Below are 72,089 nucleotides of genomic sequence, written 5' to 3'. Positions count from 1 at the left end.
AAGAACTCTTCACAAGAAAAGAAGGAAGAATGCCCCAGTCAATAGAGTGGCACCAGGGCCTGAGTTACATCCTTAGAGCCCATATCAATAGTCCAGGCGAGGTGGCACACACTTGTATTTCCAGCATTGTGGAGACAGATAAAGGCAGACCCCTGGAACTCCCCTGCCAGCCAGTCTTACCTACTTGGCTAGGGATCCTTTTGTTTCTGCCTCCACAGTGCTGGGATTACAAGCTCATGTCACCACGGGTAGCTTAAATTTACTCAGGTCTTTATGCTTTCAAGGCAAGCACTTTATTGGCTGAGATATTTTTCTCATGTGGGAAAAACTTTTAACTAGCAAGTCACAGAAGAACTGCAAATGACAGAAGAATTGACCATGTAAAGAATTGTTTCATCCTTACTTAGAATCATATAAATGAAATAAAATGAAGCAAAAATTAGCTGTTCTTTTTCTTGTCACATTGGCAGAGGGGAATCCAGTCACGTACTAGAATATAGGCATGGGTGTTTATAAAATATCTCTCAAAGGTGCTTGAAAATGTAAGACATTAATAAAATGAATGTTCCTTTGGAAAACACCATATGGAGTGAGATAACCCAGAAGCAGAAAAGACAAATGTTGCATGCATTGCCTGTCAATTAAAAAACCTATGGCCTACAGCTGAGGCAGGAAATAACAGGTGTGACATCTGGCAGGCAGAAAGGATTCTGGGATAGAGGAGTGGGAGTTTCAGCTGGCAAGATGTGAGAACACATGGTACCTGAGCAGAGATAACCAGCTGTGTGGCAAAATGTAGATTAGTAAAATGGGTTATTTTAAGTTATGAGCTAGTGAGAGAAGAGCCTAGCTATATAGCCTAGGAATTTTTAAATATAAATTATGAGTCTCATGAGTCATTATTTCATGAGAGTAAGGGTAGGAAGAAAACTCGTTACAACACTGAGGTCCCCACTCCATATCTTGAGATATGAGTACATAACCTGTAGTTCTACAGAAACAAGAAAAATTAAATGAGACCATTTCAGGGGTGGGCGTGGTAGTGATAGAGAGTAGAATAATAATCAGGGCACCACGGATTTAAAGGAGAAAACAACAACAACAACAACAACAACAACAACAACAACACAACAGGGCTCTAATTAGTGAGAGGGGGAGATAAATGCAGAAAAAAGATGGGTAAAATAACAGGATGCCTGAAAGAGTCATAAGAAATAATGCTATTAACTATCTAAAATATCTATAATATATTAGTCAATATATAAATGTACATATATCTTTTAAGTAAAAACATCTCATCTTGACTGAAAATGCCCCCCAAAAGCCAAAACCCACCTAACAAAAATCCCAATATCAGGCATGAGAGCAGTTGAGCGGGGCTGTCCAAGAGACTTCCAAAACACTGTAAGCTATTTGCCCTTGGTTGCCAACCCACTTCCTGGAGATAGAAGGTAAAATCCCTACTGCAAAAGACACCATGGGCCAAGAAGCCCAGAGCTGGATCTAATCTTAAAGCCTCTCCCACTGACAAGGACTAGCTTTCATGGTACTAGAGGCATAATGCAAGTTTCCGAAGGACAGAAAGAACCAACAGTCCTACCTAGCTATGGTGTCAATGAGCCGCAACCATAACTGGCATTGGCACAGTAACCCAAAGGCTGCAGTAGTGGCACATACCTTAGCTGTGATCATGAGTTCTCTAATTGGACTTAAAGACCTGCTCAATGGAGGGAAATTATGCCTGGTACCAGAAACCTAGCCAGTTACCTAGGACTAGTAAAGTCATGATTTGGAGAACATACTACAACTACTACCACCACTTTACCAATCTAGTGTAATCCCTAACTATATCCCGAATATTTGTGCTTATGCCCAAAGATAACCATTCACCAAGAAAAAGCATCTTTGCAACAGGTGGAGACTATTATAGAAAACCACAACTGTTTGAATGCCGAGTTGTGGAGCCCAGTCTCCGTGAATACATCTACAAAACAACTCCTGTGCCTAAGGCTCAGGGACCACTGCAGAATAGGGAGAAAAAGACTGTAAGAACGAGAGGAAGAGGGAGTTTGCTGTGAGATTGTGTCACCTAGAAATGTCAGAAGCTCCACCCATGAAGTCTCACCAACATGGCTGTCTAAACATGACCCGAACAAGGCAGGTCACCAATAGACATGTGTAGGCTCTATTTTCTAACAAATATATTTTATTACGCACTTACTAACAGAGAGTACCTCAGTTATAGCCCGACTAACCTAAACAATAGGAAAAGAAGATTAAAGAATACAATAACACAAGGGTATAAGTTCCGAGGAACAATTCTCCTGGTATTGTCAGCAGGATTTCTTCTGCTGGAACCTGGAGCAACCAGAACCCGGAACCTCAGCTGGAAGTCCCAAAGCCTTCCTTTGAGTGGTTGTCTCTAGGAGTGTCTCGAAGTGGAGCAATGAACAACCAAAACTATCCCAACTCTCCAAAGGCCCTGTCTCCTGGTTTTGGCTCACATTAATACCTCCTCTCAGCATTTGTTCTAGGATATTTTTCAGCTGCTTAATAACTAATATCCCCCACATGGTGGTTCATCTTCTAAGGGGATAAACATCACCTGCTCTCTCACAAGTCTTTTTCTCATCCCCCACTTGTGATTTTAAAAAAAAACATGTTTATGTCTCTTCAGATTGCTAACATGAAAGGGGGAAAATTCAAGAGACCTCAGCTCTAAACAAAGAACCATAAGCAGGTAGGGAATGCTGAGAGTGGGAGAAATTGTACAAACACTGGTTATCCAACTCCAAATGATCAGCCCTGAAGACTTTATATGGATTGATAATGTTACATATGTATGAAATAATTGAAGAAAATATACTATGAATTTGGAAGATATCAAGAGGGTTATACATGTAGAGAGTTGCATGGAGAAAAGGGAAGGGGAAATGATATAATTATAATCTCAAAAAATTAAAATTAAAATGAATGTTCTTTTTCCCCATGAAAATATCAACTTGTGGCACTTTGTATGTTATAAGTAAACTATGGACGTGCATGACACTTTGTTTCAAATATTCATGTTATAGAATTACATCTAAAATAAAATAACATATAGTTTAAATGAGGTTAAACAAGTTATAGTTTTCCTATAAAATATAATCAATGCAGTATAATAGAGAATTAGTAAGACTACAGACATCTGAATCACACATACATGGTTTCTTACTTTTATAGCCTTGGGAAACCCTTTTGTTGCCAATCTATAAATCAATACTATAGCAAATCTATGCTACACATATAGAGATTAAGTACAAACTTAATAGGAATTTTGCATTATTTCTGGAAGTTAAAAGAAATGGCCACAGTGATAAAGAAAATGAAGATATGATGATCTTAGTTAAATAGATTGCTAAGTACATTTATGTTTTCCATAGAAAAGATGTCTGTTTAGCTAAGTAGTGTGTTGCACACACACACACACACACACACACACACACACACACACACACACACACACCAAACAAAAACCAAAGAAATATTTTAGTGAAAAATAAAAAGCAGGTTGAGAGATTTTATATATATGTATATATACATATATATTACATATATATTGTATATCTATGGCATATATGCAGAAATGGTACCCCTTTCACAGTGATGACATCAACACCTAGCAGAGAGCAGACATTTAGAATTCTGGTAGAGTCTGTAGTCAATACAGGGTCCCCTTTATCTACTAGGACTATATTCTAAGACCCAAGACCCCCAGTGCATGCTTCAGGCCTAGGTAAGTATCAGATCATATAAATTTTATTTCATACAAATACATTCATATGAAAAAGATTAATTTATAAATTAATTACAGCAGAGCATTGGCAACAATAACTAATAAAATAGAACAGTAATGAAAACACACTATAGTGACTGTTAGGTGAATATAAGGTCTTAAAAAACCTCAGAGACCTACAGAATATGGCATTTATAGATGTTTTTATTATTCTAAAGATTCTTTGACAACAAAACAAGTTAAATGCTGGCAACACCCAGCCTGCTTCAAAGAAAAAGATGAGCATCAAAAAAATCTCCTCATGGAGTTGGCTTCAAATGTGGCAAGCCAGCCACTGGACAAAATGTCCTTGTTTCTGCCACAGACAGAATTCTGCCTAAAAATGGGCAAGTTTATATGCAGGCAGAGTTGATTTATGGCCAAACTCTGCCAAGACAGGGTAAGCAAGTCCTCAATAGTTCCTGCCTTGCAAATATGTCTATCAGAGATATTGGGTGGGCCAGAAGGCTGAAGATGATGCTCTAATATTACAGAGAGTGTTGGGTGACTGTTCAGAAATGAAACTGTCTCAGTCATTTTTTTCATTTTGGAAGCTGTTAAGCTGAATTCTACGTACACTCAAGTACTTAAGTTTTATCCCTTCTCTGATGGGTTTGAAAGACCAGATAGTTTAGTCTGTCAATTAAGCTTAGTAGATTAGGGCTTAAGATGCTTGTAGATCAAGATAGATATTTTAAGTTAATAGAGATGAGATATAATAGATATTAATCTCCATTCAGAAATTTAGACCCAACAAGATAAGATGTTTACTTCAAGTTTGCCAAATACAAATTGCCAAATAACTATGAATGCAACATTTATATAATTCCTTATTGTCTTGTGGTTCTTCTTGCCGTATATAGTTAATTTTACCCATGTGTAATAATATAAAGGTATATGTTAAAAAAGAAACATAATAATAATAAAATGAATACCAACAGAGCCAACTAAGCAGGAAGCAGAGGGGCTTACTGACACTGAAACACCAATCAAAATTCATGCAAAGACTGGACCCAGGCTCCCAAGATAGGTGTAGCCAATGGGCAGCTCAGATTTCATGTCTGTTCTCTACTAAGTGGAGCAGGGGCTGTCTCTGACATGGACTCCATTGCCAGCTTTTTGATCACTTCCCCCTGGTGAGACTGTCTTGCCAGGCCACAGGGGAAGAGGACATGCTCAGTTCTGATATGACTTAATGAGCTGGGGTGCATGGAAAAAGGATGGGTGAGAAGGGGGGCTCCCCTTCTCTGAGGAATAGGGTAGGGGGAAAGGAGGTGAGGGAAGGATGGTGGGACTGGGAGGAATGGGGGGATGGGGCTACGACCAGGATGTAAAGTGAATAAACAAATAAAAAAAACTTACTAAGAAATTTCACACACACACACACACACACACACACACACACACACACACACACAGAAAAATGAAGACCAGCTTTAATATTTATGAACTGTGGTCAACAATGGATGACTAAAGTCAGGGATAAGATGGAATAGTTGCATTAAGAATATGGGGTACTGAGTGAAGAATGTAGAATTTGTATATACATACATGTATGGGGAAATGTACTTAGTCTAATATCAGAACAGGAAAGTGGGCAGTATAGTAGTAAATGAGTGAGAAGGAGCTAAGCCATGACATGGGGTGTCCTTTATATTTCACAGGAGGCCAGGGATGCTTTTCCTTTCATACTCTAAAGACTTTATATGACTATTATCTTTCCCGAGTGAATCAACTCTCAGCTGTGGAAAGAACATGAAGAACAACCAATAAGAGTAAGGAAAATAGAACAAGGAGGACAGAAGTTATAAGAAACGGAGAGGAACCTAAGATCACAAGATCCTGATATGTAAACGAGAGGCAGGAGGAAGAGAAGCCAGGGAGAGGTCTGTAAGTCTGGAACCTTCCTCGGAAGGGAGATGAAATAAATCTCTATATCTCTTGTGCCCTAATAACACTGAAATAATGAACTCTTTCCAGGTGTCCTTTCATTTTTCTTATGGAAGTCACTAGATACGCTTGGTCTCAAACTCATGACTCTCTTTCCTTCCCTGGTGAATAGACTACAGGCATACATCACATTACCTGGTCCTAGATGTCTTTGATTTTACTGGTTGATTTGTTCTTTGACAATGCCATACATATACATTGTAATGACTGTTACCTAGACCCACAGCTGCACACAGGAGACTTCTCCATGCACACTCTCTATGAACTGCATCTGTTTACTCTCTGCTTTACACAGAGATCTCACGCAACACATCATCAGTCAAGGTATACTCACTCAGAAGCACGTAGTCTTTTATATAGCGTCTGGATGCCCACCAACTCTTTCACCAGGCAGAGGAAGTACTGACCTAGGCTGGGCCATGCAGCAACTCATGCAACACAACTCATGCCCGTTGTATGTGAGAAGATTATTTAAACATCGAGTTAACATGTGATGATATCAGTAGCAGGGTTGTTACCTCTCCTGCACCCGGAGAATCATCTTGGTTGTAATCAGACTCTCTCCTCCATAGCGTCATCAGGGGACTGGAGCCAGCAGCGTTGACTCAATCACATCTCCTACACAGAACAATGCTTAAGAGAAACACATTCTTGATGAGTTCCTCGGACAGATATTCTTAGTGTCCTTGTAACTCCCACTCTATTTAGGGTGCCATCCACAAAGGGTTTGGTGGAATGTGTACAAAGCTAAGGAAGCAAGAAGAAGAAGCTGAAGGCTGATAGCTGAAAAGGGGAGAGAGCCAGGCAGAGCAGCCTTCCACACCAAAGGCAGAGCAACACTGGTAAGGCATGGCCTCTGTGCCTTTGTGATTCCTGTGAATCAGCTTCATCCCTGAAGGGGAAAGTTTGGATCCCAGTTTTCAGACTGGGATTCTGGAGAAGAATGGGGATAGAGTTTTTGCCTGGGAGCCTAGCAAGGAAAAGCATGAGGGAGTAGAAGGGCTAACAGCACAGCCTATTTTTTTCACTCCAATCTTCAGTTAACCCTAAAGAATCCTCCAGACTAGATCTGTTAGCAGCCTCCCTCTCTTACCTCAGGGTAGACACAGAGCTCAGACAGGGTTGGACGCATCATCCCTGAAGGAACCTCCAGGACCTAGCATGCAGGAGAGACTGGAAGAACAGTACTGGCTTCTGAAAGATTTTTCTCAAAGCCGATACTGATCTTATGAGTTTTAGCTTTATTCTAATTTTGACTTTCTGTTTTACTTCACTGAATACAAGTTCCAAGTCTCTTAGGTCTTGCTTCTAAATATTTTCCTTTGAGGAACTATTTAAAGATAAGGTCCTAAGGGTTGTGTAAACATGGTATTCCCTGGAGTATTGAGCACCCTCGGTTTTATTACCTATCTGTCCTTTACAGCAACACCCTGGGATACTTTGTGTTGTAATTGAAATCACAGGCAAAATTTGCCAAGTCACACATATCTGTCTGTACTTCAAATTTTATATAAATTTTGCTCAAAATAACCTCAGAAGATATGTGCTTAGAGTTTTATAAAGTCACTTAACTTCTGGTTTTGTCCATACGGTAATTGAATAGAAATCAAGATGGGCATGCATCTGTTCACCTGAGTGTTGGATTTACAGTTGAGAACTGTAACTTGATTTCTGGCTTGCACTTTTCATTCAGTTTGAGGAGGTTTGGCACCTAAAGTACACAGAATACCACCTAAAATAACAGGATTTAATTTTTTAACACTTCCCTAATATTAACATGGTCATGAACATTTCCAGTGTGTTTCTTATTAAAGTTATATACTTCTGTTGGACATAAAAATGAAGTTTTTTTTGTTTATAGGGATAATTTATAATCAGACAAGTTTAAAATTACATTTATTTGTGTTGTGCACGTGTGTGTGTGTGCTCGCATGCCCGTGCATGCATTTGTGGGCATGTGAATGATTTAGTTTTTATTCTTTTACTATATTGGCCTCAGGAACTGAAGTCAGGTAGTTAGGCTTGGTAGACAATGCTTTTAGCTACTGAGCCATCTCACTAGCCCAAAGCCAGATAATTTTTAGATTGAGACTTTAGATTCTTAAAAAAAAGTGTTCTCCTCTTTCTCATGTTCATGAGGACTTTTTATTTGCAAATTTCGTACAATGTATTTTTGCTATATTTATCCTTCACCCTTCAAATTCTCCCAGACACTCCTCTTTCCTACCCACCCATCATTGTGTCCCTTAAAAAAATAACCCATCAACACTCATTTGTACTTCCCATATACTCTTGGGGCATATGGCCATCCTCTGGAGTCTGTTAGACTTTCCAGGGATCATACTCATAAACAACATCATCATCATCATCATCAACAACAACAACAATAGCAACAATACTACAGAGTATCCTCACAGCAACCATCAATTGCCAATAGCCTCTCAGCTTAACATGTGTTAGAGGGCTTCAACTGAACTAGTTTTAATAGTCTAATTGTGTATCCCTATTTTCCCAGAGAAATATGAGAGTATGTCCACGTAGTTATTAAATGGACAAACTGAATTGAAATTTATACTGTGTTTTTATATACCAGTTTTGTTTTCTTCATACTAGGAGGATGTTTTATGGTTTTTTTATTTTGCTTCTTTTTATGATCAAGAGTTAATCCATTGCATTTTACGCCACACTGTGAAGCTGATGAACATCTGTGTTATATGGGCATCATAGAGCCTAGGAAAGTGCACTAAGAGAGTAGAAACTGGAATCACAAAAATAATTTATTTTCTGGCGATTACTGAGGACTGAGTGTGGTGCCAATACTAGTCTAGGAGAAGAAACTGAAGTCTCAACACTACTGTAACCTACCTCCTCTTGAACATTGCAAACCCCTTCCCTAGAAGAACAAGGGTGATTAGAAACTCTAACCATTCTGATGGGTATAAGAGGGACTCTCATAACCATTTTGATTGGCATTTCTCTGATGACCAAAGACGTTGAGCATTTCTTTAAGTGTTTCTCAGCCATTTTATATTCCTCTGTTGAGAATTCTCAGTTTAGTTCTGAGCCCCATTTTTTAATTGGGTTATTTGGTTTGGAAGTGTTTAGTTTCTTGAGCTCTTGATATATTTTTGATATTAGTCCTTTGTCAGATGTGAGTCTATAAAGTGAGGGATACATAGAAACATGCATGCTGAGAACAAAGCTGAGAGATCACAGCTTCAGTCACATACGGAAGGTGGACTGCAAGTGAGACAAGGGTATACACTCTCAAAACTCTCCCTATTTCCTTCAGCAAGGCAGGCTCCACTTGCTAAAGGTTCGATAACTTGCTCAAAAAACACCGCCAGCTGGGGACCAAGTGTTCAAGTGTGTGTGTAATTGTGGACATTTCTTAACCAAATCACTACATGAATGTTCAAAGAGATAAAAGAGGACACAAAACTTCCTGTATGAATTTTAGGGAAATGAAAGTAAAAGGTATGAAAATGGGATTTGATAATCAGGTAGAAATGTGTGTGTGTATGCGTGTGTGTGTGTGTGTGTGTGTGTGTGTGTGTGTGTGTGTGTGTGTGTGTGAGAGAGAGAGAGAGAGAGAGAGAGAGAGAGAGAGAGAGAGAGAGAGAGAGAGAGAGAGAGAGAACTATTGACAATAGGGAAGCTTCTAATGAACTTGAGAGTCAATAGAACCAGGAACTCTAAGGAACGTGACTCAAGAGCCCATTACTGAGCGTCTCTGAAGCTGTTATTCTAAGACATCTCAGGGCTCAATTCAGGAACAGAGGAGCAATGATAAATGTACACAGTAGTTCTCACCACTTTCACCACAAGAGCTCGAGGACAGAAGGTCTCAGCCAAATTAGGGCTGTTTGCAAATGCCTTTGAATATTGTAAACTAGGGAAAAGATACATCTTTCTTGTGGGATTTGTTGAGTAGATTTCACACTGCAGGAGGAAAGTGTATTTTATATGGAGGCTACAAAAGTCAAACAAAGAGCTCTGAGGAAATCCTCATCAACAGAATAGATCATGGAGAAGACAGAATGTGAGAGTTTGAAGACAAGGCAGAAAAATTGGAAAATTAAGAACATGAAAAAACTAAATGAATATGTATGAACAGCACATTTGAGATCGATGATGTGGTATGAAAATAAATCTATAAATCATGGATATAGAAGAGGAAGAGGAATAAGAGGAAGAAGAAGAAGACAAAGAAGAAAGAGGAAGAAGATGAGAATAAGAAGAATTATTATTTCAAGCTAAAGACATAGAAAACATTTTCAATAAAATCATGGAAGAGAAATTCCCAAATGTAGGGAAAGAGATGACCATCCTGATACAGGAGGCATTTACAATTGACCAGAGCAGATCAGAGAAAGATATCTCTAATTATATTATAGTTAAGTGACCAAATACCAAGAATAAACTATATTGAAAGATGCAATTAATGAAGGAGAGTAAAAATTTTTTCTATGATAAAAACAGGATGCAGGAATTCAATACCCCTAAGACAGCTCAATAGAATATACTTAAAAAATCCTACACACTAAAGAGAAAGATAAATACACCCATGAGTCTATACTAGGTAAACAAATGAGGAATAGAAAAATGTCAAATACTACAAATTAACAAAATAATAGAAATCATTAAAACACTTCAGTAATCATTTGAAACAACAATGATCTCAATTGCTTGAGCAAATGACATAACCTAGACAGTGTGGTGGTGCATGTCTTTAATCCCAGCACTCCACAGGGGGAGGAAAGGTGATCTCTGTGAGCTCTGTGACCACTGAAATAATTTTGTCTAAAAATAGGCAAGCTTGGATGCAGGCAGAGTTGAAGGCCAAACTCTGCCAAAACAGGTAGGCAAGACCTCAATAGTTCCTGCCTCACAAATATGTCTGTCAGATATACGGAGCCAAAGGCTGAAGAGGACGCTCCAATATTATAGAGTTTTGGGTGACCATTCAGGCAGGAAACTTTCCTTGTCATTTTTTTCACTTTGGAAGCTGCTAATCCACACTTTCTGTTTACTCAGACAATTACTTTTATTCCTTCTCAAGTCTCTGGTGGGGTTGAAGAACAGATAGTTTAGTTTTACAATTCAGCTTAGTTGTTTAGGGGTTAAGATGTTTTTCAGTCTAGATAGATGTTTTAAGTTGATAGAGATGAGATATGATATAATTTTAGACTCACCAAGATAGGAAAGATGTTTTCTTTAAGGTTGCCAAATACAAGTAGCCAAAAACACTATGAATGTAACATTTATATAATTCCTGATTGTTTCATGATTACTTTTGCTATAGGTAGTTTATTATATATATGTGTGTGTAATAATATAAATGTATATGTAAAAAAATGAGCAAGTCATTCTGAGTAAAAAAGAAAAACACAAGAAAACAGCAGAGTTAAATGACATCATAGAGCAAAAGCATCCAACAGCTAGGTACAAAGCTCACCACCCAAACACTGTAAGATAAGCATTCTTCCCTGCGTCTCATGGAACCTTCTTCTAAATAGATTTTGCCAAATGGCACACAGCAAGTATTAATTAATGTAAGTATTTTAAATAATTTATTGTTCTTTCCTGACCACAATGAAGTAAAGCCAGAAATTAACAGCAAGAGAAAGTATAGAGCACACAGATGCTCATAGAGATTAAATGACAAAAAGACTTCAAAGAATTCTCAGGATTTTATGAAAATGAACACAACATATCTCTGAGATAAAGTGACATCAGTCTTTATTTTTTTATTTTTTATTTTTTTGTTTTTCTTTTTTTCTTTTTTCTTTTTTAAAATTAATTTATTCTTGTTACATCTCAATGGTTATCCCATCCCTTGTATCCTCCCATTCTTCCCTCCCTCCCGACATCAGTCTTAAAAGGGAAATACATCAAAAAAGCAACTTCACTAAAATAATCAGAGATACCTCAAAAATGACTTACTTATATACTATAAGGACTTGGAAGTACAACACTAGCTCCACAAAATCAGTAGATAGAAATAATTAAAATCTGGGCTGAAATTTTAAAAAGAAAAATTATAAAAACAATACAAATAAACAATAAACAAAGAATTTATCATCAGAAAAGATAAAGAAGATTGACAAACTTTAGCTAAACTAATCACCAGACAATGAGGGAAGACCTAAGTTAAGAGGTGTGAAACTTGAGACATCAAAGCAAATAGGAATGGAATGCAGACAGTCACAAGGACATGCCCTGAATGTATATCCCATTAAGTTGTAATATTCCAAAGAAACGGGTGAAGTTCTAGATGCATGTGACTTATGAAATTAAGCCAAGATACAATAATTTAAATAACTATAGTGAATAGTGAGATGAAAGCAGTGATAAAAAACAAAAAGAGAAAGACAATTCTAGATAAATTGTCCAGACTCAGATGGATTTATTATTGAATTTGAACCTTAAAGATTTAACACTAATATTTTTCAGACTAATAAAGTAGAAAAGGAGAGGCTGCTACTAAGCTTTCTTTACAAAGTCAGGACTCTCTTGATACCACAACTGGAAAATGACACAGACAAAAAAGAAAAGCATGGTCCAATTTCCTTGGTGAACATAGATGCAAAACTTCCCAATAAAACACTTACAAAGAAAATTCAAGAACACACTAAAGATGATTCTTTGTGATCAACTGGGCTTCATCCTAGACATGCAGGGATAGATAAACATACACAAATCAGTACATATGTGTCATCAAATAAATGGATTCAAGAACAGAGATCAAATGAGCATCACCATAGCTGCCAGAAAAGGCTGTTGAAAAGAATCTAATATACCTTCATGACGCAATCCCTGAGGTGACTAGACACAGATGAAGCGCATCTTAGACCATAGTTTACTCCTTTACATTCACACCAACCATAGCATCCAATGTTATGCTTAACTCTTCTTGGTAATTGATTTGTGTTGGATTTTCAGTCCCTCATTTGGACAACTTAAGGTTCTGCAAATGCTTAACAACTTGCCAGAATAATGTCAAACACATGATGTCTGCCAGAATTCAGACACTTAATCTCTTAGCCCTGGTGAAAATGGAGGTGATTATTGTGCTTTCACCAACACAGAGCTTATGCTAATCGTGCTCAGCTGATGTTGTCTAGGACATAGTATCTTCCTATTCTGCAGACAAACTTCATCAGCCTAATACATGGAGGACATGGTAGAGCTAACCTTCAGACTAGTATTCGTTCTTCTAGAAACCAAATGCTTAGAACTATGCACCGTTTCTCCAAAGGATCCACATAAGACCCAGTGCTGGAGCCTGTTAGCAAGATGGGCGTCATGACTGTGTGTTGTTTTCCATCCTCCTTACAGCCATTTGGGAGGCTTTTAAGAGGAAGCACAGCCCAGGATCCATTCACACTAATGATCCAGAATCCTCCTGAGTCCTCTGGAACTGCTCTAGAGACAGCTTCTAACACCTCCACCCACTGCTTCCTTCACCTCATTTAAAAAGAGCTACTATCATACAGTATATTCTGAGGACAACAATAAACCTTTACGTTCAGCAGGAGGGTGTGAGAGAAAGAGAGGAGCCTCCTTCCTGCACTGTCTTGGTCTTAATTTCAAGCTTTGCCTGAAGTCTCTGCCTTTATGGCAAGATGCCTGGTCTCTGCTTGGCTAGTGCTTTAGCCAATGCCACTCTAGGGCTGGCTGGTAAAGAAGAGAAGGCCTGAGGTGAGCTGAGGAAACGAGGCCAAGGGAGAGTGAATTGTGTTTACTTAGATTGGATTCTTGGGTTTACTTATCTCCTGGCATAGATCTAGGCCAAGTGTCTTTTCCTGTGATATCTCTGTACCATATCAAATAATAATTACAATGTTCTGTTCCCAGTTCCTAGTGGGGAAAGAAATCATGGTCCTCACCTTATGGAGCCATAAACAGACCTCCCATGTAGTCAGAGGGGTGTGTGTGTGTGTGTGTGTGTGTGTGTGTGTGTGTGTGTGTGTGTGTGTAGTTAAAGAAATAGACATTTCCTAAAATCTCTGTAGATTAAGCTAAATGAAATGTTAGAAAATTTGGCAGTGAAAATGATGCTTTCGCAGAAACTTCCTGAATCCGGGGACAAATTTGCAGTCACCTGGGGGAATATTTTCCCTTCACGTTTTTGTCTGTTTTTTCAAAAGACAATAATGAAGTTTAGGAGTATCACCTTGTAATGCCATTCCAGAGTTAGTGAGAGCCCTACTGTGTGCCAAATCAAAGGCACATTAGTCTTGGGCTCACAGTCAGTCCTGTCTTGAAGACTTTGGCTCAGGTCAAGTTCAAGAACATTGCATCTCCTAATAATGTACCAGAGTTGATCATAGCTGCTGTGACTCAAGGTGATTCTGATGTGGTCCCTCTCTTTGATCAGATATAGGTACACAGAAAGACAAAAAATTTTAAATATAATTTGTTAATATCTCCTGTGTCAGTAATTAGATAATGCTGCAGGCATATTTGTGTATCTGAGAGTAGGTGTTTGTGAATGGGCATATTTGTGTGCCCATGTCTATTGTGTTTGGGGTTTTAGAATGGAGAATGGGGAAAGATATTGTGGGGGAAAATTCCTTCGGAGTAAATATCTGTGGGTAAATGTGATATGCTTATAAGTTGGGCCTTTGTCACATAGGTATTTAACAATGGCTACTGTTCATTGTCAACTTGTCAGCTTTAAAATATCAACATAGAAACACATCTCCACATGTACTTGTGAGGATGTTTCTAGAATGGTTTATCTGAAGGGATAAGGCCCACCTGAATGTGTACAGTGCGATTTTATGGGCTGTGATCCAGGACAAAATAAAGAGAGAGAACAAGCCAAGCGCCATCATCTACCTCTCTCTGCTTCCTGACTGTGGATGTAATAGCCACCCCGCCCCACATCTCTGCTCCCACAACCTTTTCCCCAGGATGCACTGAATCCTCAAACCATGAGCCAAAAGACCCTTCCTTTCATAAATTGAAATTTTTAGACTTTCTTTTCACAGTGGCAAGTAACTAATAGAGTGGTGCATGGTTTGTATCAGCCGGTTTGGTTCAGAGAGTCTACACGCATGTGAGCAAGCAACCAAAGCACCAGTTAGTTAAACACAAGTGCAGTGGAACCTTTCTCTTCCTGCTATTGCAGCAACTTGGTTCTTAAAGCCTGTTATGAGTTGAAACATTGTGTCACTTAGATTCACAGCTCCATACAGATGCTAATAGGCTGCTAGTGGATTTTGTGGGATGTGTTTTTGTCTTTCTTTTCTTTTCTTTTTTTTTTTTAAGATTTATTTATTTATTTATACAGTATTTTTGCCTACATGTGCAACTGCACATCAGAAGAGGTCACCAGATCTCATTATAGATGGCTGGAGAGATGGCTCAGAGGTTAAGAGCACTATCCACTCTTCCAAAGGTCCTGAGTTTTTGTCTTTCTTATGTTTTAAAGTGAAATGGTTACTGAAGTCCTCAAACTGCACTAGTGTATTCTCCAACCTGAATGTGAAATGTCATCTTTCTGTTTTATTCCCCTCTAAGAGAATTTGAAATCTTCTAATTCAGGAACAACTCAAACAGGCATTAAAATATCTGGCTTTTCTATCAGTAAAAGTCAGAAGTATTTTTATATTACATTGCAATTGTTGGAGATATTTCTAAATATTTAAAGTTGTAATTTTTTGAAGTGAAGCTGTTTTAGACCCACCATCATATATAACAGATAATGTGCTTTTAATGATACATCATATTTATCACGCTGTTAATTAAGCCTATACGTTGCTGTTTGCATATCAGTCTTCTAAAATTATCCTGTTTATTGTATTTTAATTTAACTAATTCCATTAGTTACTAACTACATTTAGTTTGTTACATACAAAGTACATATACAAAATAAATATACATTTATTTGGGTGTATTTTTAACCACTATTTTCAGACTCCTTTGCTAGATAGATAAAGGACTGGTAAAGTAACCCTTTCATAGAACCTTAACTATATACTTAAATTTTATTTCTTTTTAAAGAGCACTATTATTATATTGAAAAACATGGTTATTATTAAAATTCTCTTCACTCTCTCTAAGGATATTTGCAAGCCTTCTGATAACTCTGTTTAAGTATATGATCAAAGTATTTTGACCTGCTTAATTCATGATCACAGACGATAATGTACTACTCCATGGCTTCTAAAGGGCACAGTAAAATGACATCATTTTCAAGGGATTTTGGATAGTCTGTGGGCGGGGTAGGTGATAGATAATGGGAGGAAGTGAAAGAGGATGACTTGTCAGTGTAGGAGTTAGTACTGTCTGATGGCGTAAATGGAAGTTCCAGTGTGGTGGTGATGTGTCCACTGTGTTGAGAGTCCATGCACAGCTGATGCTGATGATGGAGCTACAGTAGGTGCTGTGGATAGGCCCGCCAAAGGCGGTCATCCAGACTTACCCTCTGAGGAGTCGCTCTCCTGCATGAAAATTATTTTCTCTATTTAAGAAATGGGTTCGATAAGGTATTTTGAATCTTTATTGAGCCTTAAATTTTTGTGACTCTCCTTTCAGGGAAGAGATAATTAGTCCAGTAATATCTTTGAAAAACTCAACAAAACCATAAGATGGGTAGGATGTTATGTGAGAAGCAAGAGCCACCAGGAGTCCATCCATAATACACTGGAACCTCGCATTACAGCACTAGAGATGAAAGCAACCTGATTTGTCATTGTGTCATTAGAAGTCTGATATCCAGAGGAAAAGAGATGAGTCTTCCCATCTACTCCCAACTCGCCAGATGGCACCAACAACACATTTTCCATCCCATAAAGCGCTGTTGTGCTTAATGAGTATAAGCATCAAAACCATCAAAAATGCCCCAATCCTGTAGGAGAATCTTCTGAAGAACCAGAGAAGGGAAGTTTTAAAATGCTTCCCATTGATTGGGGCTATTTCTAAGCCCTCCAAACTCTGAATAAAATAATTGTATTTCACATACACACCTATATTCATTGATACTTCTTGCTGAAAAAAAAACAGATGAACTATGAGACAGACAAATGAGACACAGGTGACAGAGTTTCTTCTTCTGGGACTCTCTGATGACCCGCACACGCAGAAGCTGCTCTTTGTCTTATTTCTGGGTGTCTATCTGGTCACTGTGCTTGGAAACCTGCTTCTCATGTTCCTCGTTCAGGCTGATTCTCGGCTTCACACACCCATGTATTTTTTCCTTTGCAACCTATCTCTGGCTGACCTCTGCTTCTCGACCAACATTGTCCCTCAGGCTCTTGTCCATCTCCTTTCAAGGAGAAAGGCCATTTCATTCAGACGCTGTGCAGCTCAGGTCCTTCTATTTTTCATTTTTGGGTGCACAGAATGTGCCCTTTTGGCTGTGATGTCCTATGATCGCTATGTGGCTATCTGTAACCCTCTGCATTACCCTGGCATCATGACGTGGAGGGTGTGTATCCAGCTGGCCACAGCATCATGGACTAGCGGCTTTGTAGTGTCTGTGGTGGACACCACTTTCACACTAAACCTCCCCTACCGAGGAAGCAAGAGTGTTGCTCATTTCTTTTGTGAGGCCCCTGCCCTGTTGACCCTGGCTTCTACAGACACCCACACTTCAGAGATGGTCATCTTCCTCATGGGAGTTGTGCTTCTCCTCATACCTGTCTCCCTCATTCTGGTGTCCTATGGCCACATCATAGTGACTGTGGTCAAGATGAAGTCAGCTTCGGGGAGGCTGAAGGCGTTTTCTACCTGTGGTTCCCACCTCATTGTCGTCATCCTTTTTTATGGGTCAGCAATTATCACGTACATGACGCCGAAGTCTTCCAAAGAACAGGAGAAGTTGGTGTCTGTTTTCTATGCGGTGGTGACACCTATGCTCAATCCCCTTATCTACAGCCTGAGGAACAAAGATGTAAAGGGAGCTCTGTGGAAAGTAGCCACGAAGAACTTTCCATGCAGGGTTAGAGCCACCCACTGACTCAGATCCTCTTGGCTTCCTGCATATAACACATGCTAGAGAGTGTTCCATATGAACATAAGCTATGGAGAAATGTTCATCAATGGGCCTTGTCCATGGACACACACTTTAACCTTTATTCCATATTTCCTTTGTGGAGGGAGAAAGCTAATAATATATGGAATGAAAGGGGGGAAGATGCATTTCCTTCTGATTTATTCTCTGACGGTGAAGAGGCTATTAGCTTCCTTCTTTTCTTTTCTTTTCTTTTTTTTTTTTTTGTCATAAACAATGTGCCCTCTTGGCCGTGATGCTCTGTGACTGGTTTTGGCAAGCTTTAACCTAAACATCATGACCCAGAGGTATTTGCTAAGAGTTACAAAATCTCCTAAGACAAAAAAAACAAAAAAAAAAAAAAACAAAAAAAACCTATGGCATATATTATTGTCTATCCTGGATTATAATCTAAGTTTTCTTCTGTTATTTCTGCATTTCCTAACATGATAAAATAGAAACTTGAAAATATTACATAATAACTTACCATGATCTAGATGCTCCATGTGTGTGTGTATGTGTGTGTACCTGTGTACTTCAGAAGCAGGTAACGACGTGAACCAGAACAGTAAAATAGAATAAACAAGGCTCTCTTGACAGTTCACACTCTTTTTAGAGACGTGAAGGTCATACTTTATAGGATAAGGCCCCATACATGTGAGTGCACCTTTTTGAAACCATCAAGAAATCATTACATATCTCAGGGAACCAGGGATGATTGTATGCAAAGACCACCAGGCGGGAGCAGTGGAGTAGATTATGTTTGAAGGTAGAACCAGAGAGCAAGGGAGCCTACGTAAACAACCCATAAACCCAGCAGACACCCTGCATCAAATAGCAAGGTGAGTGCGTAGAAGATGCACCTGAAAGGGCCGAGGTAAGGTGAAGTTCACCCTTTTTGCTTTCATCAAGCATTTGATCACTGTCCTGTGACTAACTCATGCTTGTAATACAGAGAACACCAAATTTCACCAATGATTTTGTCATAGTGCAACATCAAGTACAGAACACATTTGTTAAAAGAATAGCATTGCTAAATATCTGCTAATAGATACTTGAAAGAATAGCATTGTTCAGAATTATTTACTCAAAGGAATGAGGGGGAAAAGGATTTTAAAACCAATTAATTAGGAAATAAACCTATATTCCTGATTCTAGTCATCAGATTTAAATTGGTGATTGTAATATTTCTTTGATCACTCTCTTATGGAATTGTGTCTGGAATTTGGCAGTGGTGACCTAAAATTTCTTCCCAGAACATAAGTCCACACCAATGCTTTGAAAAATCTGTTAGGTCCATTTGGTTTATAATGTCAGTTAGCTCCAGCATTTTTCTGGGTCAATATGTGATTTAAGCTGAAAAATTTTTAAACAATCTTTTGTGCCACCCTGTTATTATTTTTCCTTTACAAATTTGAGTTCTTGTGTTTGGTGCATAGATGTTAAAAATTGCAATGTCCTCTTGGTAGAATTTTTCTTGGATGAGCACATAATGTTCTTCCCTATTTTTCTAATTAGTTTTTTACTTAAAGTCTATTTTTTCAGAAATTAAAACGGCTACACTAGCTTGCTTCTTAGGTCCACTTGTTTGTAATATTTTTCCATCCTTTTAATATCTACTTTTTGATGTTAAGAAATGTTTCCTGGACACAGCAAAAGGATGGATTCTGTTTTTTTTTAATCCGTTCTGTTAATCTGCACTTTTTTTTAAAGGACAGAGAAATTCTTTTACTTATTTATATTTCCTCACTTTAAAGCCTGTTCCCAGCCCCCCTCCTGTCTACTCAGTCTATCTCTCATGCCCCTCTACTCTGATTTCCCTCTTTCTTTCTTCTCAGCTAAAGGGGGGGGGCCCTAAGGGGTACCAACTCATCCTGGCTGCTCAAGTCACAGAAAAATTAAGTGCATCCTTTCCCACTGAGTCTAGACAAGGCAGCCCAGCTAGGAGAAGGTAATCCACAAGCAGGCAACACAATCCATTTCAGAGACATCCCCCTCTCCACTTGCTAGGGGACTAGCATGAAGACCAAGCTGCCCTTTATCTACACATGTGCAGGGGGCCCAGATCCAATCCATGCATGCTCCTTGGTTGATGCTGCAGTCTCTGTGAGCCCCATGGTCCTAGGTTAGTTGACTCTATTGGCTTCTTGTGGAGTTCTTGTCCCATCCATGCCCCTCTATCCTTCCTCCCACTCTTCTATAAGACCCCCAGAGCGCCACCTAATGTTTGGCTATGGGTCTCAGCATCTGATTTTGTCTGCTGATGGGTGGAGCCTCTCCGAAGAGTTATGCCAGGCTCCTGTCTGCAAGTATAGCAGAGTATCATTAATAGTGTCAAGAGCTGGCTCTCTCTCATGGGGTGAGTCTCAAGTTAGGCCAGTCATTGGTTGTCCAGTCCCTCAATTTCTGCTCCATCTTTATTCCTGTACATCTTGTAGGCAGGATAAATTTTGGGTCAAAAATTTTGTAGATGGGTTGTTATCCCCTTCCCTCCACTAGAAGTCCTACCAGGCTAGGAGGATAGTCTACATGTTTTTATTAATTTTTTTATTTTTTACATATACATTTATATTATTACACACATATACAATAAACTACCTACAGCAAGAAGAACCATGAAACAAGTAGGTATTATATAAATGTTACATTTTTACTGTTTTGGCTATTTGTATTTGGCAGCCTTGAAGAAAACATCTTTTCTGTTTTGGTGCATCTAAAATTCTGAATGTAAATCAATATCTATCATATCTTGTCATTATCAACTTGAAACATCTACCTAGACCTAAAAATATCTTAAGCCCTAAACAACTAAGTTTAATTATAAAACAAAACTATCTGGCCTTCAACTCCAACAGAGACTTGAGAAGGAATAAAATTAATTACCTTAGTATACAGAGGGTACAGGACAGCAGCTTCCCAAGTGAGAAGATGACAGAGACAGTTTTTTTAAACCTGAGCAGCCACCCAAAACTCTATATAATATTGGAACATCATCTTCAGCCTAATGGCCCAATGTATCTGACTTACATATCTGTGAGGCAGGAACTATTGAGGACTTGCTTAAACTGTCTTAGCAGAGTTTGGCTATCAACTCTGCCTGAATCCAAGCTTGCCCTTTTTTAGGCAGAATTCTGTCTGTGGTAGAAACAAGGACATTTTCCCTATGGTTTGTTTGCCATATTTGAAGCCATCTCCATAAGAAAGTTCTTTGATGCTCATCATCCTCTTTGAGGTAGGCTGGATGTTGCTATGTGTTAACCTGTCTCATTGTCAATGAATCTTTAAAATAATAAAAACATTTTAAATTCTATATTCTGTATGTCTCTGAGGTTTTTGAAGACCTTATCTAACTATTTTATCTCATCTTTCTACAGAATCATATCAATCTGTTACACTTAGGATGTATATTCCTGTGATAAAAATAGACTAGTAATTAATTTGACCATGATTTGATCATCTAACAATTAACTTGTATAGCTTATTTATCCTAAGCAGCCTGCAATAGCACTTTCAAAGTATTCTACTTGAGTTATATGGGTATAATTCCTCATATTAGAGTAGAAATATATATGTGTGTGAAGAATAATCTTACATTTTAATTCTATACTACTGTATCTAAAATTAAACTTATTTTGCATCTATATACAAAATTCTATACCACTGAATTAAAAATAACCTTGTGAGTAACAATAAGACATTAAATTGAATAAATTGAATTCATTAATCTACTTTTTGTTCTATCTTCCCTATATACTTCTATACTCCCCCTTCTTTCTTTTCAACCCTTATCTCCAAACCTAAGAATGGAAGATAAAGGAAAAGAGAGACATCCCTGAGTTCAACCTTGTTTTCTCTCTAAATAAGACCAATGATAACTTAAAACCAACTCTCACTGAAAATAACCCTCTATAGACCAAGAAAGCAACCAAAAACTACCTGAACCCCCTTTAACAGAAATGGGGCATCATTCTCTTAAGGTTTCTTAAGAGATGCTGATTTGGGGTGAATAATATCTTTGTAGGGGCCCATATAAAATTGGGGAAATGATTAAACAAGCTAGGAATAGCATTTATGGTCCAGGTTCTAAATGCTGAGAAATTCCAGGCTTAATTAGAACCCTGTGTGGGACAGTCTGAACTTCTGGACCAATTAGGATTGGGAGTTTTCTTCAAAGGCGTGCTGGGAGCAGTCTTGATCTGATGAGGAACAGCAACTGAAGCACTTGGTGGTGAGACATGAAGGATGCAGGATGTCAGTGCCCCACATGCTGGGAGGAATGAATCCTGTCAAGTGTGATCCAATGTCAATGTCCGGTTCTTTTGTCCTCAAATTTTTTACACAATGGAATACTATTCAGTTATTTAAAAACAAGGAACTATTGAAATTTGCAGGAAAATGGATGGAAGTAGGAAAGATCATCTTGAGTGAGGTAACCCAGCCCCAGAAAGACACACATGGTATATGCTCACTCATTAGTGGATACCAGTCACATAATACCAGATAAGTACACTATAATACAGAAACTGATACACTAACCAAGGACCATGTATGATGTCGACCTAGACCCTCTGCTCAGATGTAGTAGCACAGTCTCCTTGTAGTTCCCACAATGTGGAGAGTAGGGACTACTTCGGACATGGACTCTGGCCACTGAACTTTGATCACTTCCCCCTGGCAGGACAGCCTTTCCTGGCTACAGAGGAAGAGGTTACAGATAGTACAGATGAGATTTGATAGGCTGAGGTCAGATGTTAGGGGAGGAGGGCTCCCCTTTCTGAGAACTAGGGAAAGTAGGGAGAAGAAATGAGGGAGGGAGGGGGAATTTGGATGGGATGAGGGAGGGGAGACAATTGGGATGCAAATAATTTAAGTGGCAGAACAACCAGGTAATTTATATTGCTAATCGCACTATATGGGAATAGCTCTGAGACTGGCTGAGACATGAATGTCTAGGCATAGACAATGCTTCTTGTTGGCTACAGAATCCCTATGAATTATTATTAGATGCCATTCTTCATATGGCATGGATGAAGACTTACAGGAGCTTTTTTGTCTGCTCATACCAAGAGCAGAGAACCTGTCTTAATTGTTCTGTGCATCATGCACACTTTATACGTTTATGATTTTATGACTGTGATGCTTGTGAGAAATTATGTTTTTAGTCTGAATCTTTTTATTGGTGAATTGAGACCATTGATTTAAGAGATATCAATAAGACATGTTTGTTGATTCCTGTTATTTGGGGGTATAGTTAACCACTTCTGTGATTGGCTTGAAGTTTTCCTTCTAGTGCCTTCCAAAGGGCTGGATAAATATTGCTTAAATTTGGTTTCTATCAGTGCTTTACCACACAACAGGGACATATGCTCAACCATGTTCATAGCTACATTTATAATAGCCAGAACATGGAAACAGCCTAAGAGTCCTTCAGTAGAAGAATGGATAAAGAAACTATGGTACATTTACACTATAGAATACTATTCAGCTATTAAAAACAAGAAATTCCTGAAATTTGTGGACAAATGGATTGAACTAGAAATTATCATAATGAGTGAGTTCACCCAGAAGCAAAAAGAGACAAATAGTATATACTCACTTAAATCGAGACACTAGCCCAAGGAGTATGTCCCATGAAAGACTTTACTTACCAGGAAAGTGAGTCAGAGGGGAGAACATCCTATTGAGACTTTAGGTGAGAGAAGCATGGGAGAATGGGGAAATAGAAGGATCCAGAGGGTCCTGAAAACCTACAAGAAGAACATTATGAAGAGCAGATCTGGGTCCTGGGGTCCTTCCTGCTCAAACTATGGCACCAGCCAAGGAAAATATAGGCAGTAAACTTCGAACCCCTACCCAGACCTAGCCGATGGATAGGACATTCTCCACTGTTGAGTGGTGAGTGAGGTCTTACTTTCATACAAACTCTGGGGCCCCATTTCTGACCACATCCCCTTGATGGGGAGGCCTGGTGGCACTCAGAGGAAGGATAACAGGTTACCAAGAAGAAACTTGATACCCTATGAGCATATACAGGGGGAGGAGGTCCCCCCTCAGCCACAGACATAGGGGCAGGGAGTAGGGGGGAAGCAGGAGGGAGAAAGGAATGGGAGGATACAAGATATGGGATAACAATTGAGATGTAATATGAGTAAATTAATAAAAAATTTGGGGGAATGTCTTATTTTCGATATATATTTTGATTGAAAGTTTCCTGGGTATAGTAGTCTGGGCTGGCATCTTTGGTCTCATAGATTCTGTAGAACTCATGCCTAGACCCTTCTGACTTTTAGGGTCTCCACTAGGAAGTCAGATGTTATTCTAGTAGGTCTATTTTTATATTACATGGTCTTTTTCCCTTGAAGTTTTAAAATATTCCTTCATTGTTTCTGTGTTTAGTGTTTTGATTTCAGTGTACTAAGGGGAATTCCTTTTCTGGTCCAATCTTTTTTATATTCTGTATGCTTTGTGCATCTTGATAGGCACCGCCTTCTTTAGGTTAGGGAAATTGTCTTCTATGATTTTATTAAAAATATTTTTTGTGTTTTTGACTTGGTTTTTTTTTTTGTTTTTTTGTTTTTTGTTTTTTTGTTTTTGTTTTTTTTTTACCTTTTATATTCCTATTATTCTTATATTTGGTCTTTCCATTGTGTACCAGATTTCCTGATTTTTTTTTCTTTATTTTTGTCCTTTTTTAGATTTAACATTTTCTTTGGCAGAGGTATCCATTTATTCTGTTGTGTCTTCAATGACTGAGATTCTGTCTTTCATTTCTTTTTTTTCTGTCTTTCATTTCTTGTATTCTATCAGTGAGGCTTGCTTCTGAGAATGTTGTTTGAATTTCTAAATTTTTTATTCCCTGATTTTTTGCATTTTGGGCTTTCTTTATTGAGTCTACTTCTATTTTCGGGTCTTAAAAAGTTTCGTTCATTTCTTTCTGCTGCTTGTGTTTTCATATGTTTTTAAAATGGGAATTTATTTATTTATTCTCTTAAGACCTCTGTCATATCCATAAAAGGTGTCTACTTTCTATGTAAATGTTAAATATGTTTAAGATTTAATTTTATAATGTAAGGAAATGCAGATATAACAGAAGAAAACATAGATTAGGATCCGGGAAAGACAATAACAGATGCCATAGGTTTTTGTCTTAGAGGATTTTGTAATTCTTAGCAAATACCTCTGGGTCATGATGTTTAGGTTAAAGCTTGCTAGATACCAGCCATAGGACATCACTGCCAGGAGGACACATTGTTTACGACAAAAAAAGAAAAGACATAAGCTCATAATCTCTTCACTGTCAGAGAATAAATTAGAAGGAAATGCAACATCCCTCCTTTCACTCCATTTTTATTATCTTTCTCCCTCCACAAAGGATATATGGAATAAAGGTTAAAGTGTGTGTCCATGGACAAGGCCCATTGATGAACATTTCTCCATAGCTTATGTTCATATGGAACACTCTCTAGCATGTGTTATATGCAGGAAGCCAAGAGGATCTGAGTCAGTGGGTGGCTCTAACCCTGCATGGAAAGTTCTTCGTGGCTACTTTCCACAGAGCTCCCTTTACATCTTTGTTCCTCAGGCTGTAGATAAGGGGATTGAGCATAGGTGTCACCACCGCATAGAAAACAGACACCAACTTCTCCTGTTCTTTGGAAGACTTCGGCGTCATGTACGTGATAATTGCTGACCCATAAAAAAGGATGACGACAATGAGGTGGGAACCACAGGTAGAAAACGCTTTCAGTCTCCCCGAAGCTGACTTCATCTTGACCACAGTCACTATGATGTGGCCATAGGACACCAGAATTAGGAAGACAGGTATGAGGAGAATCACAACCCCCATGAGGAAGATGACCATCTCTGAAGTGTGGGTGTCTGTAGAAGCCAGGGTCAACAGGGCAGGGGCCTCACAAAAGAAATGAGCAACACTCTTGCTTCCTCGGTAGGGGAGGCTTAGCGTGAAAGTGGTGTCCACCACAGACACTACAAAGCCGCTAGTCCATGATGCTGTGGCCAGCTGGATACACACCCTCCACGTCATGATGCTAGGGTAATGCAGAGGGTTACAGATAGCCACATAGCGATCATAGGACATCACAGCCAAAAGGGCACATTGTGTGCACCCAAAAATGAGAAAGAGCAGGAGCTGAGCAGCACAGCGTCTGAATGAAATGGCCTTTCTCCTTGAAAGGAGATGGACAAGAGCCTGAGGGACAATGTTGGTCGAGAAGCAGAGGTCAGCCAGAGATAGGTTGCACAGAAAAAAATACATGGGTGTGTGAAGCCGAGAATCAGCCTGAACGAGGAACATGAGAAGCAGGTTTCCAAGGACAGTGACCAGATAGACACCCAGAAATAAGACAAAGAGCAGCTTCTGCGTGTGCGGGTCATCAGAGAGTCCCAGAAGAAGAAACTCTGTCACCTGTGTCTCATTTGTCTGTCTCATAGTTCGTCTGCTTTTTCAGCAAGAAGTATCAATGAACATAGGTGTGTGTGTGATATACAATTATTTTATTCAGAGTTTGGAGGGCTTAGAGATAGCCCCAATCAATGGGAAGCATTTTAAAACTTCCCTTCATTGGTACTTTCAGAAGATTCTCGTGCCATAGGACTTGGGGCATTTTTGATGGTTTTGATGCTTATACTCATTAAGTACAACAGCGCTTTATGAGATGGAAAATGTGTTGTTGGTGTCATTTGGTGAGTGGGGAGTACACAGGAAGACTCATCTCTTTTCCTCTGGACATCAGACTTCTAATGGCACAATGACAAATCAGGTTGCTTTCATCTCTAGTGCTGTAATGTGAGGTTCCAGTGTATTATGCATGGACTACTGGTGGCTCTTGCTTCTCACATAAAATCCCACCCATCTTATGGTTGTGTCGAGTTTTTCAAAGATATTATTGGACTAGTTGTCTCTTCCCTGAAAGGAGAGTCACAAAAGTTTGAGGCTCAATAAAGAGCCAAAATACCTTATTGAACTCATCTCTTAAATAGAGAAAATAATTTGTCATGCAGGAGAGCGACTCCTCAGAGGGTAAGTCTGGATGACCGCCTTTGGCAGGCCTGTCCACAGCACCCGCTGTAGCTCCCTCCACCAGCATCAGCTGTGCATGGACTCCCGATACAGTGGACACATCACCACCACACTGGAACTTCCATTTACGCCATCAGACAGTACTAACCCCTACACTGAGAAGTCATCCTCTTTCACTTCCTCCCATTATCTATCACCTACCCCGCCCACAGACTATCCAACCTCCCTTGAAAATGATGTCATTTTACTGTGCCCTTTAGAAGCCATGGAGTAGTACATTATCGTCTGTGATCATGAATTAAGCAGGTCAAAATACTTTGATCATATACTTAAACAGAGTTATCAGAAGGCTTGCAAATATCCTTAGAGAGACTGAAGAGAATTTTAATAATAATCATGTTTTTAGATATAATAATAATGTTCTCTGAAAATAAGGGAAATTTAAGTATAAAGTTTACGGTTCTATGAAAGGGACCTATCAATTCTTTATCTATCTAGCAAAGGAGTCTGAAAATATGGTTAAAAGTACACCCAAATAAATGTATATTTATTTTGTATATGTACTTCGTATGAGACAAAGTAAATGTAGTTAGTGACTAATGGAATTAAATCTATTAAAGTACAGTAATCAGAATAATTAAGTACAGTAATCAGAATAATTTTAGAAAACTGATATGCAAACAGCAACGTATAGGCTTAATTAGCAGCGTGATAAATATGATGTATCATTAAAAGCACATTATCTGTTATATATGATGGTGGGTCTAAAACAGCTTCACTTCAACAAATTACAACTTTAAATATTTAGAAATATCTCCAACAATTGCAATGTAATATAAAAATACTTCTGACTTTTACAGCTAGAAAAGCCAGATATTTTAATGCCTGTTTGAGTTGTTCCTGAATTAGAAGATTTCAAATTCTCTTAGAGGGGAATAAAACGGAAAGATAACATTTCACATTCAGGTTGAAGAACACACTAGTGCAGTTTGAGGACTTCAGTAACCATTTCACTTTAAAACATAAGAAAGACAAAAACACATCCCACAAAATGCACTAGCAGCCTATTAGCATCTGTATGGAGCTGTGAATCTAAGTGACACAATGTTTCAACTCATAACAGGCTTTAAGAACCAAGTTGCTGCAATAGCAGGAAGAGAAAGGTTCCACTGCACTTGTGTTTAACTAACTGGTGCTTTGGTTGCTTGCTCACATGGGTGTAGACTCTCTGAACCAAACCGGCTGATACAAACCATGCACCACTCTATTAGTTACTTGCCACTGTGAAAAAAAGTCTAAAAATTTCAATTTATGAAAGGAAGGGTCTATTGGCTCACGGTTTGAGGATTCAGTGCATCCTGGGGAAAAGGTTGTGGGAGCAGAGATGTGGGGGGGGGGGGGCGGGGTGGCTATTACATCCACAGTCAGGAAGCAGAGAGAGGTAGATGATGGCGCTTGGCTTGTTCTCCCTCTTTATTTTGTCCTGGATCCCAGCCCACAAAATAGCACTGCACGCATTCAGGGTGGGCTTTATCCCCTCAGATAAACCATTCTAGAAACATCCTCACAGGTACATATGGAGATGTATTTCTATGTTGATATTTTAAAGCTGACAAGTTGACAGTGAACACTGGCCATTGTTAAATACCTATGTGGCAAAGACCCAATTTATAAGCATATCACACTTACCCACAGATATTTACTCCTAGAAATTTTCCCCCACAATATCTTTCTCTATTCTCCATTCTAAAACCCCAAACACAATAGACATGGGCACACAAATATGCCCATTCACAAACACCTACTCTCAGATACACAAATATGCCTGCAGCATTATCTAATTACTGACACAGGAGATATTAACAAATTATATTTAAAAAATTTTGTCTTTCTGTGTGCCTATATCTGATCAAAGAGAGGGACCACATCAGAATCACCTTGAGTCACAGCAGCTATGATCAACTCTGGTACATTATTAGGAGATGCAATGTTCTTGGACTTAACCTGAGCCAAAGTATTCAAGACAGGACTGACTGTGAGCCCAAGACTAATGTGCCTTTGATTTGGCACACAGTAGGGCTCTCACTAACTCTGGAATAGCATTACAAGGTGATACTCCCAAACTCCATTATTGTCTTTTGAAAAAACAGACAAAATGTGAAGGGAAAATGTTCTTCCAGGTGACTGCAAATTTTTCCCTGGACTCAGGAAGTTTCTGCGAAAGCATCATTTTCACTGCCAAGTTTTCTAACATTTCATTTAGCTTAATCTACAGGGATTTCAGAAAAACGTCTATTTCTTTAAAAATAAACACACACACCATACACACACACACACACACACACACACACACACACCTGACTACATGGAAGGTCTGTTTATGGCTCCATAAGGTGAGGACCAAAAATTTTTTCCCATTGGGAACTGGGAACAGAACATTGTAATTATTATTTGATATGGTACAGAGATATCACAGGAAAAGACACTTGGCCTAGATCTATGCCAGGAGATAAGTAAACCCAAGAATCCAATCTAAGTAAACACAATTCACTCTCCCTTGGCCTCATTTCCTCAGCTCACCTCAGGCCTTCTCTTCTTTACCAGCCAGCCCTAGAGTGGCATTGGCTAAAGCACTAGCCAAGCAGAGACCAGGCATCTTGCCATAAAGGCAGAGACTTCAGGCAAAGCTTGAAATTAAGACCAAGACAGTGCAGGAAGGAGGCTCCTCTCTTTCTCTCACACCCTCCTGCTGAACGTAAAGGTTTATTGTTGTCCTCAGAATATACTGTATGATAGTAGCTCTTTTTAAATGAGGTGAAGGAAGCCGGGGGTGGAGGTGTTAGAAGCTGTCTCTGGAGCAGTTCCAGGGGACTCAGGAGGATTCTGGATCATTAGTGTGAATGGATCCTGGGCTGTGCTTCCTCTTAAAAGCCTCCCAAATGGCTGTAAGGAGGATGGAAAACAACACACAGTCATGACGCCCATCTTGCTAACAGGCTCCAGCACTGGGTCTTACATGGATCCTTTGGAGAAACAGTGCATAGTTCTAAGCATTTGGTTTCTAGAAGAACAAATACTAGTCTGAAGGTTAGCTCCACCATGTCCTCCATGTATTAGGCTGATGAAGTTTGTCTGCAGAATAGGAAGATAGTATGTCCTAGACAACATTAGCTGAGCACGATTAGCATAAGCTCTGTGTTGGTGAAAGCACAATAAGCACCTCCATTTTAACCAGGGCTAAGAGATTAAGTGTCTGAATTCTGGCAGACATCATGTGTTTGACATTATTCTGGCAAGTTGTTAAGCATTTGCAGAACTTTAAGTTGTCCAAATGAGGGACTGAAAATCCAGCACAAATCAATTACAAAGAAGAGTTAAGCATAACATTGGATGCTATGGTTGGTGTGAATGTAAAGGAGTAAACTATGGTCTAAGATGCACTTCATCTGTGTCTAGTCACCTCAGGGTTTGCATCATGAAGGGATATTAGATTCTTTTCAACAGCCTTTTCTGGCAGCTATAGAGACGATCATGTGATCTCTGTTCTTAATTCACTTATTTGATGTGATATATATGTACTGATTTGTGTATGGTTATCCATCCCTGTGTGTCTGGGATGAAGCCCTGTTGAGCACAAAGAATCATCTCTTTAGTGTGTTCTTGAATTTGCTTTGTAATTTTTGTATTGGGAAGTCCTGCATCTGTGTCCACCAAGGAAACTGGGCCATGCTTTTCTTTTTTGTCTGTGTCATTTTCCAGTCGTAGTATCAAGAGAGTCCTGACTTTGTAGAGAAAGCTTAGTAGCAGCCTCTCCTTTTCTACTTTATTTGTTTGAAAAATATTGGTGTTAAATCTTTAAGCTTCAAATTCAATAATAAACCCATCTGAGTCTGGACAATTTTAGCTATAGTTGATTTTCTTTTTTATCTCTGCTTTCATCTCTCTTCTCATTATAGCTATTTAAATTATTATATCTTGGTTTACTTTTATAAGTCACATGCATCTAGAACTTCATCCATTTCTTTGGAATATTACAGGAATATTACAACTTAATGGGATACACAGTCAGGGTATGTCCTTGTGACTGTCTGCATTCCATTCCTATTTGCTTTGATGTCTCAAATTTCACATCTCTTAACTTGGGTCTTTCCTCATTGTCTTGTGATTAGTTTATCTAAAGTTTGTCAATCTTCTTTATCTTTTGTGATGATAAGTTCTTTGTTTATTTGTTATTTGTATTGTTTTTATAATTTTCCTTTTTAAAATTTCAGCCCATATTTTAATTATTTCTATCTACTGATTTTGTATAGCTAGTGTTGTGCTTCCAAGTCCCTATAGTAAGCCATTTTTGAGGTATCTCTGATTATTTTAGTGAAGTTGCTTTTATTTATAAATTTCCCCTTTAAGACTGATGTCACTTTATCTCATAGATAGAGATATGTTGTGTTCATTTTCATAAAATCCTGGAAATTCTTTGAAGTCCTTTTGTCATTTAATCTCTATGAGCATCTGTGTGCTCTGTACTTTGTCTTGCTGTTAGTTCTAGCTTTACTTCATTGTGGTCATGAAAGAAAAATAAATTATTTAAAATACCTACATTATTTAATACTTGCTGTGTGACATTTTGCATGATCTATGTAGGAGAAAGTTCCATGGGATGCAGGGAAGAATGCTTATCCTACACTGTTTGGGTGGTGAACTTTGTACCTAGCTGTTGGATGCTTTTGCTCTATGATGTCATTTAACTCTTCTGTTTTGTTTTTTTACTCAGAGTGACCTGTTCATTTTTTATATATACATTTATATTATTACACACACACACACACACACACACACACACACACACACACACACACACACACACCTACAGCAAGAAGAATCATGAAACAATCAGGAATTATATAAATGTTATATTCATAGTATTTTGGCTACTTGTATTTGGCAACCTTGAAGAAAACATCTTTTCTATCTTGGTGAGTCTAAAATTATATCATATCTCATCTCTATCAACTTAAAACATCTATCTAGACCTAAAACATCTTAACTCCCAAGCAACTAAGGTTAATTGTAAAACTAAACTATCTGTTCTTCAACCCAATCAGAGACTTCAGAAGGAATAAAGTAAATTACCTGAGTAAACAGGAAGTGTAGATTAGCAGCTTCCAAAATGAAAAAAAAAAAAGACAGAGAAAGTTTCTTGCCTGAATGGTCACCCAAAAACTCTCTATAGCATTGCAGCATCATCTTCAGCCTTCTGGCCCCATATATCTGACAGACATATTTGTGAGGCAGGAACTATTGAGGACTTGTTTACACTGTCTTGGCAGAGTTTGGCCATCAACTCTGCCTGTATCCAAGCTTGCCCATTTTTAGACAGAATTCTTTCAGTGGCCAAAATGAGGATCATTTGCCCAGTGGCTGGTTTGCCACATTTGAAGCCGTCTTCATGAGGATGCTCATCATCTTCTTTGAGGTAGGCTGGGCGTTGCCAGGAGTTAACCTGTCTTATTGTCAATGAATCTTTAAATTAATAAAAACATCTTTAAATGTCACATTCTGTAGGTCTCTCAGGTTTTTGAAGACCTTATCTAACTATTTTACCTTATCTTTTTATAGACTCATATCTATCTGTTAAACCCAGGGAGTATATTCTTGTATATAAATAGAATAGTAATTTACTGACCATGATTTGCTCAACCAACAACTAACATGTATGACTTATTTATCTTAAACAGCCAGCAATAGTACTTTAAAAGATTTGTAAGTAAACTTTATATTCTAATTGAGTTTTATGGGTACAATACCTCATATTAGAAAGGAAAAATATACAATGTGTGTGAAGAATAATCTTAAATTTGAAATCTACAGCAACTTACTTTGTGTCTATATACAAAATTCTATAACAATGAATTAAAAATAACCTTGTGAGTAACAATTAAGGCATTAAGTTGAGTAGTAGATTCACTAATCTGCATGTTGTTCTATCTTTCTTATATATCTCTAAATTCCCCCTTCTTTCTTTTCTTTCCCCCCTTCTTTCTTAAAACCCCTATGTCCAAACCTAAGAATGTAAAATAAAGGAAAAGAGAGACATCCCTGACATCTCAATCTCATTTTCTCTCTGAATAAGACCAATAGTAACTTATTAGCAACTGCCAATGAAAATAACCCCCTATAGCCCAAGAAAGCAACTGAAAACCTGCCCAATCGCCCTTAAGGGAAAGGGGGCATTGTTCTCTTAAGGTTTCTCCAGCTGATTTTGGATGAATAATACCTTTGTAGGGGCCCAAATAAAATCGGGGAAATGGTTAAACACACTAGGAATAGTGTTTATGGTCCAGTTTCTAAATGTTGAGAAATTCCATGCTTAATAGAAGTCTTGCATGGGATAGTCTGAAATGCTGGACCAATTGTGATCTGAAGCTTTCTTTGAAGCTGTCCTACTCTCATGAGGAACAGCAACTGAAGCACTTGGTGCTGGAACATGATGGATGTAGGAAGTCAGCATGAGTGACTTGTCTATTGATGATAATGAAGCATTGAAATTACCCACTATTCTTGCATTGTGGGTTAATCTGCTTTACAACTAGAAGTGCTTGTTGAATGACATTATGTGCTACCCATGCTATGTACATATATATTTAATATTCTAATGTCCATTGATGGTTTGTTCCAGTAATTGCTATGAAATGACCTTCATTGTATCTTCCAATTTTAGTTGGAGTTTTATTTTGTTAGGTCTGATGACAATAACGATTGTTTGTCTCTAGTTACTTTGTTTGGATGACCTTTTACATTCTTTCACCTTAAGGTTTTATCTGACATTATAGGTACCTACTGTAATCTAATTTGCTACTTTGTATCTTTTTATTTAGTTATTTTAATGGAAGGGTCCCACTGGGAGTCCTTGTCTGGCCTGGAATTTAATATGTGGATGAAGAAGGCCTCAGACTCACAGAGATCACCTTTCCTGTCCCTCTGGAGTGCTGGGATTAAAGGCATGCACCACCACACTGTCTAGGCTCTGTCATTTGATCAAACAATTGAGACATTGTTATTTCAAATGATTACTGAGGTGCATTAATGACTTCTATTATTTTGTTGATTTGTAGTATTTGACATTTTTCTATTCCTCATTTGTTTACCTAGTATAGACTCATGGGTGTATTTATCTTTCACTTTAGCCTGAAGAATTTTTTCAAGTATATTTTAAAGAGCTGTCTTAGGGGTAGTGAATTCCTTCATCCTGTTTTTATCATAGATGTTTTCCACTCTCCTTCAATTATTGCATCTTTCAATATAGTTCATTTTGGGTATTTGGTTAATTAACTATAATATAATTAGGCATGTGTTTTTCTGGCCTGGTCTTCTTAATTGTAAATGCCTCCTGTATCTGGATGGTCATCTCTTTTCCTACATTTGGGAATTTCCATGATTTTATGGAAAATGTTTTCTATGTCTTTAGCTTGAAATTCTTCTTCTTCTTCTCCTCCTCCTCCTCCTCCTCCTCTTCTTCTTCTTCTTCTTGTTCTTGTTCTTCTTGTTCTTGTTCTTGTTTTTCTTTTTCTTCTTGTTCTTTTTCCTCTTTCTCCTTCTTCTTCTCCCTCTTCCTCTTCTTCTTCCTCTTCCTCTTCTATATCCATGATTTATAGATTTATTTTCATACCACTTCATCAATCTTAAACGTGCTGTTCATACACATTTATTTAGTTTTTTCATGTTCTTAATTTTCCAATATTTCTACCGTGTCTTCAAACTCTCACATTCTGTCTTCTCCATGATCTGTTCTGTTGACGAGGATTTCCTCAGAGCTCTTTATTTGACTTTTGTAGCCTACATATAAAATACACTTTCCTCCTGCTGTGTGAATTCTGCTCAACAAATCCCACAACAAAGATATATCTTTTCCCTAGTTTACGATAGTCAAAGGCATTTGCAAACAGCCCTAATTTGGCTGAGACCTTCTGTCCTCGAGCTCGTGTGGTGAAAGTGGTGAGAACTACTGTGTACATTTATCATTGCTCCTCTGCTCCTGAACTGAACCCTGAGATGTCTTAGAATAACAGCTTCAGAGAAGCCCAGTAATGGGCTCTTGAGTCACATTCCTTAGAGTTCCTGGTTCTATTGACTCTCAAGTTCATTAGAAGCTTCCCTATTGTCAATAGTTCTCTCTCTCTCTCCCTCTCTTTCTCCCTCCCCCCTCTCTCTCACTTTCTCCCTCCCTCTCTCTCTCCTTCCCTCTCTCCCTCTCTCCCTCCCTCTCTCTCTTCTCTCTCTCTCTCTCTCTCTCTCTCTCTCTCTCTCTCTCTCTGTCTCTCTCTCTTTCTCTCCCCCCCCCTCACACACACACCATACTTCTACCTGATTGTCAAATCTGTTTTCATATCTTATACTTTCATTTTCTTAAAATTCACTCAGGATATTTTGTGTCCCCAACACACATGAAATGCCCTGGTCCTTGAGCAGTTAGAGCTTAAGGTTAATTTTGGGTATTACACTAACAATATCTCAGAAGAGATCCCTACTTGGCAACACAGAGCCACCATACCCTCCAGAGGGCATAACAGACACTAAGGAAAAAAACACCCACCCAACAAAAACAAAACCATATATCAACACCTAGAAACACAATCTTCCCAAACCCTGATGCCCGGATGATAGAATAAAAACACATCCAACAACATTCAGGACAATATGTATCCACCAGTGCCTAGGTCAGTACTTAATAAAGTTTGCTTCAAATTGTGGCTCAAAATGGTAGAACTGTTCTTATTTCCAGTGAATCTCAGGATTAATCTAGGTGTGGTCACTGTGGGTTCCAGGTAAAATATGTTTTCTAGGTATTAGCATCTGACTCTTAGAAATGAGGATGGGCTAGGAGGGGGTCATGAGTAGGTCTATAGGAGGGAGGAAAGCAGGGTGTTCTACGAGGGTCTGCTTAGTCCTCTGGGAATGGGATGAGAAAGTGGGGAAAGGCCACAAGAGACTGTGGGTTTGGATATGGAGAAGAGGAGGGAGAGTCAAGATCCAGAACTTGCCTACCTGCTTTGATGATATACTTGCTTCACTGGCCAGCTTGGATGGCAGGTTCTTAGGGAGTTGGAAGCTGGGATAAGGTGATGAGTAGGGAGACTGGAGTCTGGAGGAGAAGATCTGTGTGATCCACTGGATAATAGGGACATTAGGTTGGCACAAGGTGGTCTGCCGCAGAGCTGGGGCTGAAACTTGGGGTTTCAATTTGGAGGAAAGGAGTAGGAGGTGAAGATCATCAGTTAGCCTACTTATTTTCTGTCTGGAGTGGCCATTGGCATCCCAGGAAATGCCTGCTGGGATCAGGTGCTGGGGTGGTACTGGGATGAGTTCGGGAAAGATATCTGTGTGACACACTGGAGATGGGAGCAGAGCAAAGGGGAGGCTGCAGAAATGGTCTCTGCTATACAACTGGAAATGAGACAGTGGGGATGTAGTTGGAAGAGAGAAGGAAGAGGGGAAGATCTAGAGTTAGCCTATGTGATTCTCGGTCCATATTGAACTTTTTGGATATATAATGCAACTACTTTCATTATTTACTTTTTTATGATGTCATTTTAATTAATTTTTTCTTTTTTCCATATGCATTTATATTATTACACACACACACACACACACACACACACACACACACACACACACACACACACACTAAACTACCCACAGCAAGAAGAACCACGAAACAATCAGGAATTATATAAATGTTAAATTCATAGTGTTTTGGCTATTTGTATTTGTCAACCTTGAAGGGAACATCTTTCCTACCTTGGTGCATCTAAAATTCTGAATGTAAATCAATATCTATCATATCTCATCACTATCAACCATATTGAATTTTGATAATGGTTTTATTGAATGAATTTTGCTGTATTAGCTGCTTTTTATTTTATACTTTATAAGTGTCTGACAAAGGACATGTACCTATGTTCAAGTTTCATTCCCTAACGTTCAAGACTTTAAAAAGATTTTGTGTATGAGCCCCTGTGTGTGTGTACATAAGCACACTTGTGTGCCTGTGTGGATTTATATGTACAGCATATTTACAGAAGCCTTTGGAGCCCAGAAGACAGTGCCAGATCCCATGGAACTGGAGCTACAGGACTTTTAGGCTACAATGTGGATGGTGAGAATGGATCCTCTGAAAGAATAGAACGCACGCTTTGCCTGTTGGGCCATCTCTCCAGCCAGCCAATTTTTAAATGGTCAAAAAATTTGAAGTTTAAGTCTGGCGGATCTGGACCCAGGGGGGCCTGTACAAACGGATGCACCAACCAAGGACATTGCAAGCAGAGAACCTAGAGCCCCGTTCAGATGTAGCGGATGGACAGCTCACCACGTGGAGATGGTGAGGGGATGGTGGGGGACCTGCCTCTGACGTGAACTCTGGTGGCTGTGATTAGATCACTCTCTCCTGGCGGAGAGGCCCTGTGGGAACACAGAGGAAGAGAATGCAGGTTATCCAGATTAGACCTGATAGACTGTGATCAGCCAGTGGGGGAAGATAAGAGCAAGGGGATTACAATCGAGGTGTAATGTAAATAAATTATAATAAAAATATGAAGTTCAAGGCCTGGTGGGTAGAACTTTAGAACATGATTCTTTAAAGCAGTGTATGCAAGGGCTTTTGTGCCAGTGGCAGTCCGTTCCATCCCATGACATGGGCAGGAATTATTTCTCCACACTGTTTTATAAAATTGTCTGTTTCTCAGATGCTGCCTAATCCTATTTTCTTCACAGAATTACTCTGTTGAGAAGACTTAGGCCAAGTCCTAAATGCAGAGATAGAGAGGGATTTAAAGGGTTCACAGAAATATTTGCTGCACTTGATGGCCAGTCTTGATTGCAGTGCCCCTTCTTGGGCCACGTATTTAGAATTTTGATGCTTTTCACACAGTCCTAAATTTGTAGCCAGTCCAACTTTTATCCTTTGTGACTTGAGGTTAGATTACAATTTGATCCTGTGCAAAAGAGTAATCCACTGGTAATGAACTGTATTATCTTTGGGCTCGGCATCAAGCCCAGAATTGATCACCAAGCACCATCTTAAATATGGGTTGCCCTGAACACTAGTACAGTCTAATTCTTAGTGTTCCACTAACCCTAGAAAAAAATTAGTACCAATACATGTATAAAGTAGCATTGTTAAATTTTATACACTGTACAAAAACATGTTCATATGTATATGTTATTGTTAAAAGGTAATGTGTATCTTGTAATAAATAATGTGTTTTCCTGCTGTTTGTTATTAGATAACCCTTGTTACCATGGTGCTGGAGAACATTTTGTCCAGGAAATAAGTGGTTCTAGTCCCTTATGTCAGAGATAGATAGTGTAGCTCATAAAACCAGTAGAAAGGAAATGGCTCTGCAGTAAATTCTATTTACCCAATCACGCTCATTGCATTTTTGGGAATATTTGCACACATGCATGCTGCCAGTATAGCAGGCTTCTCTTGGCTGAAAGTCCAGAGTTGTATGTGCTCACAGGAAAGAACTCTGAAGAGAGGCTGCTCTGTTCAAGTGAGCAGTCTTTAAAGCACAAATGATTTTATCCAATCACAATAAAAGCACAAAAAGTTGAGAAAACAAAATAACCTGTGGGTTATCTACAGTAGGTCTTCATAATTTTCTACTTTTCCTTATCCGGAGAGCCTGTGCACCCTTCCTACCAAAGATTGCTCATTCTGCTAGTGGATAATTTGCGATTATTTGTGCAAAGCATATGCTATTTAGAAGATGTAAATGTGGAATATTATTTCTGTAGATGAGACACATTGTATTTTTCGAAGCAGAGGCCGAGGTCTTTAATTGGCAACCATCATAAGCCCTGGAGGTTTAAAGTATTTTTTTTCATTGCCTTTCTTTCTTACTAGGCTACAAATTGCATTAGGCAAGAGCTTTATTTTGTTCAATATTTTGTATTCATGGGCTAGCCTGGTCCTGATGTGGTATTCAGAGTCAAATTTTGGATGCAAATAAAAAAATAATTGAAAATAAGGAGTGAAAGTGTGAAAAGCATTTAATTGTTTTATTAGTGTAATTATTTTCACTAACTGCTAAAGGTGTCCTTGAAATATGTAGATAGTGTCTTATCACAAATTGATTGAAGTAAACCGTTTTTAAAATGAACTTGATAAAGAATTTCAGGATTAAAAAAAATGTGGTGGGCTGTAGGAAATTGTGGACTTTCAGAGGATCCTCGTTGAAGTAACGAGAAATAGCCCAGAGGACTCAGTACCTCAGTCTCAGCATTGGCGTCTGTGTTCTTTCATTCTCAAACGGATCCTAGTGGAGAGTCCAAAATTTCAGTGAGTGCATAGTGTCTCCCGAAAGAGTAGCCACGTGGAGAATCCAGTGTCCTCTGTTTTGCCTTTACACTGTGCCCTCGCCAGTTTCTGTCTAAGTCACAGTTTCTGAGGGCCCAAGGTTCTGCGAACAATCCGCCTCAACGCAGCCTTCACCTCGTTATTCCTTAAGCTGTAGATGATCGGGTTCAGCATGGGAGTGACAACTGTGTAGGAGAGCGACAACACCTTCTTGTTCTCAGGTGAGGTGTTTGAGCGGGGCCGGAAGTATGTGAGGATGGCAGTGCTGTAGAAGAGGGAGACAACGAGAAGATGGGAGGAGCAAGTGGAGAAGGCCTTCCGTTTCCCTTCAGCCGAAGGCATCCTGAAGATGGTGGAAAGGATGCGGACATAGGAACCCAGGATCAACAAGAAAGGAAAGAGGATGAATAGGACAGTGGCTGTCAGGGCCTCCAGTTCAAACAGTGAGGTGTCAGCACAGACCAGGGCTATGACAGGGGGGCTGTCACAGAAGAAGTGGTTCACCCTGTTGGGGCCACAAAAAGGGAAACTGAAAATCCATGTGGTTTGCACAGTGGCCACTGGGAAACCTGAGAACCAGGAGGCAGCTGCCAGCTGGGCACAGGACCTGCGACTCATGATTATCGGGTAGCGCAAGGGATCACAGATGGCCACATAGCGGTCGTATGCCATTGTGGCCAGGAGACAGCACTCAGCAGCCCCAAAGAAGAAGAAGAAATACATCTGAGTGGCACAGCCAAGGAAGGAGATGGTTTTGTCTTGGAGTATCAAAGTACTCAGCATCTTGGGCACAATGACCAAGTTGAAGCCTATTTCCAGGAAGGATAAGTTTCTGAGGAAGAAGTACATAGGACTTTGCAGGGCAGAGTCAGCTGTAGTGACCAGGATGATGAGGACATTGCCCATGAGGGTGACTAGGTAAATGATCAAAAACAGGAGAAATAGTAGAGCCTGAACCTCGTAGGACAAACCTGAGAAGCTCAAAAGAATAAATTCCCTGACAACTGTCCAGTTTCCCCAGGTCATTCTTCCGCCCACTTTCACTGGGCATTCAAGACTCAGGAAGGCTGGAAAAGCTTCCACATGTTATGATGTAAGGTTTTATTGTACCCTAAAGGAGCAACTCCATTTGGTTCCATACGCTATCTACACTTGTTATGAGCGTTGAATGGAAAACATCAGTCCTTCCCGAAATGCACTGAATAATTTTGACTATTGAGTTCACAGCTGTTTTGAAAAATCCTGCTTTTTCCCTCCAGTTAAACTGAGACCCATTATATGCATTTGTATATGTCCAAGCTTTTCTGTGTTCTGTAGAGAATGGCTGAAAGCACAGCTCCACTTACCTTCCTGCCCTAGCACTCTTCAATAGTCAGTAGTGCTAAGAAAGACACGTGAATTGATTTTGAAGAGAGAGGTCTTGATGCTCAATGGAAGATGATGGAGTTTTACTTGGCACATTTTGTATAACAAAAGGGCAGAAAAGAAAACAAATATAAGAAACAGACAAAACATTTAAATGGAAAGGATTCCTGAGTAACACTTCTAAAAAAGACCCAATATCAAGGCCATTAATATCGAGAAAGATTTAATATTATTGGAGGAAGCCTCATTTCTACAGTCATCAGGATTTACAATATAGAAGTGGTCATATGTGCATCTCAGGGAAGAAGAGCTCTCGAGGAAGCTGCATATGATCAAAGAGAACAGAGTTGAGATAACATCAGACTCATGGAAGAATCCTAATGCCCTGTGTAAGCCTTTATGTCATCTCCTCTTGATTAACTTGTGCTTGGTTCTCAAGGCATTTGTTGGTCACACATTACATGCTAATAAAGTCCACCTCAAACATCCAGATGTCACTAGTAAGGAAGATTTTCCGAGAAAGAGAGAGAGAGAGAGAGAAAGAGAGAGAGAGAGAGAGAGAGAGAGAGAGAGAGAGAGAGAGAGAGAGATATTTCATTAGTAACCAAGTTTCAAAACTGAGATCTTCAAATCTTGATAATGATAATCTTAGATAAAGGAATAAAATTATAATGTGTGTATGTTATCTTATGTGTTATGTATGCTCAGTTAAAGCTATCCATGATGATTATGATAATTGATGGTATTTCTGCTTTCTAGGATAAGAAGTAAATCTGTGCAACCTGTGGCCCAAAGTCTCTTTGGGCCCAACTATTCCAATTTCTAAGACAAAAGAAAAAACATTTTTTTTCAATGAATACCAGCCATGTTCTATGTGGTAGCCATCAAAAGTCATAACTGATGATGAGTGACAATATCTGCTCTCATAGAAACTGCCTTCTTCATAATTAGATACATTACTAGCAGATTTTGCTAGTGTAATGCATGTTATGTGGGTGGTGAGTGAGAGCAATGCTGTAGAATAAAGTTGTCAGTGAGCAAGGAAGGCATTTGGGTGTGGAGAGCGTTAGAAATGCCTCCCTGAAAAGAAGACGTGCATGTCCCGTGCAGGTTCACAAGTCAGGCAGTGAAAGGATGGAAGAGACAAAGGGAATACTTAATGTTCTTACTGATTGATATTTATTTAAAAATCCTCATCCCCAGCCAGCTGTGGTGGTGCATGCCTTTAATTAACCAGCACTTGGGAGGCAGAGGCAAGTGAATCTCTGTGAGTTGAAGGCCAGCCTGGTCCACAAAGTGAGTTCCAGGACAGCCAGAGTTACACAGGGAAACCTTGCCTCAAAACAAAACAAAACAAAACAATCTTCACCCTCCTTTTCTTATGTGGGTGTGTATGTCTACATCTATTCCTCATGCCTTTTCTTGAGTTCTTGTCTTTCCATTTGTTTTGTTCTATGCCAATATATTAGTTGTTGTTTTTATCTTACCTTATATTATTATTCCTTAGAATCCTGTTTGTTTTCTAATGAGAGACAGAAACGGCTGTGTGTGTGGATCCAGATGAGAAGGAAGGTGAGGAGAAATCCAGCGGGGCAGAGCGAGAGGAAACAGTCATCAGCATATATCATGTGAAAAGGTACCTATTTTTAATAAAAAGGAATAACAGCAACAACAACAACAACAAAAGAAAAAATCTTTGATATTTGTGTACAGAGCAACAGACCATTTACAAAGCACTAGCTGTAGCTTCTACAAGATTCATAAAATCTTCTCGTAAAATGCTGTTGAATAATTTTACAATGACCCAGTGAAGTCTAGCTGTGACCCGTGACAATTTGAAGCCCTGTAAGGTACACATAGCAGTATGACTCCAGTCAGATACTCGAGAGCAAGTGACAAAGGGGAAGAAAGAAAACCATCATCAAAATTAACACTTAGAAAAGTTGAAGGAACTTACACATGGCCAGCTAGTTCTTTCTGACTTTCACACAGGGGTAGCCTGCTCTTTAAGTACTGTCAGCAAATGGCAATGCTTAAGCTGAATGAGGATTTAGACTTAATGAAAGGCAAGGTCTTAGAGCTATCTTTATACCATGTTCTTTTCTACTGGTTTCTGAAATGCCCGCTGGAGCATTTTCCCAAGGCCTCAGGGTTGCATGAGACACAGGGGAAAAAAAGTCTGATTTAGAGTGTCGCATCTGCCCCCTTCTCTATAGTCATAATTATGTACTTTCCTTCATTTGTTTTACTCTCTTGCCAACCTTCCTCTTAGTATTTCCTCCCTATGAGGTATTCTTCTCTGTCCTTTTCTTTCATACCTGTCATCTTCCACTTGAGTTTTAGATTCTCTGTTTTCCTCACTAGGCAGATAAAGGACAGCAGAGGAGTCACTGGGTAGATAATGAAAATGGCCTTCCTGTAGCTAAGGTTCTCTTTGTGAGGATGTTACCAGTGCAGGAGAACCCATGTAGTTTTCTTTCTCGTACAGAACAGTGAGTATAGAGCTTTTAATTATGATTTTGTGTGTGTGTGTGTGTGTGTGTGTGTGTGTGTGTGTGTGTGTGTGTGAGAGAGAGAGAGAGAGAGAGAGAGAGAGAGAGAGAGAGAGAGAGAGAGAGAGAGAGAGAGAGCGAGCATTATAGCAGGGACTTAGTTGAGGCTGGTGGTTTGGACAGTGACATCCTTCTGTCCACAGCGTCCTCATTGCACTTCTCTGTTCACAGTGTCTCCTTTCAGGATAAACACTTTTGGAGAGTCTGTGTTTTTTTTAAATGGAAGAATTAGATAAATACTTAAGAGTGCTTAGCAAAATTGCCACATAAATGATGATTTTAGTTCACACAGATTTAGTGGTAAGGGCTCTGTTGTTGTAAGCAGATTAGAGTTCTGAAGGTTAGATAACCTTTGAGCCATCATCAAGTGGACACTGACATAACTTCTGAGCTATGCTTTTCTGAATATGTAAGATTGTTATTCTACTAAATGTCCCATGTGCCTGGCAGGGGGATGGTAAGGGGCCAAATGAAATACTCAATATTCAGACAAACACTGTGAACATTTCAAAGCACATCACACATGTCACTATCATTTCATATCATTTTTTTCAGGATCCATACTTTGTCAAGTTCTATAAAATTCCATGTGCTTTGCATGAGACTCTGGTCTGTCTTCCCATCTCTTAGAAATTTGCCAAAAAGGACACATTTTGGGTGGTGATCCGTCCTCTTTACGAAAGGTTGCCATAACCCCTCACCCTTTACTCACCTCCCTTGAGCGACATGTGACAATGTAAATTTTGGGAAAGCTTTCCTCTGTAGCAGTCACTCTGGAGCAGCCCCAGGCTACCCGGGAATGGATGACTCCAGGAGAGCCCTCAGTTAGGGCTTTGACTGTGCCAGCGGTTCCAGATAAGCTCCAGGTTGTTCTGAGTCAGTCACTGCAGAGACAGTCCAGCCTAGGCTTGCCTCCATCCCATTTGCTGGTGGACTCTGGGTTGTACTCTTGTCAAATTCTCCAAGACTCTTTGTTTCAGGGCTGTGCCAGCCACTCCAGGTAAATCTTGTGCACTGGCTGGGCCAGTCCTTGGAAACAGTCTCTAAGCTAGCTGTGCACTGTTCCTCACTCCAGAGGTACTCCGCACTGGGCCTATGCCTGTCACTCTAGAGGATTCAACCTCGGTCTCAAGACTATTTCATTCCCTGCTGTTTATCATAACCTAATAATTTCCCTCAGTGCTCTTCTTCCTCAGGTGATGCCGAAGATTTACTTCTCAATGGATATGAGTTTCGGGCAACTCTTTCAACTCTTTTTTAACTCCTACAAAGCTTCACGAAGAGCCTATGATCCTATAATTAATCGCATGTAGGTCTTTATTTCAGCTCCAACTTTTCCTGTGGTTGTGACGCTACCAGAGAAAGGGTTAAAACTCAGTGGTCTAGCTACACTTCAAGGTTTGCATGCTAGAGAAATTAGAGGGGTGTGTCAGCATCCTTTACATTTCCTCACTTTTGACGCTTTTCTGGGTGGTTTTAACTTTGGCAGAAGAGAAGACTCCAGCTCTCAGGACCAGAACTCATTACTCAGGTGCTGCATATTAACGACAGGCATATGCAGTTGGAGAGGTCGCTAAACTTCTAGCAAGATGAAAGAAAGCTATGACCAAGAATCTCAAATATCTAACCGTTCTGGAGCAATAATTGAAACTGAAAAAGTGATGTGAAATCCAATTTCCACTCCTAACTAAGAAGTTATAAGCAATTTATGCCTACTGGAAAAGAGAAAAATCAGGGTTTTTTTTTCCCCTCCAATGAAGTCTCACTGTGTATATCAACCACAATCCAGAGCAGGCCCATACCAGGAGTAGGTGGGCAACACAAACTACAGTACTTTTGTGCAATTTTTGTTTTATTTAGGTATTTTTTTTGTCTTTTTGATTTTCTTTTTCTTAGTTTTTGTCTGCTTTGATTTTTTTTTTTGAGAGAGGGAAGATGAGATGAGTAGGGAGGTGTGGAGAATCTGAGAGGAGTTGGGGGAGGAGAAAGAATATTATCAGAATATAGTGTATAAACCACTTTAAAAATTTTAATTTATTATAATTTATTTAGATTACATCCTGATTGTTATCCCCTCACTTGTATCATCCTTGTTCCTGCCCTCCCTCCCTCCCTCTTCTTCTCTATTCCCTCTCCCCCTTAGACCTCTGACAGAAGGGGTCCTCCTCCCCCACCATCTGACTACAGCCTATCAGGTCTCACCCTGATAGCCTGCTTCCCCTTCCCCTTTCCTGGGCCTCCCCAACAAGGGGGAAGTGATCAAATTGTGGGCATGAGAGTTCATGTCAGAGGCAGTCCCCGTTCCCCCTACAACTATGGAGAATGTGCTGTACATTGGCTAGATCTGAACAGGGGGTCTAGGTGTACTGCATAAACTGTCCTTGGTTGGTACAGCAGTTTGTGCAGGACCACCTGGGTCCAGATCTGCCAGCCTTGATGGTCTTCTTGTGGGGCTCCTGAACCCTTTGGGTCCTTTTCACTCCTTCATCCATACCACTTTTAGTGCTCCACCTGGAGTCCAGCAGCAAGTCTCAGTATCTGTCCTGTTCCCCTCTGGACATCCATGTTGAGCTAATATCCAATTATGAGTGAGTATATACCACTTGAGTCTTTCTGCTTCTGGGGTAACTCACTAATTATGATCCTTTCTAGTTCCATCCATTTGTCCACAAATTTTGGCAATTCCTTGTTTTAAATAGCTGTGTAGTAGTGCACAGTGTAAATTTACCACAGTTTCTTTATCCATTATTCCACTGAGGGACTCTTAGGCTGTTTCCAGTTTCCCGCTATTATGAATAAGGCTGCTATGAACATTGTAGAGCATATGTCCTTGTTGTGTGCTAGAGCATCTTCTGGGCATATTCCAAGGAGTGGAATAGCTGGGTCTTGAGGAAGCCTTATTCCCAGTTTTCTGAGATAGCGCCAGATATATTTCCCAAAGTGGTTGTACAAGTTTGCATTCCCACCAGCAATGAAGGAGTGTTCCTCTTTCTCCACATCCTCGCCAGCATGTGGAAGTCTTCACTTACCAAGAAACTGGGATAGAGGGGAGGACATCCTATTGGGATTCTAGGTGAGAGAAGTATGGGAGAATGAGGAAATAGAAGGGTCCAGAGGGTCCTAGAAACCTAGGAACATTATGACGGGCAGATCTGGGCCCAGGGATTCTTCTCTAACTATGGCACCAGCCAAAGACAATACATGTAGTAAACTTTGAACCCCTACTCAGATCTAGCCAATGGACAGGACATTCTCCACAGTTGAGTGAAGAGCGGGGGCTGACTTTCACACAAACTCTGGTGCCCCATATTTAACCACATCCCCTTGATGGGGAGGCCAGGTGGCACTCAGAGGAAGGATAGCAGGCTATCAACAAGAGACTTGATATTCTATGATCATATAGAGGGGGAAGTGGTCCCCCTCAGTCACAGACATAGGGGAGGGGAATAGGGTGAAAGCGGGAGGGAGGGAAGAATGGGAGGAAACAAGGGATGGGATAACAATTGAGATGTAATATGAATAAATAAATAAATAAAGAGTAAAAAAAATACTTATTACTTCCCTAGTTCTTTCTGTCATTCTATGTTTCATCCTTTTCCTCAACTCCAATTTTATTCTAGCATTTGCAAGAGGACCAGTCATAACACAGGTCCTCATAACTAAAGAAACATATAAGGTTCACTTTGAATGACATTTTTCAGACGTTTATCACATGATGGGTGCTAGGTACTCAGTAGTAAATGGCTACCACTTAATGGGATATAAAGTTTAGAAGGGGAAGAAGCTGAGAGGAATCTTATAAAATATGAAATCACAACTGTGATGAACATACAACCAGGAGAAAATGATACAGCAACGGCATTTTTTTTTTGTTCTCTAGACATAAATTATGAGCATGAGGGGATGATGTGAAAATTTAGTATGTCCTTGTGAATTGGCTGAAGATATATGTGTGGATGGGCAAGAAAGATGCCTTTAAGAGGTCAAGAGTCTGTGTATTGTCTTGGTCACATCCATCAAAATGAGCACTGTATCTAAGCGGGAGACAGCACTATCACTCCCCTATGTAAAGGTGTGTGTGGTTCTGAATCCATTGTGGAAATAAACATGTCATAAAAAGAATAGATCACATAGGAAAAACACTTATTTCTTATGTGTTAGATTGTATTATTGCTGCTAAGAAAAACATATCCATGGAAGATGAGTTCAAATATTTATACTTAGTTTCAATTCATCATGGAGGTATCCTTAGAAAATTCACATTGGTAGGTAGGTATTGAACTTAGAGAAGTTACCTCACCCAGCGCTTCTGGATTTAAAGTCTCAGTGATCATTTTTAAAGGGGTGTGTGTGTGTGTGTGTGTGTGTGTGTGTGTGTGTGTGTGTGTGTGTGTGTGTGTGTGTTCTGCTTAAAAGCTCTGCCCCACTCCTTTGCCAACTCAAAGCCATAAGCAATGGAGATTTCATGATGGGATGATTGTAATGATGACAACATGTACACTTCTTCTTCAATCCTCTTGGGCCAATCTTTATTCTGGAGAATTCTACACATGCATATGATGAAATATGATCATAACTGTGCCCTATTTTTCCCCTATACCCCTCTCCATCAGCCCCACAACATGTTTCATTTCAAAATTAATATTTGCTTTTTGATAACCCACTAAGTGCAATTAGTGCTGCCTATACATGCACGGGTGTGGGCTGTTCAACAGAGCATAGGAAATCTACCAGTGGGAGCCTCTTCAAAAAAGGGTAATTGTTCCTTCTGTCAGCAGCTGTCAGCTGCCAGTACATGCTCATTAAGGGGTAGAGCATGAAGTGGGAATTTCCTGCCCATTCTGGAGTTCTAGCTGTCTTGACCTTGTACCAGTTTTGTCCAGGTAATATATCGGCTATGAGCTTACTAGTGTAATAGCCATGCCATGTACAGAAGAAGATAGCATTTTACAGCATTCCACCTCATCCTCCAGCTCTTACATACAGACTCTGTGAATCCTTCCTCAGCCTCTAGAAGCTTTAATTAAATAATCAAGGTAATAAACATATTTATAATATGAAAACGCAGCCACTCTTAAAGTTGGTACAAGCTTTACTTTCACATTTTCTGTACCTTTAGAAGAATGTCCTTGGCATTCTCTACAGTTATGTGGAGAGCGGGAACTGACTCTGACATGAACTCTGCTGCCCCATATTTGACCACCTCTCCTTGGTGGGAGGCCTGATGGCCTCTGTCTTAGACCTACGGGAGGGGAATAGGGTGAAAGCAGGAGGGAGGGAGGAATGGGAGGATACATGTGATGGGATAACAACTGAGTTGTAATCTGAATAAATTAATAAAATTAATTTGGATCCCAAGAAACCCTTCTGAGACTGATATGCCTGGAAGAATGCTCTCTCTGTCTCTGACTCTGTCTGTCTGTGTCTCTGTCTCTCTCTTACCTCCTAGATGGGAAGTGAATACAAAAGCCCACTTTCTATGATATGATCCATGGAAAAAAGGAAGATTTGCTTATGTTTCATTGTTCTCTAGATCAGGTTGATGCCAGGATTTCATAGGAAATCAAAGCTTTGCTTCACTTTGTATCCTCTTTACTGTGCTGGCTCTACTCAATCATCCTTTTAGTAATGAAGTTGTCTTGATGTTCTGACTCCAGACCTGATTATGAGACAACGTGATGTGTGGTGATCATCTCTGGGTCCTGTAGCAAGCTGACTTCCCATTGCTTTGGGTTCAGATGTTCTTAATAGGCAGAAGAAGATGCAAGAGGAGAAATATTCAAGAGTTTCTTCTTTTACGTAGTATGTGTGTCTTCTCCATTACCTAGGACACCTAAGTTCTGCTGAGGGAATTTGTCTTTCTCCAGAATCATCTCTCATCTTTTGAGTAGCACAATCACTCACATGCCATCTACCATCACTTCCCACAAATTCTTCTTCAAAGGTTATTTTGAGTTAACTCATTCTCATCACTTCAAGTCAGAATCATTTTTAAAACCTGAGCTGTCCCATTCACTTACTATTTTTATACTACAAAAGCCAGGCACAAGAAAGGTGCCTCACTTGCTGCCCAAATCTGGGGATCTGAGTTCAAATTCCCAGAACCCTTGTAAAAAGTCAGACGGCTTTTTACACATGGCATGTGCTCTAACTCTAGGACTGGGTAGCATGGTCAGGCGATCCTGGGAGCTTGCTAGCCAGACAGCCTATCCGAGATGGTGCTTCTGTTTCACTGAGAGATCCTCTCTCAAAGGAAGAAGGGAGAGAAGGAGAGAGGAAGATACCCAATGGCCTCTTCTCACCTCTACAGCATACACCTGCAGGCACAGGTGAATGTACTCTCCCTCAACACAAAACGCAGCACAGTTTTTTTTTTCGAGACAGGGTCTCTCTGTGTAGCCTTGGCTGTCCTGGATTCACTTTGTAGACCAGGCTGGCCTCGAACTCAGAGCGATCCACCAGCCTCTGCCTCCCAAGTGCTGGGATTAAAGGCATGCACCACCACGCCCTGCCCACTTTTTAAAAAAAAAAAAAAATTAAAGATTCTCTTGGCAAGGTGGATTCAGATGAAGAAATGATATATTCAACATTGAGGTAGTTATCACTTAACTCCTGCACTATGAATCTTCATGGATAACCTTTTTTACAAAGCTTTAAAAGTGTGCCTATACCTAAGGCTCCATCCATAGCTATAGACCAAGCCTTGATTGATTTGATTTTGATTTCTGGCAGACAGCATTGTCTTCCATGATCGTCTGCAGGATGTTTCATTAGACTATCACATCCGTCTGCTTCAACGTCAAATGAACTAGTGAAAATATCGTTGGAAGTTTCATTCTACCTGTTGTTGTGCATGTTAAACATCTATGGTTACAATATTTAACTTTACTCATTTGGTAGTCAGTATGTGTATCCAGTACCAACTGCTATTTATGGCAACACTCTGGATTTGAAGTTCTACACCTTTCATCTGACTCTAACTCCATCCATATCCTCCTAGTGTTTTAATGTGGTTCTGTGGAATAAAAGGCTTTTGATATACCTAAACAGAAACATCTGCGAAGTTTTAGTTTTCAAAGAGCCATAGGTACTTCCGGAGGAAACAAATTTGTTAAAAAAAACATACACACAACTACTTATAAAATTGAAACTATCAATACACTTGGAATATAAGCACACAAAAATAGCATAAACACTGTAAAAGAAATCATAGTGGGTCTTTGAAATACTGGATGAATTTGGAAAAACTAATGGTGTCAGACTTTCGTGAAAAATGTAATAAAAAGATATTAACTTGTGTTAATGATCTGAAGTGTTTATTCAGAGGTTCAAATGAAATGTGTGCATTTTTGATCTCATACTTATCTATTTTTCTCATTCTTCTAGCTTTATTTTATTGAAATTAAAAATTCATCGAGTTTATTTTTCATACAAATTAATCAACACTTATTATTCATAATAAATATTATTGATGAAATCTCAATAAACCAGCATACTCAAAAATTTCTGGTGGAAGTTTAAATTGAATTAAATTAGATTCCATATCTGGTGGAAATTCAATTTCTATCTGTTATATTTACCACTATAAATGTTAAAGGACATATGGAAAAAGCTTGTCATGATAGCATGATTTGTAACAATAAATGATTAAATAAGAGAATGACACATCTATAAAGTAAACTGCCATGAGGTCATAAAAGGAATCTTAGAATTAAAGAAGATCTGTGGGTATCAGCTAGTCTATAATTCATGCTTTGACAAAAGCAGCACATGGCTGACACTTATGATACAACTTCAACAAAGTGTAAGGACTGACATGTGAGCCAGGGAGCTTAAAGAACCTCAGAAAATTCTTCCTGGGAAGAACTCAGTAGGAAGGAGATGGCCAGTGATGCTATGCAGGTGTGTTCATGAGGGTTATGGAACTACTGTTCTGTGCTGCATCCTTGTTAGCTTAGAGAATCTACATTGCCTAAAGGGCATGAGCAACGAACCATGTCAAGGAAACTAGTGATAGTAGGGGAGGAATCAGGTATCAATTCTTTTTAATATATAAAGAGTCAGAATTACAAAAAGGAAGAGGAAATGACTATGATTCAGGATGAGTTTTTTCCTCTTTTTCTGCATATGATCCCATGTTAAAATTACTAGCATTTTATAGTGTTCAAAGTATGTGTTTGTTACACAGGAGTAAAATAATCTTGAAATCTTTGTCACTGGGCCATTGAAATGCCAACAGAATCAGTAAGTGAAGGAATATAAAGGCTTTGAAGATGCTACTGTCCTCTGTAGCCAGTTGCTATTAGCTTTGATCAAGCCCAGTGTTCTTTGATATTATGGTTGAAGTTGAACCCCTGGCCTGCATCTCCTTTGAGATGTTTGTAAACAAAGTTACAGCACAAAAGTTTCATACTCTGAGTACTGTAGAGGAGGGACTTGGTTATAAAGGTTCTGCTTCTCGCATAATCGTTTGAAGACTCATGTGCCAGTGTGGTGATTTCGCATGCTGTGATAGCACTGTCAGCAAGTCCACTCACAGGGAGAAATTTGAAAATGAGAACTTCATCTTGAAGCGTAAAGACCCTGGCATTTTGTCCATGCAAACTCTGGACCAAACACAAATAGTTCCAAATTTCATCTGCCTTGCCAAGATGGAGAGGTTAGATGGCAAACATGTGTTCAACCAGAAAGTGAAAAGCGTGGGCATTATGGAAACATGAAGCTCTTAGAGTACAGGAACAGCAAGCCTAAGAAGAAGGTCACCATGGGCAGCAGTAACACCTCTAACCTGTGGGCATCTTAACCACCACGCCATCCCTTTTAATCTCAGGAGATTCCCATCTCGTCTCAATATGTAATACTTACAGTTCATCTCACTTTGGTTCTCTGGCTTACATTTGTCCCTTATTCACCTCAAGTCTAGGTGATTTCAAACTTAACTTTATGACTATGAATAGAAACTAAATAAGAAAAGTAAAAATGCACTTTTGTGATTGTATAATTTGCTAATAAAATACATTTTATATAGACGGCAGTAATAGGTCTAAACTACATTTGTGGGCTTTTTCCCCTTCTATGGAGATTTCCACAAGCCATAGAGGCAACAGGAATTCATCAAAGTCAGATGAATAAGAGGTGGACACGAGTCACAAATCTATGCTCCCCATTCAACAAATATTAGTCTTACCATTTAAATATCTATATGATATATTTTCTGAGGTCCACAATCTTGTGGAAAGTCCTGCTCAGGGCATTCTTCACCTCATTATTTCTCAGGCTGTAGATGATGGGGTTCAATAGAGGAGTCAAAACAGTGTAGGACAATGATAACAGTTTCTTGCTTTCAGGGGAATTATTTGATTTGGGCCTAAAGTAAGTGAGGCTTAAAGACACATAGAAAAGAGAGACAACGAGGAGATGTGAGGAGCAGGTGGAGAAGGCTTTGTGCTTCCCTTTAGCTGATGGAATCCTGAGGATGGAAGCAGCAATGCGAGTGTAGGAACAGAGGATCAGCAGGCAGGGTATCATGACGATCAGAATGGTCCCAACAATGGCATAGACCTCAAACCGTGCTGTGTCTGCACACACCAGCCTCAGCACGGGTGGGCTGTCACAGAAGAAGTGGTTCACCTTGTTGGTGTCACAGAATGGAAAGCTGAAAAGCCATGCGGTCTGTACAGTGGCCACAGGGAATCCTGGAAACCAGGAGGCAGCAGCCAGTTTGACACATGTCTCTTGGTTCATGATGACTGGGTAATGCAAGGGGCTGCAGATGGCTACATAGCGGTCATATGCCATGGTGGCCAGGAGGAAGCATTCTGCCACTCCAAAGAAAAAGAAGAAATACATCTGGGTGGCACAGCCAGAGAAGGAGATGCTTGTGTCCTGGGCAATCAGTGTCCCCAACATTTTGGGTACAATGACCATGTTGAAGCCGAGCTCTATGAAGGACAAGTTCCTGAGGAAGAAATACATGGGGCTTTGCAGCATGGGGTCAGCCAAGGTGACGAGAATGATGAGGCTGTTTCCCAGCAGGGTGACCAGGTAGATGGCTAGAAATGCCAGGAACAGCAAGGCCTGTATTCCGTAAGGCAGGGAGGAGAAGCTCACGAGGACGAACTCAGTTACTCTTGTCCAGTTTCCTGCAGCCATGGGCATGAGCATAAATCTCCAGTGTGCTCACGAAGATGGATTCTTGAGCACACAAATCAGAGTGTATATTTTCCTCTCCAGATTCTGATTGGTTTCAAGGAAAGAATCAAAGCCATGATCCTTCAGAAGAGGAAGAATTTCTAGTGCTTAATCTGAGACATGCCAGAGTGAGCCTGTGAAGCTGATTTTTCCAGTTTTCATATTAATGCTCAGAAAGGACAGACTGTAGAAGGGACATTGAAGTATACATTTTGGGGTTAAAGTGGTCCTGAATACACTCAAAACTTTGAGAAATACGTCCAATGTTCATAATTAAAAACAGAACACAACATAGAGTTTATCAAAGCTCTAGAAATAGAATTTTAACAGTAGTTAGGCTAACTAATGATTTTTCTAATTTTCATGAATCCTGAGTTTGAGAGGTGATGGGCTACCATCTATTGAAAACAGTTTATGTGCCGTCTCCCCCTGAAGTTTCTATTTTCTGTATGATCACAGTGATCTCAGAGTAATGGTAGAAAATCAAAGAAAGGACTTTTTTTTTCCTGAGAGAGAGCCTCATTGTATAACCCTGGTTGGCCTTAAACGAATGATTCTCCTGCCTCTGCCTCCACCCCCTAGTGCTACAAGTAAAGGTGTCTGTTGCCACTTCTGTCTTGTAATAGATTTTTAATATAAAACATATCTTTTGAATGGCAAATCCATTCTGTTTTTTAGTCAATTCTATTTTACAGAATTATTCTACTCTATCTGAGAACTCCTTCCTTCATGCTTCAGAGGAGTAATAACATTGCTGAAAAAATTGCAGAAAGGTTAATGGAAAATATAAAAGGAACACATATCACTAAAGCCAGCATATTCAGGATGTTCCTTAGGCCTAATTGGATTCTACCTGTATTATTTGGTGCTAATTTTGTTGGTTACCAATAAACTATTCCCTTAGAATTATTGTTGCAAACTAAGATATTGAATTCTAAGAAAGAATGATGAGATAATGTTGGAAAATGAAAGTTACTGAACTAGACATTTTGAGGGAATGACCATTAAAAAAATTATGAGCAGTGAAAGACAGAAATTTAACTTTTGTGTGTAGTTGGTCATGTCTGTAATCCCAGCATTTGGGAGGCTGAGGCAAGTGATGGCTATGAGTTCCAAGCTAGCCTAGAGAAAAGCCTTGTCTAAAAAATAAAACAAAATAAGCAAAAATACCCCAATCAACCAGCCAACATTTATATAGTAAAAAGCAAAAATAATGTGACTGGTGTTGGATATTTTACACTCCTAGATTTTTATTCCATGCTAATGAGCTTGGACTTTAATTTGCAACTGAAGAAACCACCTGAATATTGGGGAAGTGGGATGACACACTCATACCCTCTGGGAAGAAAGCTCGCTGTGACTACTGTAAGACCAGGTGGTAGAGTGTGAGCGAAGGAGAGGGGTAAAAGCTGTGTGCCCAGAAGCAAGGATACAGGTTGTATGCTCACTTTTCTCATTGCATCCACTCTTACCCAGTTCTGAAGCAGGAGAAAATCCCAATGAGGAAAGCTTAGTATTATTGATGAGTCATGTGAATATCAAGGCTACCTTTAAAATCCCAAAGTGTCTACCAAGGGGCAGAGGATTGTTATCACAGAACGATTGTGGCCAAACTGATCAAAGATTTTCCTGAAGCAGGGGCTGTCTGAATTTTCCCCATAGTCTTACAAAAAACGTAAAAGGGTCAACAATGCAGTGGACACTCTGAAGTAGAACACTTCTTACTGTCACTGAAGGGAAAAGCCAGCTCTGTCACTCAAATTATGGATTTAAAAAAAAAATCACAAAGTGACTCTTCTATAATGAACTGATGTGTATTTTATTTTACTTGAATCTTGAGGGGACTAAGGAAAATTCTATTAGGGAGCCTGATTAGAAAAATAACTAAACAGCTTGCCACACTTCAGGGATCATGGCTGATCCTGTGTAAGGCAGATTAAAATCAAGACTAGTGGAATTAAGTTATTGGTCAAAAAAGGTGGTATATGAAAAAGAAACAAAGCAGCAAGAAGAAAAGTTTGAAAAGATGTAGGCTGAAGATGGTGGAAAATACGCCATTAAGCAGCTGGCCCTGATACTTCCAGAGTTCTGCATGATAATTACAGATTGCCAGTGCTGTTAGGCATGCACATAGCAATCTTCAACAGATATTAGTAAGTGAAAAAGACTTGGAAGAGGTGGAGCAGTGTGAAGAAGCATGTGTCGGGGAGGCCTGGCGGCACTCAGAGGAAGAAGAGACTTGATACCCTATGAACATATACAGGGGGAGGAAGTCCACCTCAGTCACAGTCATAGGGGAGGGGAGTAAGGGGAAAATGGGGTGGGGGAGGGATGAATGGGAGGATACAAGGGATGGGATAACAGTTGAAATGTAATATGAATAAATTAATAAAATATATTTAAAAAAGAAACATGTGTTGTACTGGATTCAGTGAAGCTAGAAGCCTGAAAATTTTCTGTACAGGGTGTTTTGTTTTGTTTTGTTTTCATCACATCCTGGTCTCTGTCCTACAATTCATTATTTTTGGCCAATGCTGTGTTTAGCAATGACAATGTACTTCTTTTTGTCCAGCTGTACTTATTTTTCTTTGCATAACTTCATGTGTCAAATAGGTGAGTTCATCTAATAAAAATGCAATGCAAAATAAGTAAAAATACCCTTTATAAATGACAATTTGGGGGGAAAAGAAATTAAATTGCTTACCATCATCCATTCTTATGGAAAGGGTACCATCCTGGTTGTAGTATTGTATTCCAGCTTTAAGGCTGTTATCATTTGGAGAAGGGATATATCAGACTTCTCTGCACCACTTCCCACAACAGCATGCAAAAACTAAACTTACTTCAAGAAGTAAAATAAATATATAATGAAAAGTTGGTCTTTACTGTAAAGCAAAGTTCATGTTTTAACAAATGGACAGAAGTAGGTGTGTAGAGGAATCCTTTATGATGAGGGGACACTGGATGTTTGGAAGTAGCTTTGTCGTATCAAGTTTGTTGTTGTACTTGGTCATGTCTTCCACAAACTACCGTATTTCTTCACATAAAATAATGAACAGAATTTTACAGCAAATTAAAAATCTGTCAGATCCATACTGTCACTAATCTTTGAATGCATTTCGAAAGAGGCACTGCTTAATGGGGCCCATTACTTTGAGGGTTAACTAAAAATTAAAAATAAGGCAGTAGTAACAATGAAGGCATGATAAAGAGTAATGTCTTAGAATTAATTAATGAGAGAAGTTTTGTTCAATAAGATTGGAAGTTTTTTATAAAACCTCTGCATATTTGTTGATCAGAATCGTAGAATTGGTGACAATAATTAAGTAGCATAACTAATAATAGACATTCCATTTGTCTCCTTTCTTATATATTTATCAACGCTTATTCTCTTAATACTTAGAAAGTGTTAAACGAGATACATTGGCCTTGCTGGAACAGGCTGAGGAAACTGCTAAGCTGTTTCTACACTGAACTTACAGGACCAGAGGAAGCTGAGACAGAGGACAGAAAACTCATGGCTTTAGTTGTCCTCAGCTGTGTCTCTTTTGTCCTCGGAGTGAGATGAAGAGAGAGAACCTTGGTTTTTTTTCCCAGGTGTTAATAGATTTTCTTTTATTCCCCACAGGACATGACTTTTCTTGAATCTTTTGTCCCATGAGGGTGTGGTGAAGTGTCAGTACCAACAGGATAAACTCCAGGAAGTAAAACCAAACTGTAGTAAAGGGAAGCACCACCACCATGCAGAGCGAACGGCTGAGAGTCTAAAGCTGGACGGGTTAAATTTAACTCTAGCTCTAGGACTCTGCTTGTGATGCTCAATGGTTTTGTTAAACTCTGTGAGCTTCAGTTTTCGCTTTGTTTAAAGATACTTTTCTCATTGGGTAGAAGTGATGCCATGATAAAATAAAATGGCTTACGTTTGTTAAAAAGGAGAAATAGTTTAGAAATTTAATGCATATTCACATCACATACTAGCATTCATGAGGCATCCTTATACCCATTCAACTATACAGATAAAACAACAGATATGCTTCTTGAGCCTACTCACGTGGCTCATATTTTATTTATTTTCTTAGAGATTTATTTTTTTAATTTATTTTATTGGATTTCTTTTTTCTCTGTCTCTCTTGTTCACCTGAGTCCCTTCCAATATCCCAACACCAGGTAGGAGAGAAAGGTTAGTGGGGAAAAGAGGCATAGTTATTGGTTGACTTCTTCCTGCTGGTTAGTGTTCTTAGGTTCCTTGCGGCAAAACCAGTCTTTATTTCAGGACATCTCCAACTTCTTCTTCTCCTCATCAAACTGAACGACAGTAACCAGGAGCATGGGGGGCAGGGAGGGAAGAGCAGCAGCTGCCTTCTTCCTGGGAGCACCCAGTCTCTCTTTGGGCTCTGGCATTTTTTTTCCCTCTCTGAGTGCCCAGAACTACACTATCTGCAGCTGGCAAATATCACTCCCTTCTTGGAGCCTGCACAAGGCAAATAGTCTGCTTCTGTGGACAATCTGAAGCATCCCCATATTCCACACCTGGGATTAAAACCAAAAAAATGGTTACATAACATAACTCTGTTCTTGAAGAAACTGAAACTCCGACTACAGAGACAGGATTTCATGCAGTACAGGACGGCCTTGAATTCACTATGTAGCTGAGGGTGAGTTTGAACATCTGATCCTCTTGTCTTGACTTATCAGTTACTGAGATCTTTGTGGAGATGCCCAGTGTGCACAGTGCTGCAGGTGGAATCAGAGCTTCATGCACGCTATGGAAGCACACCACTAACTGAGCTACTTCCCAGTCCGAAGCTTGGGTCATATTTTGTGGGACCTCCAAGTAGACTAGCAGTTAATAAGTCTAAGTGGTCTGTAGAAATCCAGGAGGCGAGACATAGTAAACTATAGGACAAAAAGGTCCCAAAACACATAGATCTTAGTATTAGATTTATCATTATTAGTTATCTTGTTATATGCTGATTATTCTCCTGGGAATTGTATAAGGACGAGACATAGTCCTTTGTCCCTAATTGTTTAGGTGACTTGAGGCTATTGGAATTTGAAGGAGCCAGTTCAAGGTAGAGATAGAATGAGATTAAATAATATATTTTATTAGAAAGCTTAATTCACATTACTTTTATTGTAGCTCACATTGTAGCTCCAGCTGGAGATTGGGTCCTATGCTCAGAGAGCCTGGTGTGGGCTTTTTCAAGATGGTGGGTAAATTCCTGACAGAAAGGAAACCTTGCTAGCCATCTTTTCAGAGGTCAGGGGTCTTGAAAACGACATAAGAATCTTAATGAAGTTGTCTAGCGTGGCAATATTTTTAAAGTCATTCTACTAGAGAAAAGAAAAATTCTAATTGTGTTTTAAATTTTAATATCACTTAAATGCACCATTACATTTCAAACAATATAGAAACTACCTTTTACCCACCAACAGGAACATTTATAATTATAAATTTATGAGCACAGCATGGAGGAGGAAGACAGAGACCTGCTGAGACATGCAGGTCTGTGCTGGAAGGCAGTAGACACACAGGTCCCTGCTTACCACTATGCATTTCTATGAGGAAGTCACAGGAGGCAGATATCCACAGAACTGACTGCTGCCATGCCACACAAGTGGGCTATAAACACTTAGAGGCTTGTTAGGCACCATGCTATGCAGCACAGACAGAGGAGGTCACCCGAGGCCCACAAGCCACCTGGTCTGTCTTCAGCAGGAGCCACTACAATGCACAGGTATGTGGTGAACAGATGGGAGAGAAAGAGAAGTGAAACAATTTGAGTATTATGAAGAGAGATGAAACTGGAGATGCCTGGATGGAGATGAATAGCCTGTTTTGAACAGACAGCCACACCATCTGTGGCCAGTGGCAAAGTCCCAACCCATGCTGCTTCCGGGGGCCATGTCTGGGTCCATGGATACACAGCAGCAGGGGTCAGTGTGCATATGTCTGTGGTGAGTATTACCTCTAGGGATTACTGGGACATCCTTGGTCTGGGTAGCTGCCAGGGCTCATGTGGATGCCCAGGAGTTGAACAGAGCTGGCGCTGGTCCTCACTGGCTGTGGTGCTCTGCAGATCTGGTCCAACCTTTCACCTGCAAAAGCACTCAGGAGAGTACGCCCTGCATCTTGCCTGGACAAGACAGCCTAGCTGGTCCTTGTGGTAGAGGCACAGTTGAGCAGGCCCCAAGGGCGAGAACACGGAAGTACTGGCCCAACCCCTGCTCCACTGTGAGACACCGTGGGCAAGATGTTGATACCCTCCCACGCCTACCCTTCACCACTTCAGGCAATCGTGAAAGCTGGCCCTGTGGTCATGAGAGCAGGTGGGCTGTCCCTGCCCCTCACTTGCAGCAGCACTTGGGAGAGCAGGCCCTGCACCTCACCTGGACAGCACAGGAGAGCTGGCCTGTTGGTGGGGGTGCAGAGGAGTAGGCCCAGTGGGTGCGAGCTCTGGAATACTGGCCCCGCCAGGATGTTGTGAGGTGATGATGTTGCAGAGGTGATGCTTTGTGGCAGTCCTGAGAGCTGGCCCTGTCCGTTGCAGGCTGCAGCATGCTGGAGTGAGCAGGCCCTTCACCGCCTCTGGGTAGCACTGTACAGCTGGCCCTAGTGGCAGGGGCGTGGGTGAGCAGGCCTGAGGATGAGAGTGAGTGAGAGCTGACTCGGCCACTCACCTGGTATGAGAGGCGGCATGGGTGCAGAGCGAAACCTCTCCCCCTTTCCTCTTGCCACCTGTAGGGCTTCAGAGAGCTGTTCTCTATAGCACTTGGGAGAATGGGTCCTACGACTTGCCTGGGCAACACAGTAGAGGTGGCCCTGATGGCAAAGATGCGGGTGAGCAAACGGGAGGTTGTGAGGGAAGGAGAACTAGCCAAGCTCCTCACTGGCTGCAGCACCTGAGAGAGTGGACCTTGCTTGTTGACTAGGCAGCACAACGGAACTGGCTCGGGAAGCCTGGGTGTGGGTAAGCCAGCCCCAAAGGCTATGAGAACCGGGAGAGCTGACCTGCCTCCTGCAGTCTGCAGCACTGAGTAGGCTAGCCAGATGAGTGATGGAGAGCTCCCCCTAGTGGTGGGGATAACGGAGAGCAGGTGGGCTGACCAGCTCGACTACCACCCGGGCCCAGACCCAGGGCTTTGAGTTGGCCCACCCCCAAATCTACACCAACTATAAACTGTTGGAGCTTGTGAGAGGGGTGATCCTGCTGATCCAAACCTACAGGATCTCCATGACAGAGGGCAGCAACAACAGGATAAGTAGGAGGAGCCCCAGGGAGGATCCCATATTGATGGTGTCACAGAAGGCAGAGGCCCGGCACCAGACCAATGGCTCATTGCAATGCTCATTTGCAAGTGAAGATGTATAGAGATTAGGGCATACTGCGGGGCACACTGTGACACACTAAGAGTTCTACAAAGAGATGTTTTCTATGGTTTGCTTTGCTTTTATTTGTTCTAATTTTTTTTTGGGTGGGGGAGACGTTACAAGGGCAAGTGCAGGGATATGAGGGGACAGGGAAATGAGGGGGACTGGGATGCCTGATGTGAAACTCACAAAGAATCAGTAAAGAGTTGAAAAAAATTGGCATTTCTCTTTAGTGAGAAAAATTATGGACAGAGTTGAAAGACAAATGATCCCTGAGGCTTGGAAGGAGGGGGTTTAATATAGACATCTGGTTCCACAGGATGGAGCCCATACCTGGCACCCTTTGGGGGCCAAGAATCTGTGGCTGGACAAGTCATAGGACCTAGAGGAGAAAATACTACTGTAAGGCTGCCAATAGGACATTCTATTAAACTGGTTCCTAGTGACAGTTTTGTACCAATAGACCTCGTCACAGTAGATATTGATTAACACAGAAGCCCTCAACTGGATGAGGTACAGAGAATAAGAGATTGCAGAATTCTAACCCAAGGGAGCCATCTGTATCACACTTCCATCTTCCAAAACTCAGAGATCATTAAAGGAGACAAGCAGAAAGATTATAGAGCCAAAGGATGTGGGTGCATATGAAGAAACAGTGTTTTGTGGTGCAACAGGGAGGTTGCACACATGAAATCACAGTGGTTGTAACACCATGCAGAAGACCTGCATAAGTACAAGCCATAGGAAAAAAAAAACCAACATGTGGAGAGGAGCTGGGGGCTGGGAGCCGGGAGCCGGGAGCCGGGAGCCGGGAGAGATGGAGATGAAGTCATACTGTGGAGCTGTTGACAATTGATAGCAGCTGGAAGGAAAGTTGGTTTTGTTGTTGTTGTTATTTATTAATTTATTTATTGTTTATTGTTGTTTATGACCCCTAGTAAGTCTAACAGGCTCCAGTAAATGGCCACACACCCCAAGAGTATATGGACAGCACAAATGAGACCTGATAAGTTTATTTCTTAGAAAATACAGAAAGACAAGTGGGTGGGGAGTAGGGGTGAGTCTTGGAAGAGTTAGAGGATGGGAGATAAATATGGTCAACATATATTGTATGAAATTCTTTAAAAAACCCTCATAAACATAAAAAAAAAGAACCTAAAGTCTTGTTCTAAAAATCGTCTGACTTTGAGCTACTCAGATGACTCAGTAGCTAAAGGCACTTACTACCAATCCTAACAACCTGAGTTCAGTTCCTAAGGCAAATATATCAGGAAAGAACTGAAACACCTGAAACACACACACACACACACACACACACACACACACACACACACACACATACACACGCACACACACACAGGTAATTTAAAAATTGTCTGATTACAAATTATCCCTATAATAAAAAACTTTGTCTTTATGTCTAATAGAAGTATATAACTTTAATAAGAAACACATTGGAAATATTTACTGCCATATTAGTTTTAAGGCAGTGTTAAGAAAATTAAATCCTCTTATTTTAGGTGGTCTTCTATGTATGTGAGGTGCCCAAACCACCTCAAACTGAATGGAAAGTCCAAGCCCATAAATCAAGTTGTTGTCCTCAACTGTAGAGCCAATACCCAGGTGAACAGATGCATGCTCATTTTGTTTTTTTATACAATTACCATATGAACAAAACCAGAAGTTAAATGACTTTATGAGTAAACATTTTCTGAGGCTATTTTGAGCAAACCTTGTGTAAGATTTAAAAGACAGACAGTTAAACTAAGTGAGTCATTAAAAACCATAAAGAGAAACTTGTTTGGAAGAGGAAGACATCTGGGAGAAGCGGGAAAAAAATAAGGAGAGGGGTTAAGGAAGTGCTGTGCTGAATATGATCAAAATGTATTATATACATGCACTGGATCATCAAGGAATAAATAGCAACGGACACTAAGGAAATGCAAAGAATCATTAGGTCTTACTTCAAAAGCCTACATTCCACAAAATTGGAGAATGTAAAGGAAATGGATGATTTTCTTGATAGATTTCACTTACCAAAGTTAAATTAAGATCAGGCTAACAGTTTAAACAGCACTATTAACCCCTAAGGAAACAGAAGCAGACATCAAAAATCTTCTAACAACAACAACAACAACAACAACAACAACAACAACAACAAATCATATAATGTTAAAGGAAAGCATTTTCAACTAATGGTGCTGGTCTAACTGGATGTCTACAGGTAGAAAAATGCAAATAGATCCATATTTGTAACATTACACAAAACTAAAGTCCAAGTGGATCAAAGACTTTAACATAAAACCAGACATACAAAGTCTCTTAGAAGAGAAAGTGAGGGAAGAGACTTGAACTCGTTGACACAGGAGACAACTTCCTAAGTAAAATACCAAGAGCTCAGGCTATAAGAGCAACTATTAAAAAATGGGATCTTGTGATACTGAAAAGCTTCTGTAAGGCAAAGGACACTGTCAACAAAACAAAACAGCAGCCCACAGACCGGGAAAAGAGATTCGCCCACCTGACATCTTACAAAGGGCTAATATCCAAAATATATAAAGAACTGAAAAGATTAAACACCGCCATACCAAATAGTCCATTTAAAAAAATGGGGCATAAACCTTGCTGTTTCTACCCCTCCTGTGTTTGTCAAACATGCACCGAACTGACTCCCCAACATGCTGATGGTTAATTCCTCACAGTGGATCTGAACACCACACATTTGTGCTGTCCTAAGTACTACTGTTTTGTGATCCAATTCTTTTCCCTCTCCCATTACTCAACTGTGCAAAAGATATGAATCTAGTGAAAGAAAATATATCTAGACAATGTAGCCCAAACTGGCATTGTGAGCACAACTGCAAAAATCTTGTCATGCCAACCTATGAAGAGGGAGAATTTGCTGCAATAGATTAAAACTTTCAGAGTGGCTGTGGATGTGACCGGTATCTTTGTGAAAAGGATGAAGTGTGTGTTTTTCAGGAAGTATCAGTATTGAGTCCTGGCCAATCTCTGATAAAGAATTTGGAAAGGGACTTTTGTTACACAGTAGACTCTCTGGAAGAGAAAGATAACTACACAGGCTTTCATATTTTGAATATTGCAATGGTGAATTGTTCAAAAGACTCTGATGTTCACCACACGTACATTCCATCCCCCAGTGATTATGGTTGCTGTGGAGCCTGTGGGGAAAAAATATATATATCATGCAAGTTTCATATGGAAAATGGAACATCAGTTATATATGAGTAGTGGAGAACCTGACACTATAACTGTACCATGTACGAGTGTGTTGTTAAGACTGATAAGGAAGCAACGATTCTAAAACTACAGCACTATTTGTCCTCCTTTTCATGAGACCAAATGCAAACTGAATGAAGGCATTGTAAAGCTTTATAATGAAGGCTGTTGCAAGATTGGCAAATGAGAGGAAAGAATATGCCAGAAACTGATAATTAAACCCATCATAAAGAAACAGGACTGTGTAATCCAGAGCTCTGTCAGTGTTGCATCATGTGATGGAAAATGTCCATCAGCTACAATATGTAACACTAGTGTTGAAGTCACCTGAGGTTCTGCAATGCTGTTGTGAGGATGGAGTGTGAAACATGACGGTGCCTCTGCACTGCTCAGGAAATGGCACTGAAGTTATATACACCCTCCAGGAACCAATAGACTGCACACACAGGTGGAATTAAGCTCTTGTATTCAAAGAACTCTATAAAATAGTGTCATGTTAGGCAACATTAGCTTTTATCATGACTATTAAGGCATATGGCAGACTTACACTACATAGCAATAATGTATCCTTAATACTATTGAGTTTTGACAACATAAAAGTGTGTACAAAATGGGTAGAGTTTTAATGAAAAAATTAGACTTTTTATTATATTTTAGTGAATAAAATTATTCCAAATAACTTAGCTGAAAAAATAGGGGTTATAGAGCTAAACAGAATTCTCAACAGAGGGATCTTGAATAGCCAAGAAGCACTTAAAGAAATGCTTAAAGTACTTAATCGTCAGGGAAATGCAAATCAAAATGACTCCGAGATTCCATCTTACATGCTCTAGAATGGCTCAGGTTAAAATTGCAAGTGACAGAAGATGCTAGCAAGAATGCAGAGGAAGGGAAACATTCCTCCATTGTTGGTAGAAATGAAAACTTGTACAATCACTTTGGGAATCAACCTGATGCTTTCTCAGAAAATTAGGAATAGTGCCATTTCAAGATCCAGCTATACTACTCCTGGACATATACCTCCAAATGCTCCATCATATAGTAAGAGGATTTGCTCAATTACGTTCATAGCAGCTTTACTTGCAATAGGCAGAAACTGGAAACAACCCAGATGTCCTTCAACCAAGGAATGGATAAAGAAACTGTGGTACATTTATACAATGGAATACTTCTCAGCTATTAAAAACAAAGAAATGAAATTTTCAGGAATATGGATGGAACTAGAAAATATCATCCTGAGTGAGATAACACAGACCCAGAAAGAAACACATAGTACGTACTTACTTATAAGTATTAGCCATATAGTACAGGATAACCATGCTACAAGTCACAGACCCAAAGAAGCTAAGCAACATGGAGGGCCTAAGGGAGGATTCTCAAATCTCACTCAGAAGTAGAAAGAGAATGCCAGTGGAAGTAATTGAAGAGAGGTAACAGACAAGGGAAGCAACAGATAAGGGAGGCAACACTAAGGGAAATGATGGTGGGGATCATATATGGAGAGAGTGGGATCAGGAGGAGAGAGGACCTGTAGAGAGAGGGGAAACCATAGGGCAGAGCACCTCTTAGACAAGCTAGAAACCTGTACCTGGGTGGAACCACGGGAGGATATGGGAGTGACTCTAACTGAGTCCCCTGGTAGTGGGGTTCATGAAGACTGGAGAGGCCACCCTCTAAGAAGATAGGACTCCCAGTGGAGAGAGGGGAACACCAGCCTACCCACACAAACTTCCACCCAGAATTTACTCTGCCTTTAGGATGTGCAGGGATAAAGATAAAGCAGAGTTTGCCTGGCCCACTTCATGGGAGAAAGCCAACCCCTGATACTGTTGATGATGCTCTTCTTTGCCTAAAGACAGTATCCTAGCATGGCTGTCCTTTGAGAGGACCCCCCCACCCAACCCAACAGGGATTGAAACAGAAACTGAGATTCATAGACAAACAATAGACAGAGTGTAGGGCACCTTATAGAAGAGTGGGGGTGGGGGGAGGATATAAGGACCTGGAGTGGACAAGAACTCCACAAGAAGGTCAAAGGTTCCAACTAATCTGGGCCCAGAGGGGCTTTTGGAGACTGAAGCAACAACCAAGAACCTTGAATGCACTAGACCTAGGCTTTCTCTCTCTCTGTCTCTCTCTCCCCTCCTCTCTCTCCGTGTGTGTGTGTGTGTGTGTGTGTGTGTGTGTGTGTGTGTGTGTCTACCCCAGAAAGGGGATGGGGGCTGTCTCTGACCTGGCCTCCTTTTGCATGCTTTTCGGTCACTCCCCCCTGGCAGGGCTGCCTAGCCAGAACACTGGAATAAGAAGCACACGATCCTCATGTGAGTGGATGTGCTGCTGCAGGGGGCTTGCAGGAGGGAGGCTCCCTTTTCCTGAGGGGCAGGGCACAGGGGATGAGGGAGAGACCAGCAAGATAGCAGGGAAGGTGCTAAGATTGAGATATAAAGTGAATAACTAAATAAAAAAGTTATAAAAAAGACAAAATTTAGAGAAAAATCAATAAATCCCTAAAGAACGCAAGAAAGCTAAGAAAAACAAACAGGTGAAAGAAAGTGTTCAAGACCTGAAAACTGAAATAGAAGTTAAAAAAAAAAGAAAAGAAAAAAAAAAGAAAAAGATAAACCAAGGGAATTCTGGAGATGAAAATCTAGGTAAACAAATAGGAAATATTGATGTACACATCACCAACAGAATACAGGAGATGGAAGAAAGAATCCCAGGGGCAGAAGATATGATAGAAGAAATTGATTGATCCAAGAAAATGTTAAATCTTAAATGTTCCTGATTCAAAACATCCAGAAAATATGGACACTATGAAAAAACCAAATCTAAGAATAATAGGAATAGAAAAAGAAGCAACAAAGAAAAGAAGAGAGAAGAAACAAAGAAGGAGCAGATCTCAGGCTCTTCAGCTTCTCAACTCACCAGAGGATGGAGTAACCCTCCTCTGGGAGCTACAACATCTGGTGGCCTCCTTTCAGAGCTCTGTGGTCACCACACAGGATACCTCCAGGATACCCTTGGGACATTTCCACCTCAGAGCTCTAAGGTTCCTGGGCTCCTGTGTCTCAGGATACCCTTGGGACACTGTCCCACCGCAGAGCTGAGATACTTTCCCAGCCCTCTGTGTTTTGAGTTTCCTGGACACCTTTCCACCTAATCAGAAAGGCTAACAACAACAAACAATAACAATAAAGTCCTGGGTATATATCTCACAGACTTTAAGAGATCACAGACATCAGCACAGACTAATATATACAGCAAAACTTTCCCTTGCCATTCATGGAAAAAACAAGATACTCCATGACAAAACCAAATTTCAACAATACTTACTCACAAGTCCACCCTTATAGAAGGAAAACCCCAACCCAAGAAGGTTAACTACATGCCTACTCCTCCCCCCAAAAAACCTCACAGGGAATAAATAATTGCATACCAGCAAAACAAAAAGAAAGGACGAACACCCCCCCCCCCGCCACCATCAAATTAACAGGAATTAACAATCTTTGGTCCTTAATATTTCTCAACATCAAGGAACTCAATTAAAAAAATATAAAAGCTAACAGAATGGATACAAAGCAGGATCTTCTGCATAGAGGAAACACATCTCAACATTAAAGATAGATATTACTTAGAGTAATAGGATAAAATAAAAAATTTCAAGCAAATGGACATATAAAGCAAGCTAGTGTAGCCATTCTAATCTCTAACAAAATAAACTTTCAACTAAAATTAATCAAAAGATATGGGGAAGAAAGTTTCATACTCATCAAAGGAAAACTACACCAAGATGATGTACATCTATACTCCAAATGCGAGGCCACCCACATCTGTAAAAGAATCATTACTAAAGCTTAAATCACACATCAAACCTCACCCATTAATAGTGGAAGACTTCAATACCCCACATGCACTAATGAACACATTATCCAGACAGAAATTAAACTGAGAAATAATGAGACTAACAGACTTCATGACTCAATTGAACCTAACATATATCTACAGAACATTTCACCTAAACACAAATGAATATACATTTTTCTTAGTACCTCATGGAACCTTCTCCAAAACTGATCATATACTCATTCATAAAGCAAGGCTCAACAGATACAAGAAAATTGAAATAACCCTCTGTATCTTATCAGACCAGCACGGATTAAAGCTGGACTTCAACAACAGAAGCAACAAAAGGCCTATAAACATATGGAGACTGAACAGCTCTCTACTCAATGACCACTGAGTCAAGGAAGAAATGAAATAAATTAAAATCTCTGTAGAATTCAATGAAAATGAAGGTATAGCATACCCAACTTGTGGGATTCAATGAAAGCTGTGCTAGGAGAAAATTTCATGGCACTAAGTACCTTCATAAAGAACATGGAGAGATCTCATACTAACAATTTAAAACATATGGAAGCTCTAGAGAAAAATGAAGAAAATATACCTAAGATTACTAGAAGGCAAGAAATAAACTGAGGGTTTATATCAATAAAATAGAAACAAAGAGAACAATACAAAAAATCAATAAAACCAAGAGTTGGTTCTTTGAGAAAATTAACAACACAGACAAACCCTTAGTTAAACTAACTAAAAAACAGAGAGAAAATATCCAAATTAAAAAAATCAGAAGTGAGAGTGAGGACATAACAACAGACTTGTGGAAAGCAAAACAATCATTATGCATTACTTCAAAAATCTGTCCTCCACAAAATTGGAAAATCTAAGAGAGATGGACATTTTTCTTAATGATTCCACTTACCAAAGTTGAACCAAGATCATCCAAACAAATTAAATAGTTCTATAGCCCCCAAGGAAATATAAGCAGTAATTAAAAGTCTCCCAATTTAAAAAAAAAAAAAGACTAGGGGCTGATGGATGGTTTTAGTGCAGAATTTTACCAGACTTTCAAAGAACAGCTAATACCAATACTCTTCAAATTATTCTACAAAATGGAAGCAGAAGGAACATTAGCAAACTAATTTTATGAGGCTACAGTCACCCTAATACCTAAATCACGCAAAGAGTCAACAAAGAAAGAGAATTTCAAACTAATTTCCCTCATGAACATTGATGCAAAAATACTCAATAAAATGCTAGCAAATGGAATTGAAGAACACATGACAAAGATCATCCACCATGATCAAGTAGGCTTCATCCCAGAGATGCAGTCTTGGTTCAACACATAAAAATCCATTAATGGAACCCACCATATAAACAAACTAAGAGGAAAAATCACATGACCATCTCATCAGATGTTGAAAAAGCCTTTGACAAAATCCAATACCCTTCCATGAATAAAGTCTTGGAGTAATCAGGGATACACAATAAAGCAATATACAGCAGGGCAACAGCCATCACCAAATTAAATGGAGAGAATCTTAAAGCAATTCCACTAAAGTCAGGGAGAAGACAAGGCTGCCCACTCTCTCTGTTCAATATAGTTCTTGAAGTTTTAGCTAGAGTAATAAGATAACTAAAGGAGATCAAGGGGATACCAGTTGGAAAATATAGCTATTTTTTTTTACCTTTTAAAAATTAATTTATTCATATTACACCTCAATGATTATCCCATCTCTTGTATCCTCCCATTCCTCCCCTCTCCCATTTTCTCCTTACTCCCCTCCCCTATGACTGTGACTGAGGGGGACCTCCTCCCCCTGTATATGCTCATAGGGTATCAAGGCTCTTATTGGTAGCATGCAACATAGCTATTTTTATTGACGTGATAGTCTACATAAATGACACCAAAAATCGTAGTAGGGAACTCCTACAGCTTATAAACACCTTAAGCAAAGCGACTGGATACAAAATTAGCTTTAAAAAACCCAATAGCCCTACTTTATGCAAAAGTAAATGGGCTGAGAAAGAAATTAAGGAAACAGCACCCTTTACAATCACCCCACAAATAATATAAAGTATCTTGCTGTAACTCTAACTAAGAAAATGAAAGACCTGTATGACAAGAACTTGAAAACCTTGAAGAAAGAAGAAGATACCAGAAAATGGATAGCTCTTTAGTGTTCCTGAACCAGTGCAATTAACATAGTAAAAATGGCCATTTTATCAAAAGCAATCTACAGATGGAACACAATTCCCAACAAAATTCCAACACCATCCTTTACTGACCTTGAAAGAACAATACACAATTTCATATAAAAAACCAAAATGTCTAGGATAGTTAAAACAATCCTGTACAATAAAAAAAATTCTGAAGGCATCACCATCCCTGATTGCAAGCTATACTACTAAAAAATAGTAATAAAAACTGCATGGTATTGGCATAAAAAGCAACAAGTTGATATCCAAAATATATACATAACTCAATAAACTAGAGATCATCAAATCAAGTAACCCAATTAAATTGGGGTACAGATATATACACAGAGAATTCTTGGCAGAGGATTCTTTAATGGCTGAGAAACAAAGAAATGTTCATCATCTTTAGGCATCAGGAAATACAAATCAGAATGACTCTGAGATTATGTCTTGCATATGGCTCAAATTAAAAAAAAATAACTCAAGCAACAGCTCATTGTGGTGAGGATGTGGAGCAAGGGGGAACACTCTTCCATTGCTGCTGGGAGTGCAAACTTGTAGAATCACTTTGGAAATCAATTTGGCAGTTTCCTAAAATATTTGAAATAGATCTACCCCAAGTTCCAGCCATACCGTTCCTTGGTATATAGCCAAATGATGCTTATCTGTGTTCATAGAAGCTTTATTTGTAATAGACAGAAACTGTGAACAACCTAGCTGTCCTTGTTGTGTTTTCTATATATGTAAAATATAGCACAATGTATTTAATACTTAATATCTATACACAAAATATATTTGAAGAATGATGTGCATACAGAAGCATGAGCTGAGATTTGCATAGTGGACTTACAGCCATAGAAAGGAAAGATGATGTTAGAGTCATCTTGGGAAAACAGAGAAAAATACAAAAGTTATAATAAAATATGCTTTCTATTGAAGAACCATTCTGTTCCAAGTGGTGTTATTTATAAAATAGATTTATCTTTTTAGGTTCCATGACTCCCAGAGAAATAGTTCTTTGTATATATTAATAGTTTACCTATTTTTATTTAATTGCTTTGATACATTTTCTTCTTCTGACTTCCCACCCATATCAGGTACTACTATTTTTTTTCCTTCTCCTTGTTAGTTTTTTTTTTTTTTTTTTTTTACAGGTTCAGCTTTTTATTGAGCAGGTTAACAAGAGGTTTAGTCAAAAAGACCAAAGCCCATGTCATCATCAGACTCCTCAGATTCTTCCTTCTTTGCTTCCACTTTCTTCTCCTCAGCTGGGGCAGCGGCGGCGGCGGCTGGCGCAGGACCTCCAGCTGGTGCAGCTCCGGCTGCTGGAGCTGGCCCACCAGCCCCTACATTGCAGATGAGGCTCCCAATGTTAACATTGGCCAGGGCCTTTGCGAACAGGCCAGGCCAGAAAGGTTCAGCGTTGACACAGGCTGCTTTAATGAGGGCATTGATCTTATCCTCCGTGACCGTCACCTCGTCGCAGTGAAGAATGAGGGCGGAGTAGATGCAGGCGAGCTCGGAGACAGAGGCCATGTTGTGAACTGCCGGCACGGTGCTAGTCGCCTGATGAAGTGAGGGCCTCACCCCAACGCGGCCTTAGCTTCCTCGGAAGAACCGAGCACCTTGGCGGCAGCTGAGGAAAAACTCCTTGTTAGTTTTTTATATTAGAGCAGAATAAGCTATATATAAAAGGACACAGTATTTGGGATAGTATTCATGGACTTCAACCTAGTCTTTGGCGTTTATTACTTTGTCCTCTTCTGTGTTTTCCGTACCTGTGAGGGGCACTTTGTTTACACAGACATAGCTCATATTTTGTGTTAATTACAAGTTAGTGCCTTTATTCAGTACTACTCTGCTGGAAAATGAAGAAACCTGATAAATCACCTATGCGGAAAATATTGGCAAGCACGCATTGATAGTTCTGCGGACCAGAACATCGTTTGAGTTGGAAGGAATATGAAAGTTCTTTGAGTGGAACAGTTTGGCTAAATTATTTGATTAGCATCACCTCGTACTTCTGCTGCACTGAACAGCAGGCTGTTTAAAAAATTTCACAGTGGGGCTCATTATTATCAGTAAAAACACGAGGAAACCAGAGATTGAAATTTGAACCAATTTGCCTAAACTTGCATATCTGGTAAATAGCACATATAAGTTTTGAGTT

At 39.7% G+C, this 72,089-nt stretch overlaps 5 protein-coding genes across 5 annotated transcripts; 1 reads left to right on the top strand and 4 right to left on the bottom strand.

The window, feature by feature from the left end:
* Positions 1–16,764: 16,764 nt before the first annotated feature.
* Positions 16,765–17,735, top strand: LOC311592834 (olfactory receptor 2D2-like; the record flags this gene model as incomplete). Its single annotated transcript, XM_084773684.1, has 1 exon — positions 16,765–17,735. Exon 1 carries the CDS (start codon positions 16,788–16,790, stop codon positions 17,733–17,735), a length of 948 nt encoding a protein of 315 aa, XP_084629810.1. The 5' UTR covers positions 16,765–16,787.
* A 7,534-nt stretch (positions 17,736–25,269) lies between these two features.
* Positions 25,270–26,217, bottom strand: LOC311592833 (olfactory receptor 2D2; the record flags this gene model as incomplete). The annotated part of the gene is made up of 1 exon (XM_084773683.1): positions 25,270–26,217. The coding sequence occupies one exon, from the start codon at positions 26,215–26,217 to the stop codon at positions 25,270–25,272; it is 948 nt and encodes a 315-aa protein (XP_084629809.1).
* Positions 26,218–39,241: 13,024 nt separating this feature from the next.
* On the bottom strand, positions 39,242–40,214 carry OR10A4 (olfactory receptor family 10 subfamily A member 4; the record flags this gene model as incomplete). Its single annotated transcript, XM_084773664.1, has 1 exon — positions 39,242–40,214. Exon 1 carries the CDS (start codon positions 40,187–40,189, stop codon positions 39,242–39,244), a length of 948 nt encoding a protein of 315 aa, XP_084629790.1. The 5' UTR covers positions 40,190–40,214.
* Positions 40,215–52,278: 12,064 nt separating this feature from the next.
* Positions 52,279–53,238, bottom strand: LOC311591880 (olfactory receptor 10A5-like; the record flags this gene model as incomplete). The annotated part of the gene is made up of 1 exon (XM_084771700.1): positions 52,279–53,238. The coding sequence occupies one exon, from the start codon at positions 53,236–53,238 to the stop codon at positions 52,279–52,281; it is 960 nt and encodes a 319-aa protein (XP_084627826.1).
* A 17,809-nt stretch (positions 53,239–71,047) lies between these two features.
* On the bottom strand, positions 71,048–71,563 carry LOC311592863 (large ribosomal subunit protein P1-like). The gene has a single exon (XM_084773717.1). The coding sequence runs from the start codon at positions 71,453–71,455 to the stop codon at positions 71,108–71,110; it is 348 nt and encodes a 115-aa protein (XP_084629843.1). The 5' UTR covers positions 71,456–71,563; the 3' UTR covers positions 71,048–71,107.
* Between the last annotated feature and the right edge of the window lie 526 nt (positions 71,564–72,089).

The sequence above is a fragment of the Acomys minous genome, assembly GCF_964271855.1.
Source record: "Acomys minous genome assembly, chromosome: 2".
NCBI lineage: Eukaryota > Metazoa > Chordata > Mammalia > Rodentia > Muridae > Acomys > Acomys minous.
This window is presented reverse-complemented; position numbering and strand designations above follow the sequence as displayed.

Bases quoted from the DNA above. Each gene is read 5' to 3' on its own strand.
- LOC311592863 (XM_084773717.1), bottom strand. From the start codon at position 71,455: ATGGCCTCTGTCTCCGAGCTCGCCTGCATCTACTCCGCCCTCATTCTT.